The sequence below is a fragment of the Cervus elaphus genome, chromosome 22 (assembly GCF_910594005.1).
Source record: "Cervus elaphus chromosome 22, mCerEla1.1, whole genome shotgun sequence".
Classification (NCBI taxonomy): Eukaryota; Metazoa; Chordata; class Mammalia; order Artiodactyla; family Cervidae; genus Cervus; species Cervus elaphus.
This window is the reverse complement of record NC_057836.1, coordinates 74,505,113-74,576,975: the sequence shown is the minus strand read 5'-3', so window position 1 is coordinate 74,576,975 and position 71,863 is coordinate 74,505,113.

Sequence of the window (71,863 nt, the reverse complement as noted above, 5' to 3'; positions counted from 1 at the left end):
GTCCCTCGCAACTAGGCAGGAGTCCTGACGTCGCTGAAGAAACACGTGTGTGGAAGGGTCATCCCCGTCGTAACTCGAGAATATACCCCAGGTTCCCGCCGCAACTCGAGAAAAACCATGAGACTTCCGCCTCGCCGCGAGATGAGGCCCGATACCCCTGCACTGCGTGCAGAGCAATTCCGTGTTGCACATCACACATGAAAGGAGCCTTGATTTCCTTGATGGCACTCCAGAGAAACCCTAAGAACACTGTTTCAAGGCTAGAGGGATCCTGAGGTCACTGTAGCAACACGAAAGAGCTCCGTGGACCAAGAATCAACACGAGATGAGAGGTTAGTCCCTGGCTTCGACTCCTGAGGAATACCACCTTACCACAAGCACCTCAAGAGGAGGCTTCTCTCAGCTCTAGGTATGTGAGAGGGACCCTGAGTTTGCGGCCTCAAGTGGAATGGACACCGCGATGCCCTGACGCCAAATAAGGCTGGATATCCCTGCAGTGACTTGAATGCAGGCTCGTCTTGCATCTCCCAAGATGAAAGGATGTCTGAATCCCCTGTGGAGACCACAGAGAAAGACCTAGTTCCCCAGCTCATCGCGACCGGAGGCCTCACATCCTTTGAAAACTCCAGAGGTACGCGGAGATCAGTGCCTCCAAAGGAGACGATGCCTGACTCCTCGTGAAACTTGATAGGAGTCCCAGGATTCCTGTGGCACGTGGAAAGTTACCCTTGGTCTCCCGCCTCAGCTGGAGAGGCGTCCCAATTGCCTTTCCAAGCCTCGAGGAGAATCCCGAGTTGTGTCTCGCAACTAGGAAAGTCTCCTGACGTGGCTGAACAAACACGTGTGTGGAAGGGCCATCCCCGTCGTAACTCGAGAATATACCCCAGGTTCCCGCCGCAACTCGAGAAAAACCATGAGACTTCCCCCTCGCCGCGAGATGAGGCCCGATTCCCCTGCACTGCGTTCAGAGCTATTCTGTGTTGCATATCACACATGAAAGGAGCCTTGATTTCCTTGATGGCACTCCAGAGAAACCCCAAGAACACTGTTTCAAGGATAGAGGGATCCTGAGGTCACTGTATCAACACGAAAGAACTCTGTGGACCAAAAATCAACTCGAGATGAGAGGTTAGTCCCTGGCTTCGACTCCAGAGGAATACCACCTTACCACAAGCACCTCAAGAGGAGGCTTCTCTCAGCTCTAGGTATGTGAGAGGGACCCTGAGTGTGCGGCCTCAAGTGGAATGGACACCGCGATGCCCTGACTCGAAATAAGGCCGGATATCCCTGCAGTGACTTGAATGCAGGCTCGTCTTGCATCTTCCAAGAAGAAAGGATGTCTGAATCCCCTGTGGAGACCACAGAGAAACACCTTGTTCCCCACCTCATCGCGACCGGAGGCCTCACATCCTTTGAAAACTCCAGAGGTACGCGGAGATCAGTGCCTCCAAAGGAGACGATGCCTGACTCCTCGTGAAACTTGATAGGAGTCCCAGGATACCTGTGGCACTTGGAAAGGGACACTTGGTCTCCCGCCTCAGCTGGAGAGGCATCCCAATTGCCCTGCCAAGCCTCGAGGAGAATCCAGAGTTGTCCCTCGCAACTAGGCAGGAGTCCTGACGTCGCTGAAGAAACACGTGGGTGGAAGGACCATCCCCGTCGTAACTCGAGAATATACCCCAGGTTCCCGCCGCAACTCGAGAAAAACCATGAGACTTCCACCTCGCCGCGAGATGAGGCCTGATTCCCCTGCACTGCGTGCAGAGCAATTCCGTGTTGCACATCACACATGAAAGGAGCCTTGATTTCCTTGATGGCACTCCAGAGAAACCCCAAGAACACTGTTTCAAGGCTAGAGGGATCCTGAGGTCACAGTAGCAACACGAAAGAGCTCCGTGGGCCAAAATTCACCTCGAGATTAGAGGTTAGTCCCTGGCTTCGACTCCAGAGGAATACCACCTTACCACAAGCACCTCAAGAGGAGGCTTCTCTCAGCTCTAGGTATGTGAGAGGGACCCTGAGTTTGCGGCCTCAAGTGGAATGGACACCGCGATGCCCTGACGCGAAATAAGGCTGGATATCCCTGCAGTGACTTGAATGCAGGCTCGTCTTGCATCTCCCAAGATGAAAGGATGTCTGAATCCCCTGTGGAGACCACAGAGAAAGACCTAGTTCCCCACCTCATCGCGACCGGAGGCCTCACATCCTTTGAAAACTCCAGAGGTACGCGGAGATCAGTGCCTCCAAAGGAGACGATGCCTGACTCCTCGTGAAACTTGATAGGAGTCCCAGGATTCCTGTGGCACGTGGAAAGGGACCCTTGGTCTCCCGCCTCAGCTGGAGAGGCGTCCCAATTGCCTTGCCAAGCCTCGAGGAGAATCCCGAGTTGTGTCTCGCAACTAGGCAAGAGTCCTGACATGGCTGAACAAACACGTGTGTGGAAGGGCCATCCCCGTCGTAACTCGAGAATATACCCCAGGTTCCCGCCGCAACTCGAGAAAAACCATGAGACTTCCCCCTCGCCGCGAGATGAGGCCCGATTCCCCTGCACTGCGTGCAGAGCAATTCTGTGTTGCACATCACACATGAAAGGAGCCTTGATTTCCTTGATGGCACTCCAGAGAAACCCCAAGAACACTGTTTCAAGGCTAGAGGGATCCTGAGGTCCCTGTAGCAAGACGAAAGAGCTCCGTGGACCAAAAATCAACTCGAGATGAGAGGTTAGTCCCTGGCTTCGACTCCAGAGGAATACCACCTTACCACAAGCACCTCAAGAGGAGGCTTCTCTCAGCTCTAGGTATGTGAGAGGGACCCTGAGTTTGCGGCCTCAAGTGGAATGGACACCGCGATGCCCTGACTCGAAATAAGGCCGGATATCCCTGCAGTGACTGGAATGCAGGCTCGTCTTGCATCTCCCAAGACGAAAGGGTGTCTGAATCCCCTGTGGAGACCACAGAGAAAGACCTAGTTCCCCACCTCATCGCGACAGGAGGCCTCAAATCCTTTGAAAACTCCAGAGGTATGCGGAGATCAGTGCCTCCAAAGGAGACCATGCCTGACTCCTCGTGAAACTTGATAGGAGACCCAGGATTCCTGTGGCACGTGGAAAGGGACCCTTGGTCTCCCGTCTCAGCTGGAGAGGCGTCCCAATTGCCCTGCAAAGCCTCGAGGAGAATCCCGAGTTGTCCCTCGCAACTAGGCAGGAGTCCTGATATGGCTGAACACACACGTTTGTGGAAGGGCCATCCCCGTCGTAACTTGAGAATATACCCCAGGTTCCCGCCGCAACTCGAGAAAAACCATGAGACTTCCCCCTCGCCGCGAGATGAGGCCCGATTCCCCTGCACTGCGTGCAGAGCAATTCCGTCTTGCACATCACACATGAAAGGAGCCTTGATTTCCTTCATGGCACTCCAGAGAAACCCCAAGAACACTGTTTCAAGGCTAGAGGGATCCTGAGGTCACTGTAGCAACACGAAAGAGCTCCGTGGACCAAGAATCAACACGAGATGAGAGGTTAGTCCCTGGCTTCGACTCCTGAGGAATACCACCTTACCACAAGCACCTCAAGAGGAGGCTTCTCTCAGCTCTAGGTATGTGAGAGGGATCCTGAGTTTGCGGCCTCAAGTGGAATGGACACCGCGATGCCCTGACTCGAAATAAGGCCGGATATCCCTGCAGTGACTTGAATGCAGGCTCGTCTTGCATCTTCCAAGAAGAAAGGATGTCTGAATCCCCTGTGGAGACCACAGAGAAACACCTAGTTCCCCACCTCATCGCGACCGGAGGCCTCACATCCTTTGAAAACTCCAGAGGTACGCGGAGATCAGTGCCTCCAAAGGAGACGATGCCTGACTCCTCGTGAAACTTGATAGGAGTCCCAGGATTCTTGTGGCACGTGGAAAGGGACCCTTGGTCTCCCGCCTCAGCTGGAGAGGCGTTCCAATTGCCGTGCCAAGCCTCGAGGAGAATCCCGAGTTGTCCCTCGCAACTAGGCAAGAGTCCTGACATGGCTGAACAAACACGTGTGTGGAAGGGCCATCCCCGTCGTAACTCGAGAATATACCCCAGGTTCCCGCCGCAACTCGAGAAAAACCATGAGACTTCCCCCTCGCCGCGAGATGAGGCCCGATTCCCCTGCACTGCGTGCAGAGCAATTCTGTGTTGCACATCACACATGAAAGGAGCCTTGATTTCCTTGATGGCACTCCAGAGAAACCCCAAGAACACTGTTTCAAGGCTAGAGGGATCCTGAGGTCACTGTAGCAACACGAAAGAGCTCCGTGGACCAAAAATCAACTCGAGATGAGAGGTTAGTCCCTGGCTTCGACTCCAGAGGAATACCACCTTACCACAAGCACCTCAAGAGGAGGCTTCTCTCAGCTCTAGGTATGTGAGAGGGACCCTGAGTTTGCGGCCTCAAGTGGAATGGACACCGCGATGCCCTGACTCGAAATAAGGCCGGATATCCCTGCAGTGACTGGAATGCAGGCTCGTCTTGCATCTCCCAAGACGAAAGGGTGTCTGAATCCCCTGTGGAGACCACAGAGAAAGACCTAGTTCCCCACCTCATCGCGACAGGAGGCCTCAAATCCTTTGAAAACTCCAGAGGTATGCGGAGATCAGTGCCTCCAAAGGAGACGATGTCTGACTCCCCGTGAAACTTGATAGGAGACCCAGGATTCCTGTGGCACGTGGAAAGGGACCCTTGGTCTCCCGTCTCAGCTGGAGAGGCGTCCCAATTGCCCTGCAAAGCCTCGAGGAGAATCCCGAGTTGTCCCTCGCAACTAGGCAGGAGTCCTGACATGGCTGAACACACACGTTTGTGGAAGGGCCATCCCCGTCGTAACTTGAGAATATACCCCAGGTTCCCGCCGCAACTCGAGAAAAACCATGAGACTTCCCCCTCGCCGCGAGATGAGGCCCGATTCCCCTGCACTGCGTGCAGAGCAATTCCGTCTTGCACATCACACATGAAAGGAGCCTTGATTTCCTTCATGGCACTCCAGAGAAACCCCAAGAACACTGTTTCAAGGCTGGAGGGATCCTGAGGTCACTGTAGCAACACGAAAGAGCTCCGTGGACCAAGAATCAACACGAGATGAGAGGTTAGTCCCTGGCTTCGACTCCTGAGGAATACCACCTTACCACAAGCACCTCAAGAGGAGGCTTCTCTCAGCTCTAGGTATGTGAGAGGGATCCTGAGTTTGCGGCCTCAAGTGGAATGGACACCGCGATGCCCTGACTCGAAATAAGGCCGGATATCCCTGCAGTGACTTGAATGCAGGCTCGTCTTGCATCTTCCAAGAAGAAAGGATGTCTGAATCCCCTGTGGAGACCACAGAGAAATACCTAGTTCCCCACCTCATCGCGACCGGAGGCCTCACATCCTTTGAAAACTCCAGAGGTACGCGGAGATCAGTGCCTCCAAAGGAGACGATGCCTGACTCCTCGTGAAACTTGATAGGAGTCCCAGGATTCTTGTGGCACGTGGAAAGGGACCCTTGGTCTCCCGCCTCAGCTGGAGAGGCGTTCCAATTGCCGTGCCAAGCCTCGAGGAGAATCCCGAGTTGTCCCTCGCAACTAGGCAGGAGTCCTGACGTGGCTGAACAAACACGTGGGTGGAAGGGCCATCCCCGTCGTAACTCGAGAATATACCCCAGGTTCCCGCCGCAACTCGAGAAAAACCATGAGACGTCCCCCTCGATGCGAGATGAGGCCCGATTCCCCTGTACTGCGTGCAGAGCAATTCCGTCTTGCACATCACACATGAAAGGAGCCTTGATTTCCTTGATGGCACTCCAGAGAATCCCCAAGAACACTGTTTCAAGGCTAGAGGGATCGTGAGGTCACTGTAGCAACACGAAAGAACTCTGTGGACCAAAAATCAACTCGAAAAGAGAGGTTAGTCCCTGGATTCCTCTACAGAGGAATACCACCTTACCACAAGCACCTCAAGAGGAGGCTTCTCTCAGCTCTAGGTATGTGAGAGGGACCCTGAGTTTGCGGCCTCAAGTGGAATGGACACCGCGATGCCCTGACTCGAAATAAGGCCGGATATCCCTGCAGTGACTTCAATGCAGGCTCGTCTTGCATCTCCCAGGAGGAAAGGATGTCTGAATCCCCTGTGGAAAGCACAGAGAAAGACTTAGTTCCCCACCTCATCGCGACCGATAGCCTCACATCCTTTGAAAACTCCAGAGGTACGCGGAGATCAGTGCCTCCAAAGGAGACGATGCCTGACTCCTCGTGAAACTTGATAGGAGTCCCAGGATTCCTGTGGCACGTGGAAAGGGACCCTTGGTCTCCCGCCTCAGCTGGAGAGGCGTCCCAATTGCCTTGCCAAGCCTCGAGGAGAATCCCGAGTTGTGTCTCGCAACTAGGCAAGAGTCCTGACATGGCTGAACAAACACGTGTGTGGAAGGGCCATCCCCGTCGTAACTCGAGAATATACCCCAGGTTCCCGCCGCAACTCGAGAAAAACCATGAGACTTCCCCCTCGCCGCGAGATGAGGCCCGATTCCCCTGCACTGCGTGCAGAGCAATTCTGTGTTGCACATCACACATGAAAGGAGCCTTGATTTCCTTGATGGCACTCCAGAGAAACCCCAAGAACACTGTTTCAAGGCTAGAGGGATCCTGAGGTCCCTGTAGCAAGACGAAAAAGCTCCGTGGACCAAAAATCAACTCGAGATGAGAGGTTAGTCCCTGGCTTCGACTCCAGAGGAATACCACCTTACCACAAGCACCTCAAGAGGAGGCTTCTCTCAGCTCTAGGTATGTGAGAGGGACCCTGAGTTTGCGGCCTCAAGTGGAATGGACACCGCGATGCCCTGACTCGAAATAAGGCCGGATATCCCTGCAGTGACTGGAATGCAGGCTCGTCTTGCATCTCCCAAGACGAAAGGGTGTCTGAATCCCCTGTGGAGACCACAGAGAAAGACCTAGTTCCCCACCTCATCGCGACAGGAGGCCTCAAATCCTTTGAAAACTCCAGAGGTATGCGGAGATCAGTGCCTCCAAAGGAGACGATGCCTGACTCCTCGTGAAACTTGATAGGAGACCCAGGATTCCTGTGGCACGTGGAAAGGGACCCTTGGTCTCCCGTCTCAGCTGGAGAGGCGTCCCAATTGCCCTGCAAAGCCTCGAGGAGAATCCCGAGTTGTCCCTCGCAACTAGGCAGGAGTCCTGATATGGCTGAACACACACGTTTGTGGAAGGGCCATCCCCGTCGTAACTTGAGAATATACCCCAGGTTCCCGCCGCAACTCGAGAAAAACCATGAGACTTCCCCCTCGCCGCGAGATGAGGCCCGATTCCCCTGCACTGCGTGCAGAGCAATTCCGTCTTGCACATCACACATGAAAGGAGCCTTGATTTCCTTCATGGCACTCCAGAGAAACCCCAAGAACACTGTTTCAAGGCTAGAGGGATCCTGAGGTCACTGTAGCAACACGAAAGAGCTCCGTGGACCAAGAATCAACACGAGATGAGAGGTTAGTCCCTGGCTTCGACTCCTGAGGAATACCACCTTACCACAAGCACCTCAAGAGGAGGCTTCTCTCAGCTCTAGGTATGTGAGAGGGATCCTGAGTTTGCGGCCTCAAGTGGAATGGACACCGCGATGCCCTGACTCGAAATAAGGCCGGATATCCCTGCAGTGACTTGAATGCAGGCTCGTCTTGCATCTTCCAAGAAGAAAGGATGTCTGAATCCCCTGTGGAGACCACAGAGAAACACCTAGTTCCCCACCTCATCGCGACCGGAGGCCTCACATCCTTTGAAAACTCCAGAGGTACGCGGAGATCAGTGCCTCCAAAGGAGACGATGCCTGACTCCTCGTGAAACTTGATAGGAGTCCCAGGATTCTTGTGGCACGTGGAAAGGGACCCTTGGTCTCCCGCCTCAGCTGGAGAGGCGTTCCAATTGCCGTGCCAAGCCTCGAGGAGAATCCCGAGTTGTCCCTCGCAACTAGGCAAGAGTCCTGACATGGCTGAACAAACACGTGTGTGGAAGGGCCATCCCCGTCGTAACTCGAGAATATACCCCAGGTTCCCGCCGCAACTCGAGAAAAACCATGAGACTTCCCCCTCGCCGCGAGATGAGGCCCGATTCCCCTGCACTGCGTGCAGAGCAATTCTGTGTTGCACATCACACATGAAAGGAGCCTTGATTTCCTTGATGGCACTCCAGAGAAACCCCAAGAACACTGTTTCAAGGCTAGAGGGATCCTGAGGTCCCTGTAGCAACACGAAAGAGCTCCGTGGACCAAAAATCAACTCGAGATGAGAGGTTAGTCCCTGGCTTCGACTCCAGAGGAATACCACCTTACCACAAGCACCTCAAGAGGAGGCTTCTCTCAGCTCTAGGTATGTGAGAGGGACCCTGAGTTTGCGGCCTCAAGTGGAATGGACACCGCGATGCCCTGACTCGAAATAAGGCCGGATATCCCTGCAGTGACTGGAATGCAGGCTCGTCTTGCATCTCCCAAGACGAAAGGGTGTCTGAATCCCCTGTGGAGACCACAGAGAAAGACCTAGTTCCCCACCTCATCGCGACAGGAGGCCTCAAATCCTTTGAAAACTCCAGAGGTATGCGGAGATCAGTGCCTCCAAAGGAGACGATGTCTGACTCCCCGTGAAACTTGATAGGAGACCCAGGATTCCTGTGGCACGTGGAAAGGGACCCTTGGTCTCCCGTCTCAGCTGGAGAGGCGTCCCAATTGCCCTGCAAAGCCTCGAGGAGAATCCCGAGTTGTCCCTCGCAACTAGGCAGGAGTCCTGACGTCGCTGAAGAAACACGTGGGTGGAAGGGCCATCCCCGTCGTAACTTGAGAATATACCCCAGGTTCCCGCCGCAACTCGAGAAAAACCATGAGACTTCCCCCTCGCCGCGAGATGAGGCCCGATTCCCCTGCACTGCGTGCAGAGCAATTCCGTCTTGCACATCACACATGAAAGGAGCCTTGATTTCCTTCATGGCACTCCAGAGAAACCCCAAGAACACTGTTTCAAGGCTAGAGGGATCCTGAGGTCACTGTAGCAACACGAAAGAGCTCCGTGGACCAAGAATCAACACGAGATGAGAGGTTAGTCCCTGGCTTCGACTCCTGAGGAATACCACCTTACCACAAGCACCTCAAGAGGAGGCTTCTCTCAGCTCTAGGTATGTGAGAGGGATCCTGAGTTTGCGGCCTCAAGTGGAATGGACACCGCGATGCCCTGACTCGAAATAAGGCCGGATATCCCTGCAGTGACTTGAATGCAGGCTCGTCTTGCATCTTCCAAGAAGAAAGGATGTCTGAATCCCCTGTGGAGACCACAGAGAAATACCTAGTTCCCCACCTCATCGCGACCGGAGGCCTCACATCCTTTGAAAACTCCAGAGGTACGCGGAGATCAGTGCCTCCAAAGGAGACGATGCCTGACTCCTCGTGAAACTTGATAGGAGTCCCAGGATTCTTGTGGCACGTGGAAAGGGACCCTTGGTCTCCCGCCTCAGCTGGAGAGGCGTTCCAATTGCCGTGCCAAGCCTCGAGGAGAATCCCGAGTTGTCCCTCGCAACTAGGCAGGAGTCCTGACGTGGCTGAACAAACACGTGGGTGGAAGGGCCATCCCCGTCGTAACTCGAGAATATACCCCAGGTTCCCGCCGCAACTCGAGAAAAACCATGAGACGTCCCCCTCGATGCGAGATGAGGCCCGATTCCCCTGTACTGCGTGCAGAGCAATTCCGTCTTGCACATCACACATGAAAGGAGCCTTGATTTCCTTGATGGCACTCCAGAGAATCCCCAAGAACACTGTTTCAAGGCTAGAGGGATCGTGAGGTCACTGTAGCAACACGAAAGAACTCTGTGGACCAAAAATCAACTCGAAAAGAGAGGTTAGTCCCTGGATTCCTCTACAGAGGAATACCACCTTACCACAAGCACCTCAAGAGGAGGCTTCTCTCAGCTCTAGGTATGTGAGAGGGACCCTGAGTTTGCGGCCTCAAGTGGAATGGACACCGCGATGCCCTGACTCGAAATAAGGCCGGATATCCCTGCAGTGACTTCAATGCAGGCTCGTCTTGCATCTCCCAGGAGGAAAGGATGTCTGAATCCCCTGTGGAAAGCACAGAGAAAGACTTAGTTCCCCACCTCATCGCGACCGATAGCCTCACATCCTTTGAAAACTCCAGAGGTACGCGGAGATCAGTGCCTCCAAAGGAGACGATGCCTGACTCCTCGTGAAACTTGATAGGAGTCCCAGGATACCTGTGGCACTTGGAAAGGGACACTTGGTCTCCCGCCTCAGCTGGAGAGGCGTCCCAATTGCCCTGCCAAGCCTCGAGGAGAATCCAGAGTTGTCCCTCGCAACTAGGCAGGAGTCCTGACGTGGCTGAAGAAACACGTGGGTGGAAGGGCCATCCCCGTCGTAACTCGAGAATATACCCCAGGTTCCCGCCGCAACTCGAGAAAAACCATGAGACTTCCCCCTCGCCGCGAGATGAGGCCCGATTCCCCTGCACTGCGTGCAGAGCAATTCTGTGTTGCACATCACACATGAAAGGAGCCTTGATTTCCTTGATGGCACTCCAGAGAAACCCCAAGAACACTGTTTCAAGGCTAGAGGGATCCTGAGGTCCCTGTAGCAACACGAAAGACCTCCGTGGACCAAAAATCAACTCGAGATGAGAGGTTAGTCCCTGGCTTCGACTCCAGAGGAATACCACCTTACCACAAGCACCTCAAGAGGAGGCTTCTCTCAGCTCTAGGTATGTGAGAGGGACCCTGAGTTTGCGGCCTCAAGTGGAATGGACACCGCGATGCCCTGACTCGAAATAAGGCTGGATATCCCTGCAGTGACTGGAATGCAGGCTCGTCTTGCATCTCCCAAGACGAAAGGGTGTCTGAATCCCCTGTGGAGACCACAGAGAAAGACCTAGTTCCCCACCTCATCGCGACAGGAGGCCTCAAATCCTTTGAAAACTCCAGAGGTATGCGGAGATCAGTGCCTCCAAAGGAGAAGATGCCTGACTCCTCGTGAAACTTGATAGGAGACCCAGGATTCCTGTGGCACGTGGAAAGGGACCCTTGGTCCCCCGCCTCAGCTGGAGAGGCGTCCCAATTGCCCTGCAAAGCCTCGAGGAGAATCCCGAGTTGTCCCTCGCAACTAAGCAGGAGTCATGACGTGGCTGAACAAACACGTGTGTGGAAGGGCCATCCGCGTCTTATCTCGAGAATATACCCCAGGTTCCCGCCGCAACTCGAGAAAAACCATGAGACTTCCCCCTCGCCGCGAGATGAGGCCCGATTCCCCTGCACTGCGTGCAGAGCAATTCCGTGTTGCACATCACACATGAAAGGAGCCTTGATTTCCTTGATGGCACTCCAGAGAAACCCCAAGAACACTGTTTCAAGGCTAGAGGGATCCTGAGGTCACTGTAGCAACACGAAAGTGCTCCGTGGGCCAAAAATCAACTCGAGATGAGAGGTTAGTCCCTGGCTTCGACTCCAGAGGAATACCACCTTACCACAAGCACCTCAAGAGGAGGCTTCTCTCAGCTCTAGGTATGTGAGAGGGACCCTGAGTTTGCGGCCTCAAGTGGAATGGACACCGCGATGCCCTGACTCGAAATAAGGCCGGATATCCCTGCAGTGACTTCAATGCAGGCTCGTCTTGCATTTCCCAGGACGAAAGGATGTCTGAATCCCCTGTGGATAGCACAGAGAAAGACTTAGTTCCCCACCTCATCGCGACCGATAGCCTCACATCCTTTGAAAACTCCAGAGGTACGCGGAGATCAGTGCCTCCAAAGGAGACGATGCCTGACTCCTCGTGAAACTTGATAGGAGTCCCAGGATTCCTGTGGCACTTGGAAAGGGACACTTGGTCTCCCGCCTCAGCTGGAGAGGCGTCCCAATTGCCCTGCCAAGCCTCGAGGAGAATCCCGAGTTGTCCCTCGCAACTAGGCAGGAGTCCTGACGTCACTGAAGAAACACGTGGGTGGAAGGGCCATCCCCGTCGTAACTCGAGAATATACCCCAGGTTCCCGCCGCAACTCGAGAAAAACCATGAGACTTCCCCCTCGCCGTGAGATGAGGCCCGATTCCCCTGCACTGCGTGCAGAGCAATTCCGTGTTGCACATCACACATGAAAGGAGCCTTGATTTCCTTGATGGCACTCCAGAGAAACCCCAAGAACACTGTTTCAAGGCTAGAGGGATCCTGAGGTCACTGTAGCAACACGAAAGAGCTCCGTGGGCCAAAAATCAACTCGAGATGAGAGGTTAGTCCCTGGCTTCGACTCCAGAGGAATACCACCTTACCACAAGCACCTCAAGAGGAGGCTTCTCTCAGCTCTAGGTGTGTGAGAGGGACCCTGAGTTTGCGGCCTCAAGTGGAATGGACACCGCGATGCCCGGACGCGAAATAAGGCTGGATATCCCTGCAGTGACTTGAATGCAGGCTCGTCTTGCATCTCCCAAGATGAAAGGATGTCTGAATCCCCTGTGGAGACCACAGAGAAAGACCAAGTTCCCCACCTCATCGCGACCGGAGGCCTCACATCCTTTGAAAACTCCAGAGGTACGCGGAGATCAGTGCCTCCAAAGGAGACGATGCCTGACTCCTCGTGAAACTTGATAGGAGTCCCAGGATTCCTGTGGCACGTGGAAAGGGACCCTTGGTCTCCCGCCTCAGCTGAAGAGGCGTCCCAATTGCCTTGCCAAGCCTCGAGGAGAATCCCGAGTTGTGTCTCGCAACTAGGCAAGAGTCCTGACGTGGCTGAACAAACACGTGTGTGGAAAGGCCATCCCCGTCGTAACTCGAGAATATACCCCAGGTTCCCGCCGCAACTCGAGAAAAACCATGAGACTTCCCCCTCGCCGCGAGATGAGGCCCGATTCCCCTGCACTGTGTGCAGAGCAATTCTGTGTTGCACATCACACATGAAAGGAGCCTTGATTTCCTTGATGGCACTCCAGAGAAACCCCAAGAACACTGTTTCAAGGCTAGAGGGATCCTGAGGTCACTGTAGCAACACGAAAGAGCTCCGTGGACCAAAAATCAACTCGAGATGAGAGGTTAGTCCCTGGCTTCGTCTCCAGAGGAATACCACCTTACCACAAGCACCTCAAGAGGAGGCTTCTCTCAGCTCTAGGTATGTGAGAGGGACCCTGAGTTTGCGGCCTCAAGTGGAATGGACACCGCGATGCCCTGACTCGAAATAAGGCCGGATATCCCTGCAGTGACTGGAATGCAGGCTCGTCTTGCATCTCCCAAGACGAAAGGGTGTCTGAATCCCCTGTGGAGACCACAGAGAAAGACCTAGTTCCCCACCTCATCGCGACAGGAGGCCTCAAATCCTTTGAAAACTCCAGAGGTATGCGGAGATCAGTGCCTCCAAAGGAGACGATGCCTGACTCCTCGTGAAACTTGATAGGAGACCCAGGATTCCTGTGGCACGTGGAAAGGGACCCTTGGTCTCCCGCCTCAGCTGGAGAGGCGTCCCAATTGCCCTGCCAAGCCTCGAGGAGAATCCAGAGTTGTCCCTCGCAACTAGGCAGGAGTCCTGACGTCGCTGAAGAAACACGTGGGTGGAAGGGCCATCCCCGTCGTAACTCGAGAATATACCCCAGGTTCCCGCCGCAACTCGAGAAAAACCATGAGACTTCCCCCTCGCCGCGAGATGAGGCCCGATTCCCCTGCACTGCGTGCAGAGCAATTCCGTGTTGCACATCACACATGAAAGGAGCCTTGATTTCCTTGATGGCACTCCAGAGAAACCCCAAGAACACTGTTTCAAGGCTAGAGGGATCCTGAGGTCACTGTAGCAACATGAAAGAGCTCTGTGGACCAAGAATCAACACGAGATGAGAGGTTAGTCCCTGGCTTCGACTCCTGAGGAATACCACCTTACCACAAGCACCTCAAGAGGAGGCTTCTCTCAGCTCTAGGTATGTGAGAGGGATCCTGAGTTTGCGGCCTCAAGTGGAATGGACACCGCGATGCCCTGACTCGAAATAAGGCCGGATATCCCTGCAGTGACTTGAATGCAGGCTCGTCTTGCATCTCCCAAGAAGAAAGGATGTCTGAATCCCCTGTGGAGACCACAGAGAAACACCTAGTTCCCCACCTCATCGCGACCGGAGGCCTCACATCCTTTGAAAACTCCAGAGGTACGCGGAGATCAGTGCCTCCAAAGGAGACGATGCCTGACTCCTCGTGAAACTTGATAGGAGTCCCAGGATTCTTGTGGCACGTGGAAAGGGACCCTTGGTCTCCCGCCTCAGCTGGAGAGGCGTTCCAATTGCCCTGCCAAGCCTCGAGGAGAATCCCGAGTTGTCCTTCGCAACTCGGCAGGAGTCCTGACGTGGCTGAACCAACACGTGGGTGGAAGGGCCATCCCCGTCGTAACTCGAGAATATACCCCAGGTTCCCGCCGCATCTCGAGAAAAACCATGAGACTTCCCCCTCGATGCGAGATGAGGCCCGATTTCCCTGTACTGCGTGCAGAGCAATTCCGTCTTGCACATCACACATGAAAGGAGCCTTGATTTCCTTGATGGCACTCCAGAGAAACCCCAAGAACACTGTTTCAAGGCTAGAGGGATCCTGAGGTCACTGTAGCAACACGAAAGAACTCTGTGGACCAAAAATCAACTCGAAAAGAGAGGTTAGTCCCTGGATTCGTCTCCAGAGGAATACCACCTTACCACAAGCACCTCAAGAGGAGGCTTCTCTCAGCTCTAGGTATGTGAGAGGGACCCTGAGTTTGCGGCCTCAAGTGGAATGGACACCGCGATGCCCTGACTCGAAATAAGGCCGGATATCCCTGCAGTGACTTCAATGCAGGCTCGTCTTGCATCTCCCAGGACGAAAGGATGTCTGAATCCCCTGTGGAAAGCACAGAGAAAGACTTAGTTCCCCACCTCATCGCGACCGATAGCCTCACATCCTTTGAAAACTCCAGAGGTACACGGAGATCAGTGCCTCCAAAGGAGACGATGCCTGACTCCTCGTGAAACTTGATAGGAGTCCCAGGATTCCTGTGGCACTTGGAAAGGGACACTTGGTCTCCCGCCTGAGCTGGAGAGGCGTCCCAATTGCCCTGCCAAGCCTCGAGGATAATCCAGAGTTGTCCCTCGCAACTAGGCAGGAGTCCTGACGTCGCTGAAGAAACACGTGGGTGGAAGGGCCATCCCCGTCGTAACTCGAGAATATACCCCAGGTTCCCGCCGCAACTCGAGAAAAACCATGAGACTTCCCACTCGATGCGAGATGAGGCCCAATTCCCCTGCACTGCGTGCAGAGCAATTCCGTCTTGCACATCACACATGAAAGGAGCCTTGATTTCCTTGATGGCACTCCAGAGAAACCCCAAGAACACTGTTTCAAGGCTAGAGGTATCCTGAGGTCACTGTAGCAACACGAAAGAGCTCCGTGGGCCAAAAATCAACTCGAGATGAGAGGTTAGTCCCTGGCTTCGACTCCAGAGGAATACCACCTTACCACAAGCACCTCAAGAGGAGGCTTCTCTCAGCTCTAGGTATGTGAGAGGGACCCTGAGTTGCGGCCTCAAGTGGAATGGACACCGCGATGCCCTGACTCGAAATAAGGCCGAATATCCCTGCAGTGACTGGAATGCAGGCTCGTCTTGCATCTCCCAAGACGAAAGGGTGTCTGAATCCCCTGTGGAGACCACAGAGAAAGACCTAGTTCCCCACCTCATCGCGACAGGAGGCCTCAAATCCTTTGAAAACTCCAGAGGTATGCGGAGATCAGTGCCTCCAAAGGAGACGATGCCTGACTCCTCGTGAAACTTGATAGGAGACCCAGGATTCCTGTGGCACGTGGAAAGGGACCCTTGGTCTCCCGTCTCAGCTGGAGAGGCGTCCCAATTGCCCTGCAAAGCCTCGAGGAGAATCCCGAGTTGTCCCTCGCAACTAGGCAGGAGTCCTGACGTCGCTGAAGAAACACGTGTGTGGAAGGGCCATTCCCGTCGTAACTCGAGAATATACCCCAGGTTCCCGCCGCAACTCGAGAAAAACCATGAGACTTCCCCCTCGCCGCGAGATGAGGCCCGATTCCCCTGCACTGCGTGCAGAGCAATTCCGTCTTGCACATCACACATGAAAGGAGCCTTGATTTCCTTGATGGCACTCCAGAGAAACCCCAAGAACACTGTTTCAAGGCTAGAGGGATCCTGAGGTCACTGTAGCAACATGAAAGAGCTCCGTGGACCAAGAATCAACACGAGATGAGAGGTTAGTCCCTGGCTTCGACTCCTGAGGAATACCACCTTACCACAAGCACCTCAAGAGGAGGCTTCTCTCAGCTCTAGGTATGTGAGAGGGATCCTGAGTTTGCGGCCTCAAGTGGAATGGACACCGCGATGCCCTGACTCGAAATAAGGCCGGATATCCCTGCAGTGACTTGAATGCAGGCTCGTCTTGCATCTCCCAAGAAGAAAGGATGTCTGAATCCCCTGTGGAGACCACTGAGAAACACCTTGTTCCCCACCTCATCGCGACCGGAGGCCTCACATCCTTTGAAAACTCCAGAGGTACGCGGAGATCAGTGCCTCCAAATGAGACGATGCCTGACTCCTCGTGAAACTTGATAGGAGTCCCAGGATTCCTGTGGCACGTGGAAAGGGACCCTTGGTCTCCCGCCTCAGCTGTAGAGGCGTTCCAATTGCCCTGCCAAGCCTCGAGAAAAATCCAGAGTTGTCCTTCGCAACTCGGCAGGAGTCCTGACGTGGCTGAACCAACACGTGGGTGGAAGGGCCATCCCCGTCGTAACTCGAGAATATACCCCAGGTTCCCGCCGCAACTCGAGAAAAACCATGAGACTTCCCCCTCGCCGCGAGATGAGGCCCGATTCCCCTGTACTGCGTGCAGAGCAATTCCGTGTTGCACATCACACATGAAAGGAGCCTTGATTTCCTTGATGGCACTCCAGAGAAACCCCAAGAACACTGTTTCAAGGCTAGAGGGATCCTGAGGTCACTGTAGCAACACGAAAGAGCTCCGTGGCCCAAAAATCAACTCGAGATGAGAGGTTAGTCCCTGGCTTCGACTCCAGAGGAATACCACCTTACCACAAGCACCTCAAGAGGAGGCTTCTCTCAGCTCTAGGTATGTGAGAGGGACCCTGAGTTTGCGGCCTCAAGTGGAATGGACACCGCGATGCCCTGACTCGAAATAAGGCCGGATATCCCTGCAGTGACTGGAATGCAGGCTCGTCTTGCATCTCCCAAGACGAAAGGGTGTCTGAATCCCCTGTGGAGACCACAGAGAAAGACCTAGTTCCCCACCTCATCGCGACAGGAGGCCTCAAATCCTTTGAAAACTCCAGAGGTATGCGGAGATCAGTGCCTCCAAAGGAGACGATGCCTGACTCCTCGTGAAACTTGATAGGAGACCCAGGATTCCTGTGGCACGTGGAAAGGGACCCTTGGTCTCCCGTCTCAGCTGGAGAGGCGTCCCAATTGCCCTGCAAAGCCTCGAGGAGAATCCCGAGTTGTCCCTCGCAACTAGGCAGGAGTCCTGACGTCGCTGAAGAAACACGTGTGTGGAAGGGCCATTCCCGTCGTAACTCGAGAATATACCCCAGGTTCCCGCCGCAACTCGAGAAAAACCATGAGACTTCCCCCTCGCCGCGAGATGAGGCCCGATTCCCCTGCACTGCGTGCAGAGCAATTCCGTGTTGCACATCACACATGAAAGGAGCCTTGATTTCCTTGATGGCACTCCAGAGAAACCCCAAGAACACTGTTTCAAGGCTAGAGGGATCCTGAGGTCACTGTAGTAACATGAAAGAGCTCCGTGGACCAAGAATCAACACGAGATGAGAGGTTAGTCCCTGGCTTCGACTCCTGAGGAATACCACCTTACCACAAGCACCTCAAGAGGAGGCTTCTCTCAGCTCTAGGTATGTGAGAGGGACCCTGAATTTGCGGCCTCAAGTGGAATGGACACCGCGATGCCCTGACTCGAAATAAGGACGGATATCCCTGCAGTGACTGGAATGCAGGCTCGTCTTGCATCTCCCAAGACGAAAGGATGTCTGAATCCCCTGTGGAGACCACAGAGAAAGACCTAGTTCCCCACCTCATCGCGACCCGATGCCTCACATCAATTGAAAACTCCAGAGGTAGGCGGAGATCAGCGCCTCCAAAGGAGACGATGCCTGACTCCTCGTGAAAGTTGATAGGAGACCCAGGATTCCTGTGGCACGTGGAAAGGGACCCTTGGTCTCCCGTCTCAGCTGGAGAGGCGTCCCAATTGCCCTGCAAAGCCTCGAGGAGAATCCCGAGTTGTCCCTCGCAACTAGGCAGGAGTCCTGACGTCGCTGAAGAAACACGTGGGTGGAAGGGCCATCCCCGTCGTAACTCGAGAATATACCCCAGGTTCCCGCCGCAACTCGAGAAAAACCATGAGACTTCCCCCTCGCCGCGAGATGAGGCCCGATTCCCCTGCACTGCGTGCAGAGCAATTCTGTGTTGCACATCACACATGAAAGGAGCCTTGATTTCCTTGATGGCACTCCAGAGAATCCCCAAGAACACTGTTTCAAGGCTAGAGGGATCCTGAGGTCACTGTAGCAACACGAAAGAGCTCCGTGGGCCAAAAATCAACTCGAGATGAGAGGATAGTCCCTGGCTTCGACTCCAGAGGAATACCACCTTACCACAAGCACCTCAAGAAGAGGCTTCTCTCAGCTCTAGGTATGTGAGAGGGACCCTGAGTTTGCGGCCTCAAGTGGAATGGACACCGCGATGCCCTGACTCGAAATAAGGCCGGATATCCCTGCAGTGACTTGAATGCAGGCTCGTCTTGCATCTCCCAAGAAGAAAGGATGTCTGAATCCCCTGTGGAGACCACAGAGAAACACCTAGTTCCCCACCTCATCGCGACCGGAGGCCTCACATCCTTTGAAAACTCCAGAGGTACGCGGAGATCAGTGCCTCCAAAGGAGACGATGCCTGACTCCTCGTGAAACTTGATAGGAGTCCCTGGATTCTTGTGGCACGTGGAAAGGGACCCTTGGTCTCCCGCCTCAGCTGGAGAGGCGTTCCAATTGCCGTGCCAAGCCTCGAGGAGAATCCCGAGTTGTCCCTCGCAACTAGGCAGGAGTCCTGACGTGGCTGAACAAACACGTGGGTGGAAGGGCCATCCCCGTCGGAACTCGAGAATATACCCCAGGTTCCCGCCGCAACTCGAGAAAAACCATGAGACTTCCCCCTCGATGCGAGATGAGGCCCGATTCCACTGTACTGCGTGCAGAGCAATTCCGTCTTGCACATCACATATGAAAGGAGCTTTGATTTCCTTCATGGCACTCCAGAGAAACCCCAAGAACACTGTTTCAAGGATAGAGGGATCCTGAGGTCACTGTAGCAACACGAAAGAACTCTGTGGACCAAAAATCAAGTCGAAAAGAGAGGTTAGTCCCTGGATTCGTCTCCAGAGGAATACCACCTTACCACAAGCACCTCAAGAGGAGGCTTCTCTCAGCTCTAGGTATGTGAGAGGGACCCTGAGTTTGCGGCCTCAAGTGGAATGGACACCGCGATGCCCTGACTCGAAATAAGGCTGGATATCCCTGCAGTGACTTCAATGCAGGCTCGTCTTGCATTTCCCAGGACGAAAGGATGTCTGAATCCCCTGTGGATAGCACAGAGAAAGACTTAGTTCCCCACCTCATCGCGACCGATAGCCTCACATCCTTTGAAAACTCCAGAGGTACGCGGAGATCAGTGCCTCCAAAGGAGACGATGCCTGACTCCTCGTGAAACTTGATAGGAGTCCCAGGATTCCTGTGGCACTTGGAAAGGGACACTTGGTCTCCCGCCTCAGCTGGAAAGGCGTCCCAATTGCCCTCCCAAGCCTCGAGGAGAATCCAGAGTTGTCCCTCGCAACTAGGCAGGAGTCCTGACGTCGCTGAAGAAACACGTGGGTGGAAAGGCCATCCCCGTCGTAACTCGAGAATATACCCCAGGTTCCCGCCGCAACTCGAGAAAAACCATGAGACTTCCCCCTCGCCGCGAGATGAGGCCCGATTCCCCTGCACTGCGTGCAGAGCAATTCCGTCTTGCACATCACACATGAAAGGAGCCTTGATTTCCTTCATGGCACTCCAGAGAAACCCCAAGAACACTGTTTCAAGGCTAGAGGGATCCTGAGGTCACTGTAGCAACACGAAAGAGCTCCGTGGGCCAAAAATCAACTCGAGATGAGAGGTTAGTCCCTGGCTTCGACTCCAGAGGAATACCACCTTACCACAAGCACCTCAAGAGGAGGCTTCTCTCAGCTCTAGGTATGTGAGAGGGACCCTGAGTTTGCGGCCTCAAGTGGAATCGACACCGCGATGCCCTGACGCGAAATAAGGCTGGATATCCCTGCAGTGACTTGAATGCAGGCTCGTCTTGCATCTCCCAAGATGAAAGGATGTCTGAATCCCCTGTGGAGACCACAGAGAAAGACCAAGTTCCCCACCTCATCGCGACCGGAGGCCTCACATCCTTTGAAAACTCCAGAGGTACGCGGAGATCAGTGCCTCCAAAGGAGACGATGCCTGACTCCTCGTGAAACTTGATAGGAGTCCCAGGATTCCTGTGGCACGTGGAAAGGGACCCTTGGTCTCCCGCCTCAGCTGGAGAGGCGTCCCAATTGCCTTGCCAAGCCTCGAGGAGAATCCCGAGTTGTGTCTCGCAACTAGGCAAGAGTCCTGACGTGGCTGAACAAACACGTGTGTGGAAGGGCCATCCCCGTCGTAACTCGAGAATATACCCCAGGTTCCCGCCGCAACTCGAGAAAAACCATGAGACTTCCCCCTTGCCGCGAGATGAGGCCCGATTACCCTGCACTGTGTGCAGAGCAATTCTGTGTTGCACATCACACATGAAAGGAGCCTTGATTTCCTTCATGGCACTCCAGAGAAACCCCAAGAACACTGTTTCAAGGCTAGAGGGATTCCGAGGTCACTGTAGCAACACGAAAGAGCTCCATGGACCAAAAATCAACTCGAGATGAGAGGTTAGTCCCTGGCTTCGACTCCAGAGGAATACCACCTTACCACAAGCACCTCAAGAGGAGGCTTCTCTCAGCTCTAGGTATGTGAGAGGGACCCTGAGTTTGCAGCCTCAAGTGGAATGGACACCGCGATGCCCTGACTCGAAATAAGGCCGGATATCCCTGCAGTGACTGGAATGCAGGCTCGTCTTGCATCTCCCAAGACGAAAGGGTGTCTGAATCCCCTGTGGAGACCACAGAGAAAGACCTAGTTCCCCACCTCATCGCGACAGGAGGCCTCAAATCCTTTGAAAACTCCAGAGGTATGCGGAGATCAGTGCCTCCAAAGGAGACGATGCCTGACTCCTCGTGAAAGTTGATAGGAGACCCAGGATTCCTGTGGCACGTGGAAAGGGACCCTTGGTCTCCCGTCTCAGCTGGAGAGGCGTCCCAATTGCCCTGCAAAGCCTCGAGGAGAATCCCGAGTTGTCCCTCGCAACTAGGCAGGAGTCCTGACGTCGCTGAAGAAACACGTGTGTGGAAGGGCCATTCCCGTCGTAACTCGAGAATATACCCCAGGTTCCCGCCGCAACTCGAGAAAAACCATGAGACTTCCCCCTCGCCGCGAGATGAGGCCCGATTCCCCTGCACTGCGTGCAGAGCAATTCCGTGTTGCACATGACACATGAAAGGAGCCTTGATTTCCTTGATGGCACTCCAGAGAAACCCCAAGAACACTGTTTCAAGGCTAGAGGGATCCTGAGGTCACTGTAGCAACACGAAAGAGCTCCGTGGGCCAAAAATCAACTCGAGATGAGAGGTTCGTCCCTGGCTTCGACTCCAGAGGAATACCACCTTACCACAAGCACCTCAAGAGGAGGCTTCTCTCAGCTCTAGGTATGTGAGAGGGACCCTGAGTTTGCGGCCTCAAGTGGAATGGACACCGCAATGCCCTGACGCGAAATAAGGCCGGATATCCCTGCAGTGACTTGAATGCAGGCTCGTCTTGCATCTCCCAAGATGAAAGGATGTCTGAATCCCCTGTGGAGACCACAGAGAAAGACCTAGTTCCCCACCTCATCGCGACCGGAGGCCTCACATCCTTTGAAAACTCCAGAGGTACGCGGAGATCAGTGCCTCCAAAGGAGACGATGCCTAAATCCCCGTGAAACTTGATAGGAGTCCCAGGATTCTTGTGGCACGTGGAAAGGGACCCTTGGTCTCCCGCCTCAGCTGGAGACGCGTTCCAATTGCCGTGCCAAGCCTCGAGGAGAATCCCGAGTTGTCCCTCGCAACTAGGCAGGAGTCCTGACGTGGCTGAACAAACACGTGGGTGGAAGGGCCATCCCCGTCGTAACTCGAGAATATACCCCAGGTTCCCGCCGCAACTCGAGAAAAACCATGAGACTTCCCCCTCGAAGCGAGATGAGGCCCGATTCCCCTGTACTGCGTGCAGAGCAATTCCGTGTTGCACATCACACATGAAAGGAGCCTTGATTTCCTTGATGGCACTCCAGAGAAACCCCAAGAACACTGTTTCAAGGATAGAGGGATCCTGAGGTCACTGTAGTAACACGAAAGAACTCTGTGGACCAAAAATCAACTCGAAAAGAGAGGTTAGTCCCTGGATTCGTCTCCAGAGGAATACCACCTTACCACAAGCACCTCAAGAGGAGGCTTCTCTCAGCTCTAGGTATGTGAGAGGGACCCTGAATTTGCGGCCTCAAGTGGAATGGACACCGCGATGCCCTGACTCGAAATAAGGACGGATATCCCTGCAGTGACTGGAATGCAGGCTCGTCTTGCATCTCCCAAGACGAAAGGATGTCTGAATCCCCTGTGGAGACCACAGAGAAAGACCTAGTTCCCCACCTCATCGCGACCCGATGCCTCACAGCCTTTGAAAACTCCAGAGGTACGCGGAGATCAGCGCCTCCAAAGGAGACGATGCCTGACTCCTCGTGAAACTTGATAGGAGACCCAGGATTCCTGTGGCACGTGGAAAGGGACCCTTGGTCTCCCGTCTCAGCTGGAGAGGCGTCCCAATTGCCCTGCAAAGCCTCGAGGAGAATCCCGAGTTGTCCCTCGCAACTAGGTAGGAGTCCTGACGTCGCTGAAGAAACACGTGGGTGGAAGGGCCATCCCCGTCGTAACTCGAGAATATACCCCAGGTTCCCGCCGCAACTCGAGAAAAACCATGAGACTTCCCCCTCGCCGCGAGATGAGGCCCGATTCCCCTGCACTGCGTGCATAGCAATTCCGTGTTGCACATCACACATGAAAGGAGCCTTGATTTCCTTGACGGCACTCCAGAGAATCCCCAAGAACACTGTTTCAAGGCTAGAGGGATCCTGAGGTCACTGTAGCAACACGAAAGAACTCTGTGGACCAAAAATCAACTCGAGATGAGAGGTTCGTCCCTGGCTTCGACTCCAGAGGAATACCACCTTACCACAAGCACCTCAAGAGGAGGCTTCTCTCAGCTCTAGGTATGTGAGAGGGACCCTGAGTTTGCGGCCTCAAGTGGAATGGACACCGCGATGCCCTGACTCGAAATAAGGCCGGATATCCCTGCAGTGACTTGAATGCAGGCTCGTCTTGCATCTCCCAAGATGAAAGGATGTCTGAATCCCCTGTGGAGACCACAGAGAAACACCTAGTTCCCCACCTCATCGCGACCGGAGGCCTCACATCCTTTGAAAACTCCAGAGGTACGCGGAGATCAGTGCCTCCAAAGGAGACGATGCCTGACTCCTCGTGAAACTTGATAGCAGTCCCAGGAATCTTGTGGCACGTGGAAAGGGACCCTTGGTCTCCCGCCTCAGCTGGAGAGGCGTTCCAATTGCCCTGCCAAGCCTCGAGGAGAATCCCGAGTTGTCCCTCGCAACTAGGCAGGAGTCCTGACGTGGCTGAACAAACACGTGGGTGGAAGGGCCATCCCCGTCGTAACTCGAGAATATACCCCAGGTTCCCGCCGCAACTCGAGAAAAACCATGAGACTTCCCCCTCGCCGCGAGATGAGGCCCGATTCCCCTGCACTGCGTGCAGAGCAATTCCGTGTTGCACATCACACGTGAAAGGAGCCTTGATTTCCTTGATGGCACTCCAGAGAAACCCCAAGAACACTGTTTCAAGGATAGAGGGATCCTGAGGTCACTGTAGCAACACAAAAGAGCTCCGTGGGCCAAAAATCAACTCGAGATGAGAGGTTAGTCCCTGGCTTCGACTCCAGAGGAATACCACCTTACCACAAGCACCTCAAGAGGAGGCTTCTCTCAGCTCTAGGTATGTGAGAGGGACCCTGAGTTTGCGGCCTCAAGTGGAATGGACACCGCGATGCCCTGACGCGAAATAAGGCTGGATATCCCTGCAGTGACTTGAATGCAGGCTCGTCTTGCATCTCCCAAGATGAAAGGATGTCTGAATCCCCTGTGGAGACCACAGAGAAAGACCTAGTTCCCCACCTCATCGCGACCGATAGCCTCACATCCTTTGAAAACTCCAGAGGTACGCGGAGATCAGTGCCTCCAAAGGAGACGATGCCTGACTCCTCGTGAAACTTGATAGGAGTCCCAGGATTCCTGTGGCACGTGGAAAGGGACCCTTGGTCTCCCGCCTCAGCTGGAGAGGCGTCCCAATTGCCTTGCCAAGCCTCGAGGAGAATCCCGAGTTGTGTCTCGCAACTAGGCAAGAGTCCTGACGTGGCTGAACAAACACGTGTGTGGAAGGGCCATCCCCGTCGTAACTCGAGAATATACCCCAGGTTCCCGCCGCAACTCGAGAAAAACCATGAGACTTCCCCCTCGCCGCGAGATGAGGCCCGATTCCCCTGCACTGCGTGCAGAGCAATTCTGTGTTGCACATCACACATGAAAGGAGCCTTGATTTACTTCATGGCACTCCAGAGAAACCCCAAGAACACTGTTTCAAGGCTAGAGGGATCCTGAGGTCACTGTAGCAACACGAAAGAGCTCCGTGGACCAAAAATTAACTCGAGATGAGAGGTTAGTCCCTGGCTTCGACTCCAGAGGAATACCACCTTACCACAAGCACCTCAAGAGGAGGCTTCTCTCAGCTCTAGGTATGTGAGAGGGACCCTGAGTTTGTGGCCTCAAGTGGAATGGACACCGCGATGCCCTGACTCGAAATAAGGCCGGATATCCCTGCAGTGACTGGAATGCAGGCTCGTCTTGCATCTCCCAAGACGAAAGGGTGTCTGAATCCCCTGTGGAGACCACAGAGAAAGACCTAGTTCCCCACCTCATCGCGACAGGAGGCCTCAAATCCTTTGAAAACTCCAGAGGTATGCGGAGATCAGTGCCTCCAAAGGAGACGATGCCTGACTCCTCGTGAAACTTGATAGGAGACCCAGGATTCCTGTGGCACGTGGAAAGGGACCCTTGGTCTCCCGTCTCAGCTGGAGAGGCGTCCCAATTGCCCTGCAAAGCCTCGAGGAGAATCCCGAGTTGTCCCTCTCAACTAGGCAGGAGTCCTGATGTCGCTGAAGAAACACGTGTGTGGAAGGGCCATCCCCGTCGTAACTCGAGAATATACCCCAGGTTCCCGCCGCAACTCGAGAAAAACCATGAGACTTCCCCCTCGCCGGGAGATGAGGAACGATTCCCCTGCACTGCGTGCAGAGCAATTCCGTGTTGCACATCACACATGAAAGGAGCCTTGATTTCCTTCATGGCACTCCAGAGAAAACCCAAGAACACTGTTTCAAGGCTAGAGGGATCCTGAGGTGAATGTAGCAACACGAAAGAGCTCCGTAGACTAAGAATCAACACGAGATGAGAGGTTAGTCCCTGGCTTCGACTCCTGAGGAATACCACCTTACCACAAGCACTTCAAGAGTAGGCTTCTCTCAGCTCTAGGTATGTGAGAGGGATCCTGAGTTTGCGGCCTCAAGTGGAATGGACACCGCGATGCCCTGACTCGAAATAAGGCAGGATATCCCTGGAGTGAATTGAATGCAGGCTCGTCTTGCATCTCGCAAGAAGAAAGGATGTCTGAATCCCCTGTGGAGACCACAGAGAAAGACCTAGTTCCCCACCTCTTCGCGACCGGAGGCCTCACATCCTTTGAAAACTCCAGAGGTACGCGGAGATCAGTGCCTCCAAAGGAGACGATGCCTGACTCCTCGTGAAACTTGATAGGAGTCCCAGGATTCTTGTGGCACGTGGAAAGGGACCCTTGGTCTCCCGCCTCAGCTGGAGAGGCGTTCCAATTGCCCTGCCAAGCCTCGAGGAGAATCCCGAGTTGTCCCTCGCAACTAGGCAGGAGTCCTGACGTGGCTGAACAAACACGTGGGTGGAAGGGCCATCCCCGTCGTAACTCGAGAGTATACCCCAGGTTCCCGCCGCAACTCGAGAAAAACCATGAGACTTCCCCCTCGATGCGGGATGAGGCCCGATTCCCCTGTACTGCGTGCAGAGCAATTCCGTCTTGCACATCACACATGAAAGGAGCCTTGATTTCCTTGATGGCACTCCAGAGAAACCCCAAGAACACTGTTTCAAGGATAGAGGGATCCTGAGGTCACTGTAGCAACACGAAAGAACTCTGTGGACCAAAAATCAACTCGAAAAGAGAGGTTAGTCCCTGGATTCGTGTCCAGAGGAATACCACCTTACCACAAGCACCTCAAGAGGAGGCTTCTCTCAGCTCTAGGTATGTGAGAGGGACCCTGAGTTTGCGGCCTCAAGTGGAATGGACACCGCGATGCCCTGACTCGAAATAAGGCCGGATATCCCTGCAGTGACTTCAATGCAGGCTCGTCTTGCATCCCCGAGGACGAAAGGATGTCTGAATCCCCTGTGGAAAGCACAGAGAAAGATTTAGTTCCCCACCTCATCGCGACCGATAGCCTCACATCCTTTGAAAACTCCAGAGGTACGCGGAGATCAGTGCCACCAAAGGAGACGATGCCTGACTCCTCGTGAAAATTGATAGGAGTCCCAGGATTCCTGTGGCACTTGGAAAGGGACACTTGGTCTCCCGCCTCAGCTGGAGAGGCGTCCCAATTAGCCTGCCAAGCCTCGAGGAGAATCCCGAGTTGTGTCTCGCAACTAGGCAAGAGTCCTGACATGGCTGAACACACACGTGGGTGGAAGGGCCATCCCCGTCGTAACTCGAGAATATACCCCAGGTTCCCGCCGCAACTCGAGAAAAACCATGAGACTTCCCCCTCGCCGCGAGATGAGGCCCGATTCCCCTGCACTGCGTGCAGAGCAATTCTGTGTTGCACATCACACATGAAAGGAGCCTTGATTTCCTTCATGGCACTCCAGAGAAACCCCAAGAACACTGTTTCAAGGCTAGAGGGATCCTGAGGTCACTGTAGCAACACGAAAGAGCTCCGTGGACCAAAAATCAACTCGAGATGAGAGGTTAGTCCCTGGCTTCGACTCCAGAGGAATACCACCTTACCACAAGCACCTCAAGAGGAGGCTTCTCTCAGCTCTAGGTATGTGAGAGGGACCCTGAGTTTGCGGCCTCAAGTGGAATGGACACCGCGATGCCCTGACGCGAAATAAGGCTGGATATCCCTGCAGTGACTTGAATGCAGGCACGTCTTGCATCTCCCAAGATGAAAGGATGTCTGAATCCCCTGTGGAGACCACAGAGAAAGACCTAGTTCCACACCTCAACGCGACCGGTGGCCTCACATCCTTTGAAAACTCCAGAGGTACGCGGAGATCAGTGCCTCCAAAGGAGACGATGCCTGACTCCTTGTGAAACTTGATAGGAGTCCCAGGATTCCTGTGGCACGTGGAAAGGGACCCTTGGTCTCCCGCCTCAGCTGGAGAGGCGTCCCAATTGACTTGCCAAGCCTCGAGAAGAATCCCCAGTTGTGTCTCGCACCTAGGCAAGAGTCCTGACGTGGCTGAACAAACACGTGTGTGGAAGGGCCATCCCCGTCGTAACTCGAGAATATACCCCAGGTTCCCGCCGCAACTCGAGAAAAACCATGAGACTTCCCCCTCGCCGCGAGATGAGGCCCGATTCCCCTGCACTGCGTGCAGAGCAATTCTGTGTTGCACATCACACATGAAAGGAGCCTTGATTTCCTTGATGGCACTCCAGAGAAACCCCAAGAACACTGTTTCAAGGCTAGAGGGATCCTGAGGACACTGTAGCAACACGAAAGAGCTCCGTGGACCAAAAATCAACTCGAGATGAGAGGTTAGTCCCTGGCTTCGACTCCAGAGGAATACCACCTTACCACAAGCACCTCAAGAGGAGGCTTCTCTCAGCTCTAGGTATGTGAGAGGGACCCTGAGTTTGCGGCCTCAAGTGGAATGGACACCGCGATGCCCTGACTCGAAATAAGGCCGGATATCCCTGCAGTGACTGGAATGCAGGCTCGTCTTGCATCTCCCAAGACGAAAGGGTGTCTGAATCCCCTGTGGAGACCACAGAGAAAGACCTAGTTCCCCACCTCATCGCGACAGGAGGCCTCAAATCCTTTGAAAATTCCAGAGGTATGCGGAGATCAGTGCCTCCAAAGGAGACGATGCCTGACTCCTCGTGAAACTTGATAGGAGACCCAGGATTCCTGTGGCACGTGGAAAGGGACACTTGGTCTCCCGTCTCAGCTGGAGAGGCGTCCCATTTGCCCTGCAAAGCCTCGAGGAGAATCCCGAGTTGTCCCTCGCAACTAGGCAGGAGTCCTGACGTCGCTGAAAAAACACGTGGGTGGAAGGGCCATCCCCGTCGGAACTCGAGAATATACCCCAGGTTCCCGCCGCAACTCGAGAAAAACCATGAGACTTCCCCCTCGCCGAGAGATGAGGCCCGATTCCCCTGCACTGCGTGCAGAGCAATTCCGTGTTGCACATCACACATGAAAGGAGCCTTGATTTCCTTGATGGCACTCCAGAGAAACCCCAAGAATATTGTTTCAAGGCTAGAGGGATCCTGAGGTCACTGTAGCAACACGAAAGAGCTCCGTGGACCAAGAATCAACACGAGATGAGAGGTTAGTCCCTGGCGTCGACTCCTGAGGAATACCACCTTACCACAAGCACCTCAAGAGGAGGCTTCTCTCAGCTCTAGGTATGTGAGAGGGATCCTGAGTTTGCGGCCTCAAGTGGAATGGACACCGCGATGCCCTGACTCGAAATAAGGCCGGATATGCCTGCAGTGACTTGAATGCAGGCTCGTCTTGCATCTCCCAAGAAGAAAGGATGTCTGAATCCCCTGTGGAGACCACAGAGAAACACCTAGTTCCCCACCTCATCGCGACCGGAGGCCTCACATCCTTTGAAAACTCCAGAGGTACGAGGAGATCAGTGCCTCCAAAGGAGACGATGCCTGACTCCTCGTGAAACTTGATAGGAGTCCCAGGATTCTTGTGGCACGTGGAAAGGGACCCTTGGTCTCCCGCCTCAGCTGGAGAGGCATTCCAATTGCCCTGCCAAGCCTCGAGGAGAATCCCGAGTTGTCCCTCGCAACTAGGCAGGAGTCCTGACGTGGCTGAACAAACACGTGTGTGGAAGGGCCATCCCCGTCATAACTCGAGAATATACCCCAGGTTCCCGCCGCAACTCGAGAAAAACCATGAGACTTCCCCCTCGCCGCGAGATGAGGCCCGATTCCCCTGCACTGCGTGCAGAGCAATTCCGTGTTGCACATCACACATGAAAGGAGCCTTGATTTCCTTGATGGCACTCCAGAGAAACCCCAAGAACACTGTTTCAAGGATAGAGGGATCCTGAGGTCACTGTAGCAACACGAAAGAACTCTGTGGACCAAAAATCAACTTGAAAAGAGAGGTTAGTCCCTGGATTCGTCTCCAGAGGAATACCACCTTACCACAAGCACCTCAAGAGGAGGCTTCTCTCAGCTCTAGGTATGTGAGAGGGACCCTGAGTTTGCGGCCTCAAGTGTAATGGACACCGCGATGCCCTGACTCGAAATAAGGCCGGATATCCCTGCAGTGACTTCAATGCAGGCTCGTCTTGCATCTCCCAGGACGAAAGGATGTCTGAATCCCCTGTGGAAAGCACAGAGAAAGACTTAGTTCCCCACCTCATCGCGACCGATAGCCTCACATCCTTTGAAAACTCCAGAGGTACGCCGAGATCAGTGCCTCCAAAGGAGACGATGCCTGACTCCTCGTGAAACTTGATAGGAGTCCCAGGATTCCTGTGGCACTTGGAAAGGAACACTTGGTCTCCCGCCTCAGCTGGAGAGGCGTCCCAATTGCCCTGCCAAGCCTCGAGGAGAATCCAGAGTTGTCCCTCGCAACTAGGCAGGAATCCTGACGTCGCTGAAGAAACACGTGGGTGGAAGGGCCATCCCCGGCATAACTCGAGAATATACCCCAGGTTCCCGCCGCAACTCGAGAAAAACCATGAGACTTCCCCCTCGCCGCGAGATGAGGCCCGATTCCCCTGCACTGTGTGCAGAGCAATTCTGTGTTGCACATCACACATTAAAGGAGCCTTGATTTCCTTGATGGCACTCCAGAGAAACCCCAAGAACACTGTTTCAAGGCTAGAGGGATCCTGAGGTCACTGTAGCAACACGAAAGAGCTCCGTGGACCAAAAATCAACTCGAGATGAGAGGTTAGTCCCTGGCTTCGACTCCAGAGGAATACCACCTTACCACAAGCACCTCAAGAGGAGGCTTCTCTCAGCTCTAGGTATGTGAGAGGGGCCCTGAGTTTGCGGCCTCAAGTGGAATGGACACCGCGATGCCCTGACTCGAAATAAGGCCGGATATCCCTGCAGTGACTGGAATGCAGGCTTGTCTTGCATCTCCCAAGACGAAAGGGTGTATGAATCCCCTGTGGAGACCACAGAGAAAGACCTAGTTGCCCACCTCATCGCGACAGGAAGCCTCAAATCCTTTGAAAACTCCAGAGGTATGCGGAGATCAGTGCCTCCAAAGGAGACGATGCCTGACTCCTCGTGAAACTTGATAGGAGACCCAGGATTCCTGTGGCACGTGGAAAGGGACACTTGGTCTCCCGTCTCAGCTGGAGAGGCGTCCCATTTGCCCTGCAAAGCCTCGAGGAGAATCCCGAGTTGTCCCTCGCAACTAGGCAGGAGTCCTGACGTCGCTGAAGAAACACGTGGGTGGAAGGGCCATCCCCGTCGGAACTCGAGAATATACCCCAGGTTCCCGCCGCAACTCGAGAAAAACCATGAGACTTCCCCCTCGCCGCGAGATGAGGCCCGATTCCCCTGCACTGCGTGCAGAGCAATTCTGTGTTGCACATCACACATGAAAGGAGACTTGATTTCCTTGATGGCACTCCAGAGAAACCCCAAGAACACTGTTTCAAGGCTAGAGGGATCCTGAGGTCACTGTAGCAACACGAAAGAGCTCCGTGGACCAAAAATCAACTCGAGATGAGAGGTTAGTCCCTGGCTTCGACTCCAGAGGAATACCACCTTACCACAAGCACCTCAAGAGGAGGCTTCTCTTAGCTCTAGGTATGTGAGAGGGACCCTGAGTTTGCGGCCTCAAGTGGAATGGACACCGCGATGCCCTGACGCGAAATAAGGCTGGATATCCCTGCAGTGACTTGAATGCAGGCACGTCTTGCATCTCCCAAGAAGAAAGGATGTCTGAATTCCCTGTGGAGACCACAGAGAAAGACCTAGTTCCACACCTCAACGCGACCGGTGGCCTCACATCCTTTGAAAACTCCAGAGGTACGCGGAGATCAGTGCCTCCAAAGGAGACGATTCCTGACTCCTCGTGAAACTTGATAGGAGTCCCAGGATTCCTGTGGCACGTGGAAAGGGACCCTTGGTCTCCCGCCTCAGCTGGAGAAGCGTCCCAATTGACTTGCCAAGCCTCGAGAAGAATCCCCAGTTGTGTCTCGCACCTAAGCAAGAGTCCTGACGTGGCTGAACAAACACGTGTGTGGAAGGGCCATCCCCGTCGTAACTCGAGAATATACCCCAGGTTCCCGCCGCAACTCGAGAAAAACCATGAGACTTCCCCCTCCCCGCGAGATGAGGCCCGATTCCCCTGCACTGCGTTCAGAGCAATTCTGTGTTGCACATCACACATGAAAGGAGCCTTGATTTCCTTCATGGCACTCCAGAGAAACCCCAAGAACACTGTTTCAAGGCTGGAGGGATCCTGAGGTCACTGTAGCAACACGAAAGAGCTCCGTGGACCAAAAATCAACTCGAGATGAGAGGTTAGTCCCTGGCGTCGACTCCTGAGGAATACCACCTTACCACAAGCACCTCAAGAGGAGGCTTCTCTCAGCTCTAGGTATGTGAGAGGGATCCTGAGTTTGCGGCCTCAAGTGGAATGGACACCGCGATGCCCTGACTCGAAATAAGGCCGGATATGCCTGCAGTGACTTGAATGCAGGCTCGTCTTGCATCTCCCAAGAAGAAAGGATGTCTGAATCCCCTGTGGAGACCACAGAGAAACACCTAGTTCCCCACCTCATCGCGACCGGAGGCCTCACATCCTTTGAAAACTCCAGAGGTACGAGGAGATCAGTGCCTCCAAAGGAGACGATGCCTGACTCCTCGTGAAACTTGATAGGAGTCCCAGGATTCTTGTGGCACGTGGAAAGGGACCCTTGGTCTCCCGCCTCAGCTGGAGAGGCATTCCAATTGCCCTGCCAAGCCTCGAGGAGAATCCCGAGTTGTCCCTCGCAACTAGGCAGGAGTCCTGACGTGGCTGAACAAACACGTGTGTGGAAGGGCCATCCCCGTCATAACTCGAGAATATACCCCAGGTTCCCGCCGCAACTCGAGAAAAACCATGAGACTTCCCCCTCGCCGCGAGATGAGGCCCGATTCCCCTGCACTGCGTGCAGAGCAATTCCGTGTTGCACATCACACATGAAAGGAGCCTTGATTTCCTTGATGGCACTCCAGAGAAACCCCAAGAACACTGTATCAAGGCTAGAGGGATCCTGAGGTCACTGTAGCAACACGAAAGAGCTCCGTGGACCAAGAATCAACACGAAATGAGAGGTTGGTCCCTGGCTTCGACTCCTGAGGAATACCACCTTACCATAAGCACCTCAAGAGGAGGCTTCTCTCAGCTCTAGGTATGTGAGAGGGATCCTGAGTTTGCGGCCTCAAGTGGAATGGACACCGCGATGCCCTGACTCGAAATAAGGCTGGATATCCCTGCAGTGACTTCAATGCAGGCTCGTCTTGCATCTCCCAAGAAGAAAGGATGTCTGAATCCCCTGTGGAGACCCCAGAGAAACACCTAGTTCCCCACCTCATCGCGACCGGAGGCCTCACATCCTTTGAAAACTCCAGAGGTACGAGGAGATCAGTGCCTCCAAAGGAGACGATGCCTGACTCCTCGTGAAACTTGATAGGAGTCCCTGGATTCTTGTGGCACGTGGAAAGGGACCCTTGGTCTCCCGCCTCAGCTGGAGAGGCATTCCAATTGCCCTGCCAAGCCTCGAGGAGAATCCCGAGTTGTCCCTCGCAACTAGGCAGGAGTCCTGACGTGGCTGAACAAACACGTGTGTGGAAGAGCCATCCCCGTCGTAACTCGAGAATATACCCCAGGTTCCCGCCGCAACTCGAGAAAAACCATGAGACTTCCCCCTGGCCACGAGATGAGGCCCGATTCCCCTGCACTGCGTGCAGAGCAATTCCGTCTTGCACATCACACATGAAAGGAGCCTTGATTTCCTTGATGGCACTCCAGAGAAACCCCAAGAACACTGTTTCAAGGATAGAGGGATCCTGAGGTCACTGTAGCAACACGAAAGAACTCTGTGGACCAAAAATCAACTCGAAAAGAGAGGTTAGTCCCTGGATTCGTCTCCAGAGGAATACCACCTTACCACAAGCACCTCAAGAGGAGGCTTCTCTCAGCTCTAGGTATGTGAGAGGGACCCTGAGTTTGCGGCCTCAAGTGGAATGGACACCGCGATGCCCTGACTCGAAATAAGGCCGGATATCCCTGCAGTGACTTCAATGCAGGCTCGTCTTGCATCTCCCAGGACGAAAGGATGTCTGAATCCCCTGTGGAAAGCACAGAGAAAGACTTAGTTCCCCACCTCATCGCGACCGATAGCCTCACATTCTTTGAAAACTCCAGAGGTACGCCGAGATCAGTGCCTCCAAAGGAGACGATGCCTGACTCCTCGTGAAACTTGATAGGAGTCCCAGGATTCCTGTGGCACTTGGAAAGGAACACTTGGTCTCCCGCCTCAGCTGGAGAGGCGTCCCAATTGCCCTGCCAAGCCTCGAGGAGAATCCAGAGTTGTCCCTCGCAACTAGGCAGGAATCCTGACGTCGCTGAAGAAACACGTGGGTGGAAGGGCCATCCCCGTCATAACTCGAGAATATACCCCAGGTTCCCGCCGCAACTCGAGAAAAACCATGAGACTTCCCCCTCGCCGCGAGATGAGGCCCGATTCCCCTGCACTGTGTGCAGAGCAATTCTGTGTTGCACATCACACATTAAAGGAGCCTTGATTTCCTTGATGGCACTCCAGAGAAACCCCAAGAACACTGTTTCAAGGCTAGAGGGATCCTGAGGTCACTGTAGCAACACGAAAGAGCTCCGTGGACCAAAAATCAACTCGAGATGAGAGGTTAGTCCCTGGCTTCGACTCCAGAGGAATACCACCTTACCACAAGCACCTCAAGAGGAGGCTTCTCTCAGCTCTAGGTATGTGAGAGGGGCCCTGAGTTTGCGGCCTCAAGTGGAATGGACACCGCGATGCCCTGACTCGAAATAAGGCCGGATATCCCTGCAGTGACTGGAATGCAGGCTTGTCTTGCATCTCCCAAGACGAAAGGGTGTATGAATCCCCTGTGGAGACCACAGAGAAAGACCTAGTTGCCCACCTCATCGCGACAGGAAGCCTCAAATCCTTTGAAAACTCCAGAGGTATGCGGAGATCAGTGCCTCCAAAGGAGACGATGCCTGACTCCTCGTGAAACTTGATAGGAGACCCAGGATTCCTGTGGCACGTGGAAAGGGACACTTGGTCTCCCGTCTCAGCTGGAGAGGCGTCCCATTTGCCCTGCAAAGCCTCGAGGAGAATCCCGAGTTGTCCCTCGCAACTAGGCAGGAGTCCTGACGTCGCTGAAGAAACACGTGGGTGGAAGGGCCATCCCCGTCGGAACTCGAGAATATACCCCAGGTTCCCGCCGCAACTCGAGAAAAACCATGAGACTTCCCCCTCGCCGCGAGATGAGGCCCGATTCCCCTGCACTGCGTGCAGAGCAATTCTGTGTTGCACATCACACATGAAAGGAGACTTGATTTCCTTGATGGCACTCCAGAGAAACCCCAAGAACACTGTTTCAAGGCTAGAGGGATCCTGAGGTCACTGTAGCAACACGAAAGAGCTCCGTGGACCAAAAATCAACTCGAGATGAGAGGTTAGTCCCTGGCTTCGACTCCAGAGGAATACCACCTTACCACAAGCACCTCAAGAGGAGGCTTCTCTTAGCTCTAGGTATGTGAGAGGGACCCTGAGTTTGCGGCCTCAAGTGGAATGGACACCGCGATGCCCTGACGCGAAATAAGGCTGGATATCCCTGCAGTGACTTGAATGCAGGCACGTCTTGCATCTCCCAAGAAGAAAGGATGTCTGAATTCCCTGTGGAGACCACAGAGAAAGACCTAGTTCCACACCTCAACGCGACCGGTGGCCTCACATCCTTTGAAAACTCCAGAGGTACGCGGAGATCAGTGCCTCCAAAGGAGATGATGCCTGACTCCTCGTGAAACTTGATAGGAGTCCCAGGATTCCTGTGGCACGTGGAAAGGGACCCTTGGTCTCCCGCCTCAGCTGGAGAAGCGTCCCAATTGACTTGCCAAGCCTCGAGAAGAATCCCCAGTTGTGTCTCGCACCTAAGCAAGAGTCCTGACGTGGCTGAACAAACACGTGTGTGGAAGGGCCATCCCCGTCGTAACTCGAGAATATACCCCAGGTTCCCGCCGCAACTCGAGAAAAACCATGAGACTTCCCCCTCCCCGCGAGATGAGGCCCGATTCCCCTGCACTGCGTTCAGAGCAATTCTGTGTTGCACATCACACATGAAAGGAGCCTTGATTTCCTTCATGGCACTCCAGAGAAACCCCAAGAACACTGTTTCAAGGCTGGAGGGATCCTGAGGTCACTGTAGCAACACGAAAGAGCTCCGTGGACCAAAAATCAACTCGAGATGAGAGGTTAGTCCCTGGCTTCGACTCCAGAGGAATACCACCTTACCACAAGCACCTCAAGAGGAGGCTTCTCTCAGCTCTAGGTATGTGAGAGGGACCCTGAGTTTGCGGCCTCAAGTGGAATGGACACCGCGATGCCCTGACTCGAAATAAGGCCGGATATCCCTGCAGTGACTGGAATGCAGGCTCGTCTTGCATCTCCCAAGACGAAAGGGTGTCTGAATCCCCTGTGGAGACCACAGAGAAAGACCTAGTTCCCCACCTCATCGCGACAGGAGGCCTCAAATCCTTTGAAAACTCCAGAGGTATGCGGAGATCAGTGCCTCCAAAGGAGACGATGCCTGACTCCTCGTGAAACTTGATAGGAGACCCAGGATTCCTGTGGCACGTGGAAAGGGACACTTGGTCTCCCGTCTCAGCTGGAGAGGCGTCCCATTTGCCCTGCAAAGCCTCGAGGAGAATCCCGAGTTGTCCCTCGCAACTAGGCAGGAGTCCTGACGTCGCTGAAGAAACACGTGGGTGGAAGGGCCATCCCCGTCGTAACTCGAGAATATACCCCAGGTTTCCGCCGCAACTCGAGAAAAACCATGAGACTTCCCCCTCGCCGCGAGATGAGGCCCGATTCCCCTGCACTGCGTGCAGAGCAATTCCGTGTTGCACATCACACATGAAAGGAGCCTTGATTTCCTTGATGGCACTCCAGAGAAACCCCAAGAACACTGTTTCAAGGCTAGAGGGATCCTGAGGTCACTGTAGCAACACGAAAGAGCTCCGTGGACCAAGAATCAACACGAGATGAGAGGTTAGTCCCTGGCTTCGACTCCTGAGGAATACCACCTTACCACAAGCACCTCAAGAGGAGGCTTCTCTCAGCTCTAGGTATGTGAGAGGGATCCTGAGTTTGCGGCCTCAAGTGGAATGGACACCGCGATGCCCTGACTCGAAATAAGGCCGGATATGCCTGCAGTGACTTGAATGCAGGCTCGTCTTGCATCTCCCAAGAAGAAAGGATGTCTGAATCCCCTGTGGAGACCACAGAGAAACACCTAGTTCCCCACCTCATCGCGACCGCAGGCCTCACATCCTTTGAAAACTCCAGAGGTACGCGGAGATCAGTGCCTCCAAAGGAGACGATGCCTGACTCCTCGTGAAACTTGATAGGAGTCCCAGGATTCTTGTGGCACGTGAAAAGGGACCCTTGGTCTCCCGCCTCAGCTGGAGAGGCGTTCCAATTGCCCTGCCAAGCCTCGAGGAGAATCCCGAGTTGTCCCTCGCAACTAGGCAGGAGTCCTGACGTGGCTGAAGAAACACGTGGGTGGAAGGGCCATCCCCGTCGTAACTCGAGAATATACCCCAGGTTCCCGCCGCAACTCGAGAAAAACCATGAGACTTCCCCCTCGCCGCGAGATGAGGCCCGATTCCCCTGTACTGCGAGCAGAGCAATTCCGTCTTGCACATCACTCATGAAAGGAGCCTTGATTTCCTTGATGGCACTCCAGAGAAACCCCAAGAACACTGTTTCAAGGATAGAGGGATCCTGAGGTCACTGTAGCAACACGAAAGAACTCTGTGGACCAAAAATCAACTCGATGAGAGGTTAGTCCCTGGATTCGTCTCCAGAGGAATACCACCTTACCACAAGCACCTCAAGAGGAGGCTTCTCTCAGCTCTAGGTATGTGAGAGGGACCCTGAGTTTGCGGCCTCAAGTGGAATGGACACCGCGATGCCCTGACTCCAAATAAGGCCGGATATCCCTACAGTGACTTCAATGCAGGCTCGTCTTGCATCTCCCAGGACGAAAGGATGTCTGAATCCCCTGTGGAAAGCACAGAAAGTCTTAGTTCCCCACCTCATCGCGACCGATAGCCTCACATCCTTTGAAAACTCCAGAGGTACGCGGAGATCAGTGCCTCCAAAGGAGACGATGCCTGACTCCTCGTGAAACTTGATAGGAGTCCCAGGATTCCTGTGGCACTTGGAAAGGGACCCTTGGTCTCCCGTCTCAGCTGGAGAGGCGTCCCAATTGCCCTGCAAAGCCTCGAGGAGAATCCCGAGTTGTCCCTCGCAACTAGGCAGGAGTCCTGACGTCGCTGAAGAAACACGTGGGTGGAAGGGCCATCCCCGTCGTAACTCGAGAATATACCCCAGGTTCCCGCCGCAACTCGAGAAAAACCATGAGACTTCCCCCTCGCCGCGAGATGAGGCCCGATTCCCCTGCACTGCCTGCAGAGCAATTCCGTGTTGCACATCACACATGAAAGGAGCCTTGATTTCCTTGATGGCACTCCAGAGAAACCCCAAGAACACTGTTTCAAGGCTAGAGGGATCCTGAGGTCACTGTAGCAACACGAAAGAGCTCCGTGGGCCAAAAATCAACTCGAGATGAGAGGTTAGTCCCTGGCTTCGACTCCAGAGGAATACCACCTTACCACAAGCACCTCAAGAGGAGGCTTCTCTCAGCTCTAGGTATGTGAGAGGGACCCTGAGTTTGCGGCCTCAAGTGGAATGGACACCGCGATGCCCTGACGCGAAATAAGGCTGGATATCCCTGCAGTGACTTGAATGCAGGCTCGTCTTGCATCTCCCAAGATGAAAGGATGTCTGAATCCCCTGTGGAGACCACAGAGAAAGACCTAGTTCCCCACCTCATCGCGACCGGAGGCCTCACATCCTTTGAAAACTCCAGAGGTACGCGGAGATCAGTGCCTCCAAAGGAGACGATGCCTGACTCCTCGTGAAACTTGATAGGAGTCCCAGGATTCCTGTGGCACGTGGAAAGGGACCCTTGGTCTCCCGCCTCAGCTGGAGAGGCGTCCCAATTGCCTTGCCAAGCCTCGAGGAGAATCCCGAGTTGTGTCTCACAACTAGGCAAGAGTCCTGACGGGGCTGAACACACACGTGGGTGGAAGGGCCATCCCCGTCGTAACTCGAGAATATACCCCAGGTACCCACCACAACTCGAGAAAAACCATGAGACTTCCCCCTCGCCGCGAGATGAGGCCCGATTCCCCTGCACTGCGTGCAGAGCAATTCCGTGTTGCACATCACACATGAAAGGAGCCTTGATTTCCTTGATGGCATTCCAGAGAAACCCCAAGAACACTGTTTCAAGGCTAGAGGGATCCTGAGGTCACTGTAGCAACACGAAAGAGCTCCGTCGGCCAAAAATCAACACGAGATGAGAGGTTAGTCCCTGGCTTCGACTCCTGAGGAATACCACCTTACCACAAGCACCTCAAGAGGAGGCTTCTCTCAGCTCTAGGTATGTGAGAGGGACCCTGAGTTTGCGGCCTCAAGTGGAATCGACACCACGATGCCCTGACTCGAAATAAGGCCGGATATGCCTGCAGTGACTTGAATGCAGGCTCGTCTTGCATCTCCCAAGAAGAAAGGATGTCTGAATCCCCTGTGGAGACCACAGAGAAAGACCTAGTTCCCCACCTCATCGCGATCGGAGGCCTCACATCCTTTGAAAACTCCAGAGTTACGCGGAGATCAGTGCCTCCAAAGGAGACGATGCCTGACTCCTCGTGAATCTTGATAGGAGTCCCAGGATTCTTGTGGCACGTGGAAAGGGACCCTTGGTCTCCCGCCTCAGCTGGAGAGGCGTCCCAATTGCCGTGCCAAGCCTCGATGAGAATCCCGTGTTGTCCCTCGCAACTAGGCAGGAGTCCTGACGTGGCTGAACAAACACGTGCGTGGAAGGGCCATCCCCGTCGTAACTCGAGAATATACCCCAGGTTCCCGCCGCAACTCGAGAAAAACCATGAGACTTCCCCCTCGATGCGAGATGAGGCCCGATTCCCCTGTACTGCGTGCAGAGCAATTCCGTCTTGCACATCACACATGAAAGGAGCCTTGATTTCCTTGATGGCACTCCAGAGAAACCCCAAGAACACTGTTTCAAGGCTAGAGGGATCCTGAGGTCACTGTAGCAACACGAAAGAACTCTGTGGACCAAAAATCAACTCGAAAAGAGAGGTTAGTCCCTGGATTCGTCTCCAGAGGAATACCACCTTACCACAAGCACCTCAAGAGGAGGCTTCTCTCAGCTCTAGGTATGTGAGAGGGACCCTGAGTTTGCGGCCTCAAGTGGAATGGACACCGTGATGCCCTGACTCGAAATAAGGCCGGATATCCCTGCAGTGACTTCAATGCAGGCTCGTCTTGCATCTCCCAGGACGAAAGGATGTCTGAATCCCCTGTGGAAAGCACAGAGAAAGACTTAGTTCCCCACCTCATCGCGACCGATAGCCTCACATCCTTTGAAAACCCCAGAGGTACGCGGAGATCAGTGCCTCCAAAGGAGACGATGCCTGACTCCTCGTGAAACTTGATAGGAGTCCCAGGATTCCTGTGGCACTTGGAAAGGGACACTTGGTCTCCCGCCTCAGCTGGAGAGGCGTCCCAATTGCCTTGCCAAGCCTCGAGGAGAATCCAGAGATATTCCTCGCAACTAGGCAGGAGTCCTGACGTCGCTGAAGAAACACGTGGGTGGAAGGGCCATCCCCGTCGTAACTCGAGAATATATCCCAGGTTCCCGCCGCAACTCGAGAAAAACCATGAGACGTCCCCCTCGCCGCGAGATGAGGCCCGATTCCCCTGCACTGCCTGCAGAGCAATTCTGTGTTGCACATCACACATGAAAGGAGCCTTGATTTCCTTCATGGCACTCCAGAGAAACCCCAAGAACACTGTTTCAAGGCTAGAGGGATCCTGAGGTCACTGTAGCAACACGAAAGAGCTCCGTGGACCAAAAATCAACTCGAGATGAGAGGTTATCCCTGGCTTCGACTCCAGAGGAATACCACCTTACCACAAGCACCTCAAGAGAAGGCTTCTCTCAGCTCTAGGTATGTGAGAGGGACCCTGAGTTTGCGGCCTCAAGTGGAATGGACACCACGATGCCCTGACTCGAAATAAGGCCGGATATCCCTGCAGTGACTTGAATGCAGGCTCGTCTTGCAGCTCCCAAGACGAAAGGATGTCTGAATCCCCTGTGGAGACCACAGAGAAACACCTAGTTCCCCACCTCATCGCGACCGGAGGCCTCACATCCTTTGAAAACTCCAGAGGTACGCGGAGATCAGTGCCTCCAAAGGAGACGATGCCTGACTCCTCGTGAAACTTGATAGGAGACCCAGGATTCCTGTGGCACGTGGAAAGGGACCCTTGGTCTCCCGTCTCAGCTGGAGAGGCGTCCCAATTGCCCTGAAAAGCCTCGAGGTAGAATCCCGAGTTGTCCCTCGCAACTAGGCAGGAGTCCTGACGTCGCTGAAGAAACACGTGGGTGGAAGGGCCATCCCCGTCGTAACTCGAGAATATACCCCAGGTTCCCGCCGCAACTCGAGAAAAACCATGAGACTTCCCCCTCGCCGCGAGATGAGGCCCGATTCCCCTGCACTGCGTGCAGAGAAATTCCGTGTTGCACATCACACATGAAAGGAGCCTTGATTTCCTTGATGGCACTCCAGAGAAGCCCCAAGAACACTGTTTCAAGGCTAGAGGGATCCTGAGGTCACTGTAGCAACACGAAAGAGCTCCGTGCGCCAAAAATCAACTCGAGATGAGAGGTTAGTCCCTGGCTTCGACTCCAGAGGAATACCACCTTACGACAAGCACCTCAAGAGGAGGCTTCTCTCAGCTCTAGGTATGTGAGTGGGACCCTGAGTTTGCGGCCTCAAGTGGAATGGACACCGCGATGCCCTGACTCGAAATAAGGCCGGATATCCATGCAGTGACTGGAATGCAGGCTCGTCTTGCATCTCCCAAGACGAAAGGGTGTCTGAATCCCCTGTGGAGACCACAGAGAAACACCTAGTTCCCCACCTCATCGCGACAGGAGGCCTCAAATCCTTTGAAAACTCCAGAGGTATGCGGAGATCAGTGCCTCCAAAGGAGACGATGCCTGACTCCTCGTGAAACTTGATAGGAGACCCAGGATTCCTGTGGCACGTGGAAAGGGACACTTGGTCTCCCGTCTCAGCTGAAGAGGCGTCCCAATTGCCCTGCAAAGCCTCGAGGAGAATCCCGAGTTGTCCCTCGCAACTAGGCAGGAGTCCTGACGTCGCTGAAGAAACACGTGGTTGGAAGGGCCATCCCCGTCGTAACTCGAGAATATACCCCAGGTTCCCGCCGCAACTCGAGAAAAACCATGAGACTTCCCCCTCGATGCGAGATGAGGCCCGATTCCCCTGTCCTGCGTGCAGAGCAATTCCGTCTTGCACATCACACATGAAAGGAGCCTTGATTTCCTTGATGGCACTCCAGAGAAACCCCAAGAACACTGTTTCAAGGCTAGAGGGATCCTGAGGTCACTGTAGCAACACGAAAGAACTCTGTGGACCAAAAATCAACTCGAAAAGAGAGGTTAGTCCCTGGATTCGTCTCCAGAGGAATACCACCTTACCACAAGCACCTCAAGAGGAGGCTTCTCTCAGCTCTAGGTATGTGAGAGGGACCCTGAGTTTGCGGCCTCAAGTGGAATGGACACCGCGATGCCCTGACTCGAAATAAGGCCGGATATCCCTGCAGTGACTTCAATGCAGGCTCGTCTTGCATCTCCCAGGACGAAAGGATGTCTGAATCCCCTGTGGAAAGCACAGAGAAAGACTTAGTTCCCCACCTCATCGCGACCGATAGCCTCACATCCTTTGAAAACTCCAGAGGAACGTGGAGATCAGTGCCTCCAAAGGAGACGATGCCTGACTCCTCGTGAAACTTGATAGGAGTCCCAGGATTCCTGTGGCATTTGGAAAGGGACACTTGGTCTACCGCCTCAGCTGGAGAGGCGTCCCAATTGCCCTGTCAAGCCTCGAGGAGAATCCAGAGTTGTCCCTCGCAACTAGGCAGGAGTCCTGACGTCGCTGAAGAAACACGTGGGTGGAAGGGCCATCCCCGTCGTAACTCGAGAATATACCCCAGGGTCCCGCCGCAACTCGAGAAAAACCATGAGACTTCCCCCTCGCCGCGAGATGAGGCCCGATTCCCCTGCACTGCGTGCAGAGAAATTCCGTGTTGCACATCACACATGAAAGGAGCCTTGATTTCCTTGATGGCACTCCAGAGAAGCCCCAAGAACACTGTTTCAAGGATAGAGGGATCCTGAGGTCACTGTAGCAACACGAAAGAGCTCCGTGCGCCAAAAATCAACTCGAGATGAGAGGTTAGTCCCTGGCTTCGACTCCAGAGGAATACCACCTTACCACAAGCACCTCAAGAGGAGGCTTCTCTCAGCTCTAGGTATGTGAGAGGGACCCTGAGTTTGCGGCCTCAAGTGGATTTGACACCGCGATGCCCTGACTCAAAATAAGGCCGGATATCCCTGCAGTGACTTGAATGCAGGCTCGTCTTGCATCTCCCAAGAAGAAAGGATGTCTGAATCCCCTGTGGAGACCACAGAGAAACACCTAGTTCCCCACCTCATCGCGACCGGAGGCCTCACATCCTTTGAAAATTCCAGAGGTATGCGGAGATCAGTGCCTCCAAAGGAGACGATGCCTGACTCCTCGTGAAACTTGATAGGAGTCCCAGGATTCTTGTGGCACGTGGAAAGGGACCCTTGGTCTCCCGCCTCAGCTGGAGAGGCGTCCCAATTGCCGTGCCAAGCCTCGAGGAGAATCCCGAGTTGTCCCTCGCAACTAGGCAGGAGTCCTGACGTGGCTGAACAAACACGTGTGTGGAAGGGCCATCCCCGTCGTAACTCGAGAATATACCCCAGGTTCCCGCCGCAACTCGAGAAAAACCATGAGACTTCCCCCTCGATGCGAGATGAGGCCCGATTCCCCTGTTCTGCGTGCAGAGCAATTCCGTCTTGCACATCACACATGAAAGGAGCCTTGATTTCCTTGATGGCACTCCAGAGAAACCCCAAGAACACTGTTTCAAGGCTAGAGGGATCCTGAGGTCACTGTAGCAACACGAAAGAACTCTGTGGACCAAAAATCAACTCGAAAAGAGAGGTTAGTCCCTGGATTCGTCTCCAGAGGAATACCACCTTACCACAAGCACCTCAAGAGGAGGCTTCTCTCAGCTCTAGGTATGTGAGAGGGACCCTGAGTTTGCGGCCTCAAGTGGAATGGACACCGCGATGCCCTGACTCGAAATAAGGCCGGATATCCCTGCAGTGACTTCAATGCAGGCTCGTCTTGCATCTCCCAGGACGAAAGGATGTCTGAATCCCCTGTGGAAAGCACAGAGAAAGACCTAGTTCCCCACCTCATCGCGACCGATAGCCTCACATCCATTGAAAACTCCAGAGGAACGCGGAGATCAGTGCCTCCAAAGGAGACGATGCCTGACTCCTCGTGAAACTTGATAGGAGTCCCAGGATTCCTGTGGCATTTGGAAAGGGACACTTGGTCTACCGCCTCAGCTGGAGAGGCGTCCCAATTGCCCTGTCAAGCCTCGAGGAGAATCCAGAGTTGTCCCTCGCAACTAGGCAGGAGTCCTGACGTCGCTGAAGAAACACGTGGGTGGAAGGGCCATCCCCGTCGTAACTCGAGAATATACCCCAGGGTCCCGCCGCAACTCGAGAAAAACCATGAGACTTCCCCCTCGCCGCGAGATGAGGCCCGATTCCCCAGCACTGCGTGCAGAAAAATTCCGTGTTGCACATCACACATGAAAGGAGCCTTGATTTCCTTGATGGCACTCCAGAGAAGCCCCAAGAACACTGTTTCAAGGATAGAGGGATCCTGAGGTCACTGTAGCAACACGAAAGAGCTCCGTGCGCCAAAAATCAACTCGAGATGAGAGGTTAGTCCCTGGCTTCGACTCCAGAGGAATACCACCTTACCACAAGCACCTCAAGAGGAGGCTTCTCTCAGCTCTAGGTATGTGAGAGGGACCCTGAGTTTGCGGCCTCAAGTGGATTTGACACCGCGATGCCCTGACTCAAAATAAGGCTGGATATCCCTGCAGTGACTTGAATGCAGGCTCGTCTTGCATCTCCCAAGAAGAAAGGATGTCTGAATCCCCTGTGGAGACCACAGAGAAAGACCTAGTTCCCCACCTCATCGCGACCGGAGGCCTCACATCCTTTGAAAACTCCAGAGGAACGCGGAGATCAGTGCCTCCAAAGGAGACGATGCCTGACTCCTCGTGAAACTTGATAGGAGTCCCAGGATTCCTGTGGCATTTGGAAAGGGACACTTGGTCTCCCGCCTCAGCTGGAGAGGCGTCCCAATTGCCCTGTCAAGCCTCGAGGAGAATCCAGAGTTGTCCCTCGCAACTAGGCAGGAGTCCTGACGTCGCTGAAGAAACACGTGGGTGGAAGGGCCATCCCCGTCGTAACTCGAGAATATACCCCAGGTTCCCGCCGCAACTCGAGAAAAACCATGAGACTTCCCCCTCGCCGCGAGATGAGGCCCGATTCCCCTGCACTGCGTGCAGAGCAATTCCGTGTTGCACATCACACATGAAAGGAGCCTTGATCTCCTTGATGGCACTCCAGAGAAACCCCAAGAACACTGTTTCAAGGCTAGAGGGATCCTGAGGTCACTGTAGCAACACGAAAGAGCTCCGTGGGCCAAAAATCAACTCGAGATGAGAGGTTAGTCCCTGGCTTCGACTCCAGAGGAATACCACCTTACCACAAGCACCTCAAGAGGAGGCTTCTCTCAGCTCTAGGTATGTGAGAGGGACCCTGAGTTTGCGGCCTCAAGTGGAATGGACACCGCGATGCCCTGACGCGAAATAAGGCTGGATATCCCTGCAGTGACTTGAATGCAGGCTCGTCTTGCATCTCCCAAGATGAAAGGATGTCAGAATCCCCTGTGGAGACCACAGAGAAAGACCTAGTTCCCCACCTCATCGCGACCGGAGGCCTCACATCCTTTGAAAACTCCAGAGGTATGCGGAGATCAGTACCTCCAAAGGAGACGATGCCTGACTCCTCGTGAAACTTGATAGGAGTCCCAGGATTCCTGTGGCACGTGGAAAGGGACCCTTGGTCTCCCGCCTCAGCTGGAGAGGCGTCCCAATTGCCTTGCCAAGCCTCGAGGAGAATCCCGAGTTGTGTCTCGCAACTAGGCAAGAGTCCTGACGTGGCTGAACACACACGTGCGTGGAAGGGCCATCCCCGTCGTAACTCGAGAATATACCCCAGGTTCCCGCCGCAACTCGAGAAAAACCATGAGACTTCCCCCTCGCCGCGAGATGAGGCCCGATTCCCCTGCACTGCGTGCAGAGCAATTCTGTGTTGCACATCACACATGAAAGGAGCCTTGATTTCCTCCATGGCACTCCAGAGAAACCCCAAGAACACTGTTTCAAGGATAGAGGGATCCTGAGGTCACTGTAGCAACACGAAAGAACTCTGTGGACCAAAAATCAACTCGAAAAGAGAGGTTAGTCCCTGGATTCGTCTCCAGAGGAATACCACCTTACCACAAGCACCTCAAGAGGAGGCTTCTCTCAGCTCTAGGTATGTGAGAGGGACCCTGAGTTTGCGGCCTCAAGTGGAATGGACACCGCGATGCCCTGACTCGAAATAAGGCCGGATATCCCTGCAGTGACTTCAATGCAGGCTCGTCTTGCATCTCCCAGGACGAAAGGATGTCTGAATCCCCTGTGCAAAGCACAGAGAAAGACTTAGTTCCCCACCTCATCGCGACCGGAGGCCTCACATCCTTTGAAAACTCCAGAGGTACGCGGAGATCAGTGCCTCCAAAGGAGACGATGCCTGACTCCTCGTGAATCTTGATAGGAGTCCCAGGATTCCTGTGGCACTTGGAAAGGGACACTTGGTCTCCCGCCTCAGCTGGAGAGGCGTCCCAATTGCCCTGCCAAGCCTCGAGGAGAATCCAGAGTTGTCCCTCGCAACTAGGCAGGAGTCCTGACGTGGCTGAAGAAACACGTGGGTGGAAGGGCCATCCCCGTCGTAACTCGAGAGTATACCCCAGGTTCCCGCCGCAACTCGAGAAAAACCATGAGACTTCCCCCTCGCCGCGAGATGAGGCCCGATTCCCCTGCACTGCGTGCAGAGCAATTCCGTGTTGCACATCACACATGAAAGGAGCCTTGATTTCCTTCATGGCACTACAGAGAAAACCCAAGAACACTGTTTCAAGGCTAGAGGGATCCTGAGGTCACTGTAGCAACATGAAAGAGCTCCGAGGGCCAAAAATCAACTCGAGATGAGAGGTTAGTCCCTGGCTTCGTCTCCATAGGAATACCACCTTACCACAAGCACCTCAAGAGGAGGCTTCTCTCAGCTCTAGGTATGTGAGAGGGACCCTGAGTTTGCGGCCTCAAGTGGATTTGACACCGCGATGCCCTGACTCGAAATAAGGCCGGATATCCCTGCAGTGACTTGAATGCAGGCTCGTCTTGCATCTCCCAAGATGAAAGGATGTCTGAATCCCCCGTGGAGACCACAGATAAACACCTAGTTCCCCACCTCATCGCGACCGGAGGCCTCACATCCTTTGAAAACTCCAGACGTACGCGGAGATCAGTGCCTCCAAAGGAGACGATGCCTGACTCCTCGTGAAACTTGGTAGGAGTCCCAGGATTCTTGTGGCACGTGGAAAGGGACCCTTGGTCTCCCGCGTCAGCTGGAGAGGCGTTCCAATTGCCGTGCCAAGCCTCGAGGAGAATCCCGAGTTGTCCCTCGCAACTAGGCAGGAGTCCTGACGTGGCTGAACAAACACGTGGGTGGAAGGGCCATCCCCGTCGTAACTCGAGAATATACCCCAGGTTCCCGCCGCAACTCGTGAAAAACCATGAGACTTCCCCCTAGATGCGAGATGAGGCCCGATTCCCCTGCACTGCATGCAGAGCAATTCCGTGTTGCACATCACACATGAAAGGAGCCTTGATTTCCTTGATGGCACTCCAGAGAAACCCCAAGAACACTGTTTCAAGGCTAGAGGGATCCTGAGGTCACTGTAGCAACACGAAAGAGCTCCGTGGGCCAAAAATCAACTCGAGATGAGAGGTTAGTCCCTGGCTTCGACTCCAGAGGAATACCACCTTACCACAAGCACCTCAAGAGGAGGCTTCTCTCAGCTCTAGGTATGTGAGAGGGACCCTGAGTTTGCGGCCTCAAGTGGAATGGACACCGCGATGCCCTGACGCGAAATAAGGCTGGATATCCCTGCAGTGACTTGAATGCAGGCTCGTCTTGCATCTCCCAAGATGAAAGGATGTCTGAATCCCCTGTGGAGACCACAGAGAAAGACCTAGTTCCCCACCTCATCGCGACCGGAGGCCTCACATCCCTTGAAAACTCCAGAGGTATGCGGAGATCAGTGCCTAGAAAGGAGACGATGCCTGACTCCTCGTGAAACTTGATAGGAGTCCCAGGATTCCTGTGGCACGTGGAAAGGGAACCTTGGTCTCCCGCCTCAGCTGGAGAGGCGTCCCAATTGCCTTGCCAAGCCTCGAGGAGAATCCCGAGTTGTGTCTCGCAACTAGTCAAGAGTCCTGACGTGGCTGAACAAACACGTGTGTGGAAGGGCCATCCCCGTCGTAACTCGAGAATATACCCCAGGTTCCCGCCGCAACTCGAGAAAAACCATGAGACTTTCCCCTCGCCGCGAGATGAGGCCCGATTCCCCTGCACTGCGTGCAGAGCAATTCTGTGTTGCACATCACACATGAAAGGAGCCTTGATTTCCTTCATGGCACTCCAGAGAAATCCCAAGAACACTGTTTCAAGGCTAGAGGGATCCTGAGGTCACTGTAGCAACACGAAAGAGCTCCGTGGACCAAAAATCAACTCGAGATGAGAGGTTAGTCCCTGGCTTCGACTCCAGAGGAATACCACCTTACCACAAGCACCTCAAGAGGAGGCTTCTCTCAGCTCTAGGTATGTGAGAGGGATCCTGAGTTTGCGGCCTCAAGTGGAATGGACACCGCGATGCCCTGACTCGAAATAAAGCCGGATATCCCTGCAGTGACTGGAATGCAGGCTCGTCTTGCATCTCCCAAGAAGAAAGGATGTCTGAATCCCCTGTGGAGACCACAGAGAAACACGTAATTCCCCACCTCATCGCGACCGGAGGCCTCACATCCTTTGAAAACTCCAGAGGTACGCGGAGATCAGTGCCTCCAAAGGAGACGATGCCTGACTCCTCGTGATACTTGATAGGAGTCCCAGGATTCTTGTGGCACGTGGAAAGGGACACTTGGTCTCCCGCCTCAGCTGGAGAGGCGTTCCAATTGCCCTGCCAAGCCTCGAGGAGAATCCCGAGTTGTCCTTCGCAACTAGGCAGGAGTCCTGACGTGGCTGAACAAACACGTGGGTGGAAGGGCCATCCCCGTCGTAACTCGAGAATATACCCCAGGTTCCCGCCGCAACTCGAGAAAAACCATGAGACTTCCCCCTCGATGCGAGATGAGGCCCGATTCCCCTGTACTGCGTGCAGAGCAATTCCGTGTTGCCCATCACACATGAAAGGAGCCTTGATTTCCTTGATGGCACTCCAGAGAAACCCCAAGAACACTCTTTCAAGGCTAGAGGGATCCTGAGGTCACTGTAGCAACACGAAAGAACTCTGTGGACCAAAAATCTACTCGAAAAGAGAGGTTAGTCCCTGGATTCGTCTCCAGAGGAATAACACCTTACCACAAGCACCTCAAGAGGAGGCTTCTCTCAGCTCTAGGTATGTGAGAGGGACCCTGAGTTTGCGACCTCAAGTGGAATGGACACCGCGATGCCCTGACTCGAAATAAGGCAGGATATCCCTGCAGTGACTTCAATGCAGGCTCGTCTTGCATCTCCCAGGACGAAAGGATGTCTGAATCCCCTGTGGAAAGCACAGAGAAAGACTTAGTTCCCCACCTCATCGCGACCGATAGCCTCACATCCTTTGAAAACTCCAGAGGTCCGCGGAGATCAGTGCCTCCAAAGGAGACGATGCCTGACTCCTCGTGAAACTTGATAGGAGTCCCAGGATTCCTGTGGCACTTGGAAAGGGACACTTGGTCTCCCGCCTCAGCTGGAGAGGCATCCCAATTGCCCTGCCAAGCCTCGAGGAGAATCCAGAGTTGTCCCTCGCAACTAGGCAGGAGTCCTGACGTCGCTGAAGAAACACGTGGGTGGAAGGGCCATCCCCGTCGTAACTCGAGAATATACCCCAGGTTCCCGCCGCAACTCGAGAAAAACCATGAGACTTCCCCCTCGCCGCGAGATGAGGCCCGATTCCCCTGCACTGCGTGCAGAGCAATTCCGTGTTGCACATCACACATGAAAGGAGCCTTGATTTCCTTGATGGCACTCCAGAGAAACCCCAAGAACACTGTTTCAAGGCTAGAGGGATCCTGAGGTCACTGTAGCAACACGAAAGAGCTCCGTGGGCCAAAAATCAACTCGAGATGAGAGGTTAGTCCCTGGCTTCGACTCCAGAGGAATACCACCTTACCACAAGCACCTCAAGAGGAGGCTTCTCTCAGCTCTAGGTATGTGAGAGGGACCCTGAGTTTGCGGCCTCAAGTGGAATGGACACCGCGATGCCCTGACGCGAAATAAGGCTGGATATCCCTGCAGTGACTTGAATGCATGCTCGTCTTGCATCTCCCAAGATGAAAGGATGTCTGAATCCCCTGTGGAGACCACAGAGAAAGACCTAGTTCCCCACCTCATCGCGACCGGAGGCCTCACATCCTTTGAAAACTCCAGAGGTACGCGGAGATCAGTGCCTCCAAAGGAGACGATGCCTGACTCCTCGTGAAACTTGATAGGAGTCCCAGGATTCCTGTGGCACGTGGAAAGGGACCCTTGGTTTCCCGCCTCAGCTGGAGAGGCGTCCCAATTGCCTTGCCAAGCCTCGCGGAGAATCCCGAGTTGTGTCTCGCAACTAGGCAAGAGTCCTGACGTGGCTGAACAAACACGTGTGTGGAAGGGCCATCCCCGTCGTAACTCGAGAATATACCCCAGGTTCCCGCCGCAACTCGAGAAAAACCATGAGACTTCCCCCTCGCCACAAGATGAGGCCCGATTCCCCTGCACTGCGTGCAGAGCAATTCCGTGTTGCACATCACACATGAAAGGACCCTTGATTTCCTTGATGGCACTCCAGAGAAACCCCAAGAACACTGTTTCAAGGCTAGAGGGATCCTGAGGTCACTGTAGCAACACGAAAGAACTCCGTGGACCAAGAATCAACTCGAGATGAGAGGTTAGTCCCTGGCTTCGACTCCTGAGCAATACCACCTTACCACAAGCACCTCAAGAGGAGGCTTCTCTCAGCTCTAGGTATGTGAGAGGGACCCTGAGTTTGCGGCCTCAAGTGGAATGGACACCGCGATGCCCTGACTCGAAATAAGGCCGGATATCCCTGCAGTGACTGGAATGCAGGCTCGTCTTGCATCTCCCAAGACGAAAGGGTGTCTGAATACCCTGTGGAGACCACAGAGAAAGACCTAGTTCCCCACCTCATCGCGACAGGACTCCTCAAATCCTTTGAAAACTCCAGAGGTATGCGGAGATCAGTGCCTCCAAAGGAGACGATGCCTGACTCCTCGAGAAACTTGATAGGAGACCCAGGATTACTGTGGCACGTGGAAAGGGACCCTTGGTCTCCCGTCCCAGCTGGAGAGGCGTCCCAATTGCCCTGTAAAGCCTCGAGGAGAATCCCGAGTTGTCCCTCGCAACTAGGCAGGAGTCCTGACATGGCTGAACACACATGTGTGTGGAAAGGCGATCCCCGTCGTAACTCGAGAATATACCCCAGGTTCCCGCCGCAACTCGAGAAAAACCATGAGACTTCCCCCTCGCCGCGAGATGAGGCCCGATTCCCCGGCACTGCGTGCAGAGCAATTCCGTGTTGCACATCACACATGAAAGGAGCCTTGATTTCCTTGATGGCACTCCAGAGAAACCCCAAGAACACTGTTTCAAGGCTAGAGGGATCCTGAGGTCACTGTAGCAACACGAAAGAGCTCCGTGGACCAAGAATCAACACGAGATGAGTGGTTAGTCCCTGGCTTCGACTCGTGAGGAATACCACCTTACCACAAGCACCTCAAGAGGAGGCTTCTCTCAGCTCTAGGTATGTGAGAGGGATCCTGAGTTTGCGGCCTCAAGTGGAATGGACACCGCGATGCCCTGACTCGAAATAAGGCCGGATATCCCTGCAGTGACTTGAATGCAGGCTCGTCTTGCATCTCCCAAGAAGAAAGGATGTCTGAATCCCCTGTGGAGACCACAGAGAAACACCTAGTTCCCCACCTCATCGCGACCGGAGGCCTCACATCCTTTGAAAACTCCAGAGGTACGCGGAGATCAGTGCCTCCAAAGGAGACGATGCCTGACTCCTCGTGAAACTTGATAGGAGTCCCAGGATTCTTGTGGCACGTGGAAAGGGACCCTTGGTCTCCCGCCTCAGCTGGAGAGGCGTTCCAATTGCCCTGCCAAGCCTCGAGGAGAATCCCGAGTTGTCCCTCGCAACTAGGCAGGAGTCCTGACGTGGCTGAACAAACACGTGGGTGGAAGGGCCATCCCCGTCGTAACTCGAGAATATACCCCAGGTTCCCGCCGCAACTCGAGAAAAACCATGAGACTTCCCCCTCGATGCGAGATGAGGCCCGATTCCCCTGTACTGCGTGCAGAGCAATTCCGTCTTGCACATCACACATGAAAGGAGCCTTGATTTCCTTGATGGCACTCCAGAGAAACCCCAAGAACACTGTTTCAAGGATAGAGGGATCCTGAGGTCACTGTAGCAACACGAAAGAACTCTGTGGACCAAAAATCAACTCGAAAAGAGAGGTTAGTCCCTGGATTCGTCTCCAGAGGAATACCACCTTACCACAAGCACCTCAAGAGGAGGCTTCTCTCAGCTCTAGGTATGTGAGAGGGACCCTGAGTTTGCGGCCTCAAGTGGAATGGACACCGCGATGCCCTGACTCGAAATAAGGCCGGATATCCCTGAAGTGACTTCAATGCAGGCTCGTCTTGCATCTCCCAGGACGAAAGGATGTTTGAATCCCCTGTGGAAAGCACAGAGAAAGACTTAGTTCCCCACCTCATCGCGACCGATAGCCTCACATCCTTTGAAAACTCCAGAGGTACGCGGAGATCAGTGCCTCCAAAGGAGACGATGCCTGACTCCTCGTGAAACTTGATAGGAGTCCCAGGATTCCTGTCGCACTTGGAAAGGGACACTTGGTCTCCCGCCTCAGCTGGAGAGGCGTCCCAATTGCCCTGCCAAGCCTCGAGGTGAATCCAGAGTTGTCCCTCGCAACTAGGCAGGAGTCCTGACGTCGCTGAAGAAACACGTGGGTGGAAGGGCCATCCCCGTCGTAACTCGAGAATATACCCCAGGTTCCCGCCGCAACTCGAGAAAAACCATGAGACTTCCCCCTCGCCGCGAGATGAGGCCCGATTCCCCTGCACTGCGTGCAGAGCAATTCTGTGTTGCACATCACACATGAAAGGAGCCTTGATTTCCTTGATGGCACTCCAGAGAAACCCCAAGAACACTGTTTCAAGGCTAGAGGGATCCTGAGGTCACTGTAGCAACAAGAAAGAGCTCCGTTGGCCAAAAATCAACTCGAGATGAGAGGTTAGTCCCTGGCTTCGACACCAGAGGAATACCACCTAACCACAAGCACCTCAAGAGGAGGCTTCTCTCAGCTCTAGGTATGTGAGAGGGACCCTGAGTTTGCGGCCTCAAGTGGAATGGACACCGCGATGCCCTGACGCGAAATAAGGCTGGATATCCCTGCAGTGACTTGAATGCAGGCTCGTCTTGCATTTCCCAAGATGAAAGGATGTCTGAATCCCCTGTGGAGACCACAGAGAAAGACCTAGTTCCCCACCTCATCGCGACCGGAGGCCTCACATCCTTTGAAAACTCCAGAGGTACGCGGAGATCAGTGCCTCCAAAGGAGACGATGCCTGACTCCTCGTGAAACTTGATAGGAGTCCCAGGATTCCTGTGGCACGTGGAAAGGGACCCTTGGTCTCCCACCTCAGCTGGAGAGGCGTTCCAATTGCCCTGCCAAGCCTCGAGGAGAATCCCGAGTTGTCCCTCGCAACTAGGCAGGAGTCCTGACGTGGCTGAACAAACACGTGGGTGGAAGGGCCATCCCCGTCGTAACTCGAGAATATACCCCAGGTTCCCGCCGCAACTCGAGAAAAACCATGAGACTTCCCCCTCGATGCGAGATGAGGCCCGAGTCCCCTGTACTGCGTGCAGAGCAATTCCGTCTTGCACATCACACATGAAAGGAGCCCTGATTTCCTTGATGGCACTCCAGAGAAACCCCAAGAACACTGTTTCAAGGATAGAGGGATCCTGAGGTCACTGTAGCAACACGAAAGAACTCTGTGGACCAAAAATCAACTCAAAAAGAGAGGTTAGTCCCTGGATTCGTCTCCAGAGGAATACCACCTTACCACAAGCACCTCAAGAGGAGGCTTCTCTCAGCTCTAGGTATGTGAGAGGGACCCTGAGTTTGCAGCCTCAAGTGGAATGGACACTGCGATGCCCTGACTCGAAATAAGGCCGGATATCCCTGCAGTGACTTCAATGCAGGCTCGTCTTGCATCTCCCAGGACGAAAGGATGTCTGAATCCCCTGTGGAAAGCACAGAGAAAGACTTAGTTCCCCACCTCATCGCGACCGATAGCCTCACATCCTTTGAAAACTCCAGAGGTATGCGGAGATCAGTGCCTCCAAAGGAGACGATGCCTGACTCCTCGTGAAACTTGATAGGAGTCCCAGGTTTCCTGTGGCACGTGGAAAGGGACACTTGGTCTCCCGCCTCAGCTGGAGAGGCGTACCAATTGCCCTGCCAAGCCTCGAGGAGAATCCAGAGTTGTCCCTCACAACTAGGCAGGAGTCCTGACGTCGCTGAAGAAACACGTGGGTGGAAGTGCCATCCCCGTCGTAACTCGAGAATATACCCCAGGTTCCCGCCGCAACTCGAGAAAAACCATGAGACTTCCCCCTCGCCGCGAGATGAGGACCGATTCCCCTGCACTGCGTGCAGAGCAATTCCGTGTTGCACATCACACATGAAAGGAGCCTTGATTTCCTTCATGGCACTCCAGAGAAACCCGAAGAACACTGTTTCAAGGATAGAGGGATCCTGAGGTCACTGTAGCAACAAGAAAGAGCTCCGTGGGCCATAAATCAACTCGAGATGAGAGGTTAGTCCCTGGCTTCGACTCCAGAGGAATACCACCTTACCACAAGCACCTCAAGAGGAGGCTTCTCTCAGCTCTAGGTATGGGAGAGGGACCCTGAGTTTGCGGCCTCAAGTGGAATGGACACCGCGATGCCCTGACGTGAAATAAGGCTGGATATCCCTGCAGTGACTTGAATGCAGGCTCGTCTTGCATCTCCCAAGACGAAAGGGTGTCTGAATCCCCTGTGGAGACCACAGAGAAAGACCTAGTTCCCCACCTCATCGCGACAGGAGGCCTTAAATCCTTTGAAAACTCCAGAGGTATGCGGAGATCAGTGCCTCCAAAGGAGACGATGCCTGACTCCTCGTGAAACTTGATAGGAGACCCAGGATTCCTGTGGCACGTGGAAAGGGACCCTTGGTCTCCCGTCTCAGCTGGAGAGGCGTCCCAATTGCCCTGCCAAGCCTCGAGGAGAATCCCGAGTTGTCCCTCGCAACTAGGCAGGAGTCCTGACATGGCTGAACAAACACGTGGGTGGAAGGGCCATCCCCGTCGTAACTCGAGAATATACCCCAGGTACCCGCCGCAACTCGAGAAAAACCATGAGACTTCCCCCTCGCCGCGAGATGAGGCCCGATTCCCCTGCACTGCGTGCAGAGCAATTCCGTGTTGCACATCACACATGAAAGGAGCCTTGATTTCCTTGATGGCACTCCAGAGAAACCCCAAGAACACTGTTTCAAGGCTAGAGGGATCCTGAGGTCACTGTAGCAATACGAAAGAGCTCCGTGGACCAAGAATCAACACGAGATGAGAGGTTAGTCCCTGGCTTCGACTCCTGAGGAATACCACCTTACCACAAGCACCTCAAGAGGAGGCTTCTCTCAGCTCTAGGTATGTGAGAGGGACCCTGAGTTTGTGGCCTCAAGTGGAATGGACACCGCGATGCCCTGACTCGAAATAAGGCCGGATATCCCTGCAGTGACTTGAATGCAGGCTCGTCTTGCATTTCCCAAGACGAAAGGATGTCTGAATCCCCTGTGGAGACCACAGAGAAAGACCTAGTTCCCCACCTCATCGCGACCGGAGGCCTCACATCCTTTGAAAACTCCAGAGGTACGCGGAGATCAGTGCCTCCAAAGGAGACGATGCCTGACTCCTCGTGAAACTTGATAGCAGTCCCAGGATTCTTGTGGCACGTGGAAAGGGACCCTTGTTCTCCCTCCTCAGCTGGAGAGGCGTTCCAATTGCCCTGCCAAGCCTCGAGGAAAATCCCGAGTTGTCCCTCGCAACTAGGCAGGAGTCCTGACGTGGCTGAACAAACACGTGGGTGGAAGGGCCATCCCCGTCGTAACTCGAGAATATACCCCAGGTTCCCGCCGCAACTCGAGAAAAACCATGAGACTTCCCCCTCGCCGCGAGATGAGGCCCGATTCCCCTGCACTGCATGCAGAGCAATTCCGTGTTGCACATCACACATGAAAGGAGCCTTGATTTCCTTCATGGCACTCCAGAGAAACCCCAAGAACACTGTTTCAAGGCTAGAGGGATCCTGAGGTCACTGTAGCAACACGAAAGAGCTCCGTGGGCCAAAAATCAACTCGAGATGAGAGGTTAGTCCCTGGCTTCGACTCCAGAGGAATACCACCTTACCACAAGCACCTCAAGAGGAGGCTTCTCTCAGCTCTAGGTATGTGAGAGGGACCCTGAGTTTGCGGCCTCAAGTGGAATGGACACCGCGATGCCCTGACGCGAGATAAGGCTGGATATCCCTGCAGTGACTTGAATGCAGGCTCGTCTTGCATCCCCCAAGATGAAAGGATGTCTGAATCTCCTGTGGAGACCACAGAGAAAGACCTAGTTCCCCACCTCATCGCGACAGGAGGCCTCACATCCTTTGAAAACTCCAGAGGTAGGCGGAGATCAGTGCCTCCAAAGGAGACGATGCCTGACTCCTCGTGAAACTTGATAGGAGTCCCAGGATTCCTGTGGCACGTGGAAAGGGACCCTTGGTCTCCCGTCTCAGCTGGAGAGGCGTCCCAATTGCCTGGCCAAGCCTCGAGGAGAATCCCGAGTTGTGTCTCGCAACTAGGCAAGAGTCCTGACGTGGCTGAACAAACACGTGTGTGGAAGGGCCCTCCCTGTCGTAACTCGAGAATATACCCCAGGTTCCCGCCGCAACTCGAGAAAAACCATGAGACTTCCCCCTCGCCGTGAGATGAGGCCTGATTTCCCTGCACTGCGTGCAGAGGAATTTTGTGTTGCACATCACACATGAAAGGAGCCTTGATTTCCTTGATGGCACTCCAGAGAAACCCCAAGAACACTGTTTCAAGGATAGAGGGATCCTGAGGTCACTGTAGCAACACGAAAGAACTCTGTGGACCAAAAATCAACTCGAAAAGAGAGGTTAGTCCCTTGATTCGTCTCCAGAGGAATAACACCTTACCACAAGCACCTCAAGAGGAGGCTTCTCTCAGCTCTAGGTATGTGAGAGGAACCCTGAGTTTGCGGCCTCAAGTGGAATGGACACCGTGATGCCCTGACTCGAAATAAGGCCGGATATCCCTGCAGTGACTTCAATGCAGGCTCGCCTTGCATCTCCCAGGACGAAAGGATGTCTGAATCCCCTGTGGAAAGCACAGAGAAAGACTTAGTTCCCCACCTCATCGCGACCGATAGCCTCACATCCTTTGAAAACTCCAGAGGTACGCGGAGATTAGTGCCTCCAAAGGAGACGATGCCTGACTCCTCGTGAAACTTGATAGGAGTCCCAGGATTCCTGTGGCACTTGGAAAGGGACACTTGGTCTCCCGCCTCAGCTGGAGAGGCGTCCCAATTGCCCTGCCAAGCCTCGAGGAGAATCCAGAGTTGTCCCTCGCAACTAGGCAGGAGTCCTGACGTCGCTGAAGAAACACGTGGGTGGAAGGGCCATCCCCGTCGTAACTCGAGAATATACCCCAGGTTCCCGCCGCAACTCGAGAAAAACCATGAGACTTCCTCCTCGCTGCGAGATGAGGCCCGATTCCCCTGCACTGCGTGCAGAGCAATTCCGTGTTGCACATCACACATGAAAGGAGCCTTGATTTCCTTGATGGCACTCCAGAGAAACCCCAAGAACACTGTTTCAAGGCTAGAGGGATCCTGAGGACACTGTAGCAACACGAAAGAGCTCCGTGGGCCAAAAATCAACTCGAGATGAGAGGTTAGTCCCTGGCTTCGACTCCAGAGGAATACCACCTTACCACAAGCACCTCAAGAGGAGGCTTCTCTCAGCTCTAGGTATGTGAGAGGGACCCTGAGTTTGCGGCCTCAAGTGGAATGGACACCGCGATGCCCTGACGCGAAATAAGGCTGGATATCCCTGCAGTGACTTGAATGCAGGCTCGTCTTGCATCTCCCAAGATGAAAGGATGTCTGAATCCCCTGTGGAGACCACAGAGAAATACCTAGTTCCCCACCTCATCGCGACCGGAGGCCTCACATCCTTTGAAAACTCCAGAGGTACGCGGAGATCAGTGCCTCCAAAGGAGACGATGCCTGACTCCTCGTGAAACTTGATAGGAGTCCCAGGATTCCTGTGGCACGTGGAAAGGCACCCTTGGTCTCCCGCCTCAGCTGGAGAGGCGTCCCAATTGCCTTGCCAAGCCTCGAGGAGAATCCCGAGTTGTGTCTCGCAACTAGACAAGAGTGCTGACGTGGCTGAACAAACACGTGTGTGGAAGGGCCATCCCCGTCGTAACTCGAGAATATACCCCAGGTTCCCACCACAACTCGAGAAAAACCATGAGATTTCCCCTCGCCGCGAGATGAGGCCCGATTCCCCTGCACTGCGTGCAGAGCAATTCCGTGTTGCACATCACACATGAAAGGAGCCTTGATTTCCTTGATGGCATTCCAGAGAAACCCCAAGAGCACTGTTTCAAGGCTAGAGGGATCCTGAGGTCACTGTAGCAACACGAAAGAGCTCCGTGGACCAAAAATCAACTCGAGATGAGAGGTTAGTCCCTGGCTTCGACTCCAGAGGAATACCACCTTACCACAAGCACCTCAAGAGGAGGCTTCTCTCAGCTCTAGGTATGTGAGAGGGACCCTGAGTTTGCGGCCTCAAGTGGAATGGACACCGCGATGCCCTGACTCGAAATACGGCCGGATATCCCTGCAGTGACTGGAATGCAGGCTCGTCTTGCATCTCTCAAGACGAAAGGGTGTCTGAATCCCCTGGGGAGACCACAGAGAAAGACCTAGTTCCCCACCTCATCGCGACAGGAGGCCTCAAATCCTTTGAAAACTCCAGAGGTATGCGGAGATCAGTGCCTCCAAAGGAGACGATGCCTGACTACTCGTGAAACTTGATAGGAGACCCAGGATTCCTGTGGCACGTGGAAAGGGACCCTTGGTCTCCCGTCTCAGCTGGAGAGGCGTCCCAATTGCCCTGCAAAGCCTCGAGGAGAATCCCGAGTTGTCCCTCGCAACTAGGCAGGAGTCCTGACGTCGCTGAAGAAACACGTGGGTGGAAGGGCCATCCCCGTCGTAACTCGAGAATATACCCCAGGTTCCCGCCGCAACTCGAGAAAAACCATGAGACTTCCCCCTTGCCGCGAGATGAGGCCCGATTCCCCTGCACTTCATGCAGAGCAATTCCGTGTTGCACATCACACATGAGAGGAGCCTTGATTTCCTTGATGGCACTCCAGAGAAACCCCAAGAACACTGTTTCAAGGCTAGAGGGATCCTGAGGTCACTGTAGCAACACGAAAGAGCTCCGTGGACCAAGAATCAACACGAGATGAGAGGTTAGTCCCTGGATTCGACTCCTGAGGAATACCACCTTACCACAAGCACCTCAAGAGGAGGCTTCTCTCAGCTCTAGGTATGTGAGAGGGATCCTGAGTTTGCGGCCTCAAGTGGAATGGACACTGCGATGCCCTGACTCGAAATAAGGCCGGATATCCCTGCAGTGACTTGAATGCAGGCTCGTCTTGCATCTCCCAAGAAGAAAGGATGTCTGAATCCCCTGTGGAGACCACAGAGAAACACCTAGTTCCCCACCTCATCGCGACCGGAGGCCTCACATCCTTTGAAAACTCCAGAGGTACGCGGAGATCAGTGCCTCCAAAGGAGACGATGCCTGACTCCTCGTGAAACTTCATAGGAGTCCCAGGATTCTTGTGGCACGTGGAAAGGGACCCTTCGTCTCCCGCCTCAGCTGGAGAGGCGTTCCAATTGCCGTGCCAAGCCTCGATGAGAATCCCGAGTTGTCCCTCGCAACTAGGCAGGAGTCCTAACGTGGCTGAACAAACACGTGCGTGGAAGGGCCATCCCCGTCGTAACTCGAGAATATACCCCAGGTTCCCGCCGCAACTCGAGAAAAACCAAGAGACTTCCCCCTCGATGCGAGATGAGGCCCGATTCCCCTGTACTGCGTGCAGAGCAATTCCGTCTTGCACATCACACATGAAAGGAGCCTTGATTTCCTTGATGGCACTCCAGAGAAACCCCAAGAACACTGTTTCAAGGATAGAGGGATCCTGAGGTCACTGTAGCAACACGAAAGAACTCTGTGGACCAAAAATCAACTCGATGAGAGGTTAGTCCCTGGATTCGTCTCCAGAGGAATACCACCTTACCACAAGCACCTCAAGAGGAGGCTTCTCTCAGCTCTAGGTATGTGAGAGGGACCCTGAGTTTGCAGCCTCAAGTGGAATGGACACCGCGATGCCCTGACTCGAAATAAGGCCGGATATCGTTGCAGTGACTTCAATGCAGGCTCGTCTTGCATCTCCCAGGACGAAAGGATGTCTGAATCCAATGTGGAAAGCACAGAGAAAGACTTAGTTCCCCACCTCATCGCGACCAATAGCCTCACATCCTTTGAAAACTCCAGAGGTACGCGGAGATCAGTGCCTCCAAAGGAGACGATGCCTGACTCCTCGTGAAACTTGATAGGAGTCCCAGGATTCCTGTGGCACTTGGAAAGGGACACTTGGTCTCCCGCCTCAGCTGGAGAGGCGTCCCAATTGCCCTGCAAAGCCTCGAGGAGAATCCAGAGTTGTCCCTCGCAACTAGGCAGGAGTCCTGACGTCGCTGAAGAAACACGTGGGTGGAAGGGCCATCCCCGTCGTAACTCGAGAATATACCCCAGGTTCCCGCCGCAACTCGAGAAAAACCATGAGACTTCCCCCTCGATGCGAGATGAGGCCCGATTCCCCTGTACTGCGTGCAGAGCAATTCCGTCTTGCACATCACACATGAAAGGAGCCTTGATTTCCTTGATGGCACTCCAGAGAAACCCCAAGAACACTGTTTCAAGGCTAGAGGGATCCTGAGGTCACTGTAGCAACACGAAAGAACTCTGTGGACCACAAATCAACTCGAAAAGAGAGGTTAGTCCCTGGATTCGTCTCCAGAGGAATACCACCTTACCACAAGCACCTCAAGAGGAGGCTTCTCTCAGCTCTAGGTATGTGAGAGGGACCCTGAGTTTGCGGCCTCAAGTGGAATGGACACCGCGATGCCCTGACTCGAAATAAGGCCGGATATCCCTGCAGTGACTTCAATGCAGGCTCGTCTTGCATCTCCCAGGACGAAAGGATGTCTGAATCCCCTGTGGAAAGCACAGAGAAAGACTTAGTTCCCCACCTCATCGCGACCGATAGCCTCCCATCCTTTGAAAACTCCAGAGGTACGCGGAGATCAGTGCCTCCAAAGGAGACGATGCCTGACTCCTCGTGAAACTTGATAGGAGTCCCAGGATTCCTGTGGCACTTGGAAAGGGACACTTGGTCTCCCGCCTCAGCTGGAGAGGCGTCCCAATTGCCCTGCCAAGCCTCGAGGAGAATCCAGAGTTGTCCCTCGCAACTAGGCAGGAGTCCTGACGTCGCTGAAGAAACACGTGGGTGGAAGGGCCATCCCCATCGTAACTCGAGAATATACCCCAGGTTCCCGCCGCAACTCGAGAAAAACCATGAGACTTCCCCCTCGCTGCGAGATGAGGCCCGATTCCCCTGCACTGCGTGCAGAGCAATTCCGTGTTGCACATCACACACGAAAGGAGCCTTGATTTCCTTGATGGCACTCCAGAGAAACCCCAAGAACACTGTTTCAAGGCTAGAGGGATCCTGAGGTCACTGTAGCAACACGAAAGAGCTCCGTGGGCCAAAAATCAACTCGAGATGAGAGGTTAGTCCCTGGCTTCGACTCCTGAGGAATACCACCTTACCACAAGCACCTCAAGAGGAGGCTTCTCTCAGCTCTAGGTATGTGAGTGGGACCCTGAGTTTGCGGCCTCAAGTGGAATGGACACCGCCATGCCCTGACACGAAATAAGGCTGGATATCCCTGCAGTGACTTGAATGCAGGCTCGTCTTGCATCTCCCAAGATGAAAGGATGTCTGAATCCCCTGTGGAGACCACAGAGAAAGACCTAATTCCCCACCTCATCGCGACCGGAGGCCTCACATCCTTTGAAAACTCCAGAGGTACGCAGAGATCAGTGCCTCCAAAGGAGACGATGCCTGACTCCTCGTGAAACTTGATAGGAGTCCCAGGATTCCTGTGGCACGTGGAAAGGGACCCTTGGTCTCCCGCCTCAGCTGGAGAGGCGTCCCAATTGCCTTGCCAAGCCTTGAGGAGAATCCCGAGATGTGTCTCCCAACTAGGCAAGAGTCCTGACGTGGCTGAACAAACACGTGTGTGGAAGGGCCATCCCCGTCGTAACTCGAGAATATACCCCAGGTTCCCGCCGCAACTCGAGAAAAACCATGAGACTTCCCCCTCGCCGCGAGATGAGGCCCGATGCCTCTGCACTGCGTGCAGAGCAATTCTGTGTTGCACATCACACCTGAAAGGAGCCTTGATTTCCTTCATGGCACTCCAGAGAAACCCCAAGAACACTGTTTCAAGGCTAGAGGGATCCTGAGGTCACTGTAGCAACACGAAAGAGCTCCGTGGACCAAAAATCAACTCGAGATGAGAGGTTAGTCCCTGGCTTCGACTCCAGAGGAATACCACCTTACCACAAGCACCTCAAGAGGAGGCTTCTCTCAGCTCTAGGTATGTGAGAGGGACCCTGAGTTTGTGGCCTCAAGTGGAATGGACACCGCGATGCCCTGACTCGAAATAAGGCCGGATATCCCTGCAGTGACTGGAATGCAGGCTCGTCTTGCATCTCCCAAGACGAAAGGGTGTCTGAATCCCCTGTGGAGACCACAGAGAAAGACCTAGTTCCCCACCTCATCGCGACAGGAGGCCTCAAATCCTTTGAAAATTCCAGAGGTATGCGGAGATCAGTGCCTCCAAAGGAGACGATGCCTGACTCCTCGTGAAACTTGATAGGAGACCCAGTATTCCTGTGGCACGTGGAAAGGGACCCTTGGTCTCCCGTCTCAGCTGGAGAGGCGTCCCAATTGCCCTGCAAAGCCTCGAGGAGAATCCCGAGTTGTCCCTCGCTACTAGGCAGGAGTCCTGGCGTCGCTGAAGAAACACGTGGGTGGAAGGGCCATCCCCGTCGTAACTCGAGAATATACCCCAGGTTCCCGCCGCAACTCGAGAAAAACCATGAGACTTCCCCCTCGCCGCGAGATGAGGCCCGATTCCCCTGCACTTCATGCAGAGCAATTCCGTGTTGCACATCACACATGAGAGGAGGCTTGATTTCCTTGATGGCACTCCAGAGAAACCCCAAGAACACTGTTTCAAGGCTAGAGGGATCCTGAGGTCACTGTAGCAACACGAAAGAGCTCCGTGGACCAAGAATCAACACGAGATGAGAGGTTAGTCCCTGGCTTCGACTCCTGAGGAATACCACCTTACCACAAGCACCTCAAGAGGAGGCTTCTCTCAGCTCTAGGTATGTGAGAGGGATCCTGAGTTTGCGGCCTCAAGTGGAATGGACACCGCGATGCCCTGACTCGAAATAAGGCCGGATATCCCTGCAGTGACTTGAATGCAGGCTCGTCTTGCATCTCCCAAGAAGAAAGGATGTCTGAATCCCCTGTGGAGACCACAGAGAAACACCTAGTTCCCCACCTCATCGCGACCGGAGGCCTCACATCCTTTGAAAACTCCAGAGGTACGCGGAGATCAGTGCCTCCAAAGGAGACGATGCCTGACTCCTCGTGAAACTTCATAGGAGTCCCAGGATTCTTGTGGCACGTGGAAAGGGACCCTTCGTCTCCCGCCTCAGCTGGAGAGGCGTTCCAATTGCCGTGCCAAGCCTCGATGAGAATCCCGAGTTGTCCCTCGCAACTAGGCAGGAGTCCTGACGTGGCTGAACAAACACGTGCGTGGAAGGGCCATCCCCGTCGTAACTCGAGAATATACCCCAGGTTCCCGCCGCAACTCGAGAAAAACCAAGAGACTTCCCCCTCGATGCGAGATGAGGCCCGATTCCCCTGTACTGCGTGCAGAGCAATTCCGTCTTGCACATCACACATGAAAGGAGCCTTGATTTCCTTGATGGCACTCCAGAGAAACCCCAAGAACACTGTTTCAAGGATAGAGGGATCCTGAGGTCACTGTAGCAATACGAAAGAACTCTGTGGACCACAAATCAACTCGAAAAGAGAGGTTAGTCCCTGGATTCGTCTCCAGAGGAATACCACCTTACCACAAGCACCTCAAGAGGAGGCTTCTCTCAGCTCTAGGTATGTGAGAGGGACCCTGAGTTTGCGGCCTCAAGTGGAATGGACACCGCGATGCCCTGACTCGAAATAAGGCCGGATATCCCTGCAGTGACTTCAATGCAGGCTCGTCTTGCATCTCCCAGGACGAAAGGATGTCTGAATCCAATGTGGAAAGCACAGAGAAAGACTTAGTTCCCCACCTCATCGCGACCAATAGCCTCACATCCTTTGAAAACTCCAGAGGTACGCGGAGATCAGTGCCTCCAAAGGAGACGATGCCTGACTCCTCGTGAAACTTGATAGGAGTCCCAGGATTCCTGTGGCACTTGGAAAGGGACACTTGGTCTCCCGCCTCAGCTGGAGAGGCGTCCCAATTGCCCTGCAAAGCCTCGAGGAGAATCCAGAGTTGTCCCTCGCAACTAGGCAGGAGTCCTGACTTCGCTGAAGAAACACGTGGGTGGAAGGGCCATCCCCGTCGTAACTCGAGAATATACCCCAGGTTCCCGCCGCAACTCGAGAAAAACCATGAGACTTCCCCCTCGATGCGAGATGAGGCCCGATTCCCCTGTACTGCGTGCAGAGCAATTCCGTCTTGCACATCACACATGAAAGGAGCCTTGATTTCCTTGATGGCACTCCAGAGAAACGCCAAGAACACTGTTTCAAGGCTAGAGGAATCCTGAGGTCACTGTAGCAACACGAAAGAACTCTGTGGACGACAAATCAACTCGAAAAGAGAGGTTAGTCCCTGGATTCGTCTCCAGAGGAATACCACCTTACCACAAGCACCTCAAGAGGAGGCTTCTCTCAGCTCTAGGTATGTGAGAGGGACCCTGAGTTTGCGGCCTCAAGTGGAATGGACACCGCGATGCCCTGACTCGAAATAAGGCCGGATATCCCTGCAGTGACTTCAATGCAGGCTCGTCTTGCATCTCCCAGGACGAAAGGATGTCTGAATCCCCTGTGGAAAGCACAGAGAAAGACTTAGTTCCCCACCTCATCGCGACCGATAGCCTCCCATCCTTTGAAAACTCCAGAGGTACGCGGAGATCAGTGCCTCCAAAGTAGACGATGCCTGACTCCTCGTGAAACTTGATAGGAGTCCCAGGATTCCTGTGGCACTTGGAAAGGGACACTTGGTCTCCCGCCTCAGCTGGAGAGGCGTCCCAATTGCCCTGCCAAGCCTCGAGGAGAATCCAGAGTTGTCCCTCGCAACTAGGCAGGAGTCCTGACGTCGCTGAAGAAACACGTGGGTGGAAGGGCCATCCCCGTCGTAACTCGAGAATATACCCCAGGTTCCCGCCGCAACTCGAGAAAAACCATGAGACTTCCCCCTCGCTGCGAGATGAGGCCCGATTCCCCTGCACTGCGTGCAGAGCAATTCCGTGTTGCACATCACACATGAAAGGAGCCTTGATTTCCTTGATGGCACTCCAGAGAAACCCCAAGAACACTGTTTCAAGGCTAGAGGGATCCTGAGGTCACTGTAGCAACACGAAAGAGCTCCGTGGGCCAAAAATCAACTCGAGATGAGAGGTTAGTCCCTGGCTTCGACTCCTGAGGAATACCACCTTACCACAAGCACCTCAAGAGGAGGCTTCTCTCAGCTCTAGGTATGTGAGTGGGACCCTGAGTTTGCGGCCTCAAGTGGAATGGACACCGCCATGCCCTGACACGAAATAAGGCTGGATATCCCTGCAGTGACTTGAATGCAGGCTCGTCTTGCATCTCCCAAGATGAAAGGATGTCTGAATCCCCTGTGGAGACCACAGAGAAAGACCTAGTTCCCCACCTCATCGCGACCGGAGGCCTCACATCCTTTGAAAACTCCAGAGGTACGCAGAGATCAGTGCCTCCAAAGGAGACGATGCCTGACTCCTCGTGAAACTTGATAGGAGTCCCAGGATTCCTGTGGCACGTGGAAAGGGACCCTTGGTCTCCCGCCTCAGCTGGAGAGGCGTCCCAATTGCCTTGCCAAGCCTTGAGGAGAATCCCGAGATGTGTCTCCCAACTAGGCAAGAGTCCTGACGTGGCTGAACAAACACGTGTGTGGAAGGGCCATCCCCGTCGTAACTCGAGAATATACCCCAGGTTCCCGCCGCAACTCGAGAAAAACCATGAGACTTCCCCCTCGCCGCGAGATGAGGCCCGATGCCCCTGCACTGCGTGCAGAGCAATTCTGTGTTGCACAGCACACCTGAAAGGAGCCTTGATTTCCTTCATGGCACTCCAGAGAAACCCCAAGAACACTGTTTCAAGGCTAGAGGGATTCTGAGGTCACTGTAGCAACACGAAAGAGCTCCGTGGGCCAAAAATCAACTCGAGATGAGAGGTTAGTCCCTGGCTTCGACCCCAGAGGAATACCACCTTACCACAAGCACCTCAAGAGGAGGCTTCTCTCAGCTCTAGGTATGTGAGAGGGACCCTGAGTTTGTGGCCTCAAGTGGAATGGACACCGCGATGCCCTGACTCGAAATAAGGCCGGATATCCCTGCAGTGACTGGAATGCAGGCTCGTCTTGCATCTCCCAAGACGAAAGGGTGTCTGAATCCCCTGTGGAGACCACAGAGAAAGACCTAGTTCCCCACCTCATCGCGACAGGAGGCCTCAAATCCTTTGAAAATTCCAGAGGTATGCGGAGATCAGTGCCTCCAAAGGAGACGATGCCTGACTCCTCGTGAAACTTGATAGGAGACCCAGGATTCCTGTGGCACGTGGAAAGGGACCCTTGGTCTCCCGTCTCAGCTGGAGAGGCGTCCCAATTGCCCTGCAAAGCCTCGAGGAGAATCCCGAGTTGTCCCTCGCTACTAGGCAGGAGTCCTGGCGTCGCTGAAGAAACACGTGGGTGGAAGGGCCATCCCCGTCGTAACTCGAGAATATACCCCAGGTTCCCGCCGCAACTCGAGAAAAACCATGAGACTTCCCCCTCGCCGCGAGATGAGGCCCGATTCCCCTGCACTGCGTGCAGAGCAATTCCGTGTTGCACATCACACATGAAAGGAGCCTTGATTTCCTTGATGGCACTCCAGAGAAACCCCAAGAACACTGTTTCACGGCTAGAGGGATCCTGAGGTCACTGTAGCAACACGAAAGAGCTCCGTGGACCAAGAATCAACACGAGATGAGAGGTTAGTCCCTGGCTTCGACTCCTGAGGAATACCACCTTACCACAAGCACCTCAAGAGGAGGCTTCTCTCAGCTCTAGGTATGTGAGAGGGATCCTGAGTTTGCGGCCTCAAGTGGAATGGACACCGCGATGCCCTGACTCGAAATAAGGCCGGATATCCCTGCAGTGACTTGAATGCAGGCTCGTCTTGCATCTCCCAAGAAGAAAGGATGTCTGAATCCCCTGTGGAGACCACAGAGAAACACCTAGTTCCCCACCTCATCGCGACCGGAGGCCTCACATCCTTTGAAAACTCCAGAGGTACGCGGAGATCAGTGCCTCCAAAGGAAACGATGCCTGACTCCTCGTGAAACTTCATAGGAGTCCCAGGATTCTTGTGGCACGTGGAAAGGGACCCTTCGTCTCCCGCCTCAGCTGGAGAGGCGTTCCAATTGCCGTGCCAAGCCTCGATGAGAATCCCGAGTTGTCCCTCGCAACTAGGCAGGAGTCCTGACGTGGCTGAACAAACACGTGCGTGGAAGGGCCATCCCCGTCGTAACTCGAGAATATACCCCAGGTTCCCGCCGCAACTCGAGAAAAACCAAGAGACTTCCCCCTCGATGCGAGATGAGGCCCGATTCCCCTGTACTGTGTGCAGAGCAATTCCGTCTTGCACATCACACATGAAAGGAGCCTTGATTTCCTTCATGGCACTCCAGAGAAACCCCAAGAACACTGTTTCAAGGATAGAGGGATCCTGAGGTCACTGTAGCAACACGAAAGAACTCTGTGGACCAAAAATCAACTCGAAAAGAGAGGTTAGTCCCTGGATTCGTCTCCAGAGGAATACCACCTTACCACAAGCACCTCAAGAGGAGGCTTCTCTCAGCTCTAGGTATGTGAGAGGGACCCTGAGTTTGCAGCCTCAAGTGGAATGGACACCGCGATGCCCTGACTCGAAATAAGGCCGGATATCCCTGCAGTGACTTCAATGCAGGCTCGTCTTGCATCTCCCAGGACGAAAGAATGTCTGAATCCAATGTGGAAAGCACAGAGAAAGACTTAGTTCCCCACTTCATCGCGACCAATAGCCTCACATCCTTTGAAAACTCCAGAGGTACGCGGAGATCAGTGCCTCCAAAGGAGACGATGCCTGCCACCTCGTGAAACTTGATAGGAGTCCCAGGATTCCTGTGGCACGTGGAAAGGGACCCTTGGTCTCCCGCCTCAGCTGGAGAGGCGTCCCAATTGCCTTGCGAAGCCTCGAGGAGAATCCCGAGTTGTGTCTCGCAACTAGGCAAGAGTCCTGAAGTGGCTGAGCAAACACGTGGGTGGAAGGGCCATCCTCGTCGTAACTCGAGAATATACCCCAGGTTCCCGCCGCAACTCGAGAAAAACCATGAGACTTCCCCCTCGATGCGAGATGAGGCCCGATTCCCCTGTACTGCGTGCAGAGCAATTCCGTCTTGCACATCACACATGAAAGGAGCCTTGATTTCCTTGATGGCACTCCAGAGAAAGCCCAAGAACACTGTTTCAAGGATAGAGGGATCCTGAGGTCACTGTAGCAACACGAAAGAACTCTGTGGACCAAAAATCAACTCGAAAAGAGAGGTTAGTCCCTTGATTCGTCTCCAGAGGAATAACACCTTACCACAAGCACCTCAAGAGGAGGCTTCTCTCAGCTCTAGGTATGTGAGAGGGACCCTGAGTTTGCGGCCTCAAGTGGAATGGACACCGTGATGCCCTGACTCGAAATAAGGCCGGATATCCCTGCAGTGACTTCAATGCAGGCTCGCCTTGCATCTCCCAGGACGAAAGGATGTCTGAATCCCCTGTGGAAAGCACAGAGAAAGACTTAGTTCCCCACCTCATCGCGACCGATAGCCTCACATCCTTTGAAAACTCCAGAGGTACGCGGAGATTAGTGCCTCCAAAGGAGACGATGCCTGACTCCTCGTGAAACTTGATAGGAGTCCCAGGATACCTGTGGCACTTGGAAAGGGACACTTGGTCTCCCGCCTCAGCTGGAGAGGCGTCCCAATTGCCCTGCCAAGCCTCGAGGAGAATCCAGAGTTGTCCCTCGCAACTAGGCAGGAGTCCTGACGTCGCTGAAGAAACACGTGGGTGGAAGGGCCATCCCCGTCGTAACTCGAGAATATACCCCAGGTTCCCGCCGCAACTCGAGAAAAACCATGAGACTTCCTCCTCGCTGCGAGATGAGGCCCGATTCCCCTGCACTGCGTGCAGAGCAATTCCGTGTTGCCCATCACACATGAAAGGAGCCTTGATTTCCTTGATGGCACTCCAGAGAAACCCCAAGAACACTGTTTCAAGGCTAGAGGGATCCTGAGGACACTGTAGCAACACGAAAGAGCTCCGTGGGCCAAAAATCAACTCGAGATGAGAGGTTAGTCCCTGGCTTCGACTCCAGAGGAATACCACCTTACCACAAGCACCTCAAGAGGAGGCTTCTCTCAGCTCTAGGTATGTGAGAGGGACCCTGAGTTTGCGGCCTCAAGTGGAATGGACACCGCGATGCCCTGACGCGAAATAAGGCTGGATATCCCTGCAGTGACTTGAATGCAGGCTCGTCTTGCATCTCCCAAGATGAAAGGATGTCTGAATTCCCTGTGGAGACCACAGAGTAATACCTAGTTCCCCACCTCATCGCGACCGGAGGCCTCACATCCTTTGAAAACTCCAGAGGTACGCGGAGATCAGTGCCTCCAAAGGAGACGATGCCTGACTCCTCGTGAAACTTGATAGGAGTCCCAGGATTCCTGTGGCACGTGGAAAGGCACCCTTGGTCTCCCGCCTCAGCTGGAGAGGCGTCCCAATTGCCTTGCCAAGCCTCGAGGAGAATCCCGAGTTGTGTCTCGCAACTAGGCAAGAGTGCTGACGTGGCTGAACAAACACGTGTGTGGAAGGGCCATCCCCGTCGTAACTCGAGAATATACCCCAGGTACCCACCACAACTCGAGAAAAACCATGAGATTTCCCCTCGCTGCGAGATGAGGCCCGATTCCCCTGCACTGCGTGCAGAGCAATTCCGTGTTGCACATCACACATGAAAGGAGCCTTGATTTCCTTGATGGCACTCCAGAGAAACCCCAAGAGCACTGTTTCAAGGCTAGAGGGATCCTGAGGTCACTGTAGCAACACGAAAGAGCTCCGTGGACCAAAAATCAACTCGAGATGAGAGGTTAGTCCCTGGCTTCGACTCCAGAGGAATACCACCTTACCACAAGCACCTCAAGAGGAGGCTTCTCTCAGCTCTAGGTATGTGAGAGGGACCCTGAGTTTGCGGCCTCAAGTGGAATGGACACCGCGATGCCCTGACTCGAAATAAGGCCGGATATCCCTGCAGTGACTGGAATGCAGGCTCGTCTTGCATCTCTCAAGACGAAAGGGTGTCTGAATCCCCTGGGGAGACCACAGAGAAAGACCTAGTTCCCCACCTCATCGCGACAGGAGGCCTCAAATCCTTTGAAAACTCCAGAGGTATGCGGAGATCAGTGCCTCCAAAGGAGACGATGCCTGACTACTCGTGAAACTTGATAGGAGACCCAGGATTCCTGTGGCACGTGGAAAGGGACCCTTGGTCTCCCGTCTCAGCTGGAGAGGCGTCCCAATTGCCCTGCAAAGCCTCGAGGAGAATCCCGAGTTGTCCCTCGCAACTAGGCAGGAGTCCTGACGTCGCTGAAGAAACACGTGGGTGGAAGGGCCATCCCCGTCGTAACTCGAGAATATACCCCAGGTTCCCGCCGCAACTCGAGAAAAACCATGAGACTTCCCCCTCGCCGCGAGATGAGGCCCGATTCCCCTGCACTTCATGCAGAGCAATTCCGTGTTGCACATCACACATGAGAGGAGGCTTGATTTCCTTGATGGCACTCCA